Source organism: Fringilla coelebs (assembly GCF_963513975.1).
Source record: "Fringilla coelebs genome assembly, chromosome: 3".
Classification (NCBI taxonomy): domain Eukaryota; kingdom Metazoa; phylum Chordata; class Aves; order Passeriformes; family Fringillidae; genus Fringilla; species Fringilla coelebs.
Genome location: NC_140030.1, coordinates 43419338 through 43491426, shown reverse-complemented (window position 1 = coordinate 43491426; position 72089 = coordinate 43419338).

The following is a 72089-nucleotide window of genomic DNA, read 5'->3' as shown; positions in this document are numbered from 1 at the left end:
GCTTTACTTTACTACTTTCTCCAATATTGGTGCCATATACTTAATAAAACATTTGTTACCTTTACATGATTTCTCATCAGGGCACTATTAGAAAATGAGTGCCACTAATGCATTTTTGAAGAGATAAAATTGAAGGTACAGGGGAATAATGACTCCTATGAGAACTCAGTAGTAGAGCCCAAAATAGCAGCTTGGGCTCTCAGCTTCTTTCTCAGCATCTGAACCAGTTTTTGCTGCTATGATATAGCATAGCTTGAAAGTGCTGCTAATGTATCAATCACATAACTCTCGGAAGGAAAGCACAATATATAGGTAAATCTATTATCAATTGTATCATGGTGAGGTGGTTAACACTGACAAGGCACCAGGAGCCCCTCAGATTACTTTATCACTCTCTGTCCTCAGGAGGACAGGGGTAGAAAATGCAAAAATAAATCTCATGGGCTTAGATAAGGACAGGGAAATCACTCAGCAATTACTGTTGTGGACAAGACAGACTTCATTTGAGAAATTAGTTCAATTTATTGCCAATGAATAACAGAATAGGACAGTGAGAGAATAAGTTAGAAACACCTCACCATGCTCTCCTTCTCCTTGGGCTCAGATTCACTGCCACCCCTTTCTACCTTCTCTCCCTGAGCAACACAGGGGAGGGGGAGTTAGGATTACCATCAATCCATGACTCTTTTTCTCTGCCACTCCTTCCTTCTCACACTCTTCCCCTGCTCCAACATGAGTCCCTTGCACAGAAGACAATTCCTCACAAACTTGTCCTTGCTCTAGTTTGGACTGCTTCTCTCTCACAGCTGCTGTGCAGCATTTTTTCACACTTTCTGAAGTACTTTCCCAGAGGTGCTACCCACACAGATGATGGACTCAGCTTTGGCTGGTGTCATTTCCATTTTGGAGCTGAGTAAAACTGGCTCTGTCCAACATGGAGCCGGATCCTGGCTTCTCAAATGAAGCCAGGTGTCTTCTCAAAAGAATTCAGCACTGCAAACTCTCTGCTACTGAAATTTTGCCAGGTAAACCCAGTACACATAGCAAGGAAAAATGTGACCTCCAATGATTTATTTTATTTAATTCTGTGTAGAATACCTTCAAAAAGGACAGGTGGTCAAAATCATCTTCATCACTTTAATGATATTAGTAGAATATCAATGGAGCAAAAATCAGTAAATTGTAGCTGTACATGTGCGTTTTGACAGTCCTGTGCAAAAAATGCTATAAAACTTTTCTTTGGAAGCTGGAAGACATATGAACTAAAGTGTATTTAAAACTTCTGTATATTTCAAACTTTCAGAGAAACTTGTCTTTATTCTTATTCTAAATGGGTTAATTATCTTTGAAATGTTACTAGTCCAGTCTTTGACTTAATATTATGTTTCAATTAATGAATTGAAATTTTTTTTTTAGTGCTCTGGGACAGAGCAGAACATTGTAGCAAATACTGCAGAGAGTTATATGTTCAGATCTTTAATGGGCATTTTAGTTACATTAGAATATTTTCCATTTGTGGTTTTAGTATTAATTTCATTTTTTTCTGTGTAGAGTTGATGCTTTAAATTTTTCCATTTATCTTTCCAGTTCCTCCACAAGATGATTGCACTGATTCTCAGTGTTTCTTCCGGGACACGATGGCTATTCCCTTGGTAACACATTGCTTAATCCTTGACTGTTCTTGCTACACTAATCCAGGAGACTTCAGAGCCGTAAATCTGAATGCTGAAGTAATTCCCAGTTGGTTTCATTTATATTGGGGGTATGTACTTTATGTTGGCTCTTCCTATCTTGGCTGAAGCTGTTTGCACGTGATGCCCATTTGGCTTCACAAATAAACTTTAACAGACTGGAAAGTAATAAGGGGCATTTTGTGACTGGTTGTTAGGGGTATCACAGTGCTGAAAAGGGACTCACTGTGGAAGATATGGTCTAGTAATTGATAGGGTGATGTGATACATCCTTAGTGCAAAAAAGATTTTGTAAAGGCTAATTAAAAATACATCTCCTAAAAATGTTATAGTAGTAAAATAATCAAAGAGGAAAAGTGTGTTAGTAAGACATCTTGTAACATCCTTGCTGCAAATTCTTTACTGAATCTTCACAATAGAAAGATTTCTAATCAGCACAGTATAATCAATAATTTGTATATGTTACAGTGCCTTGCTTGTCCTATCTGAAGTCCCAAAAGATTTTTATTCTTGCTTTTTCTCTGATGAGTTATTGAATTTTCAGTCCCAGTTTTATCCAGTAAATATTTGATACTAAAGCAGTGCACACTACATTTTCTTTCAAAAAATCTTACTTGGTTCTAATTTTTAAAAACCTAAATATATGTGTATTTATTATTTTGTATGTAATTTGTGGCAGCATGTTACCTCATCAAACATTATCAAAACCTATCCTGAATTTTGCTGCCTTATTTTGTTAACCAGCCTTGCTCAGTAGCTGTCTCTGTTACACAGAAATTGACATCAGAGTTAGAATGACTCTTGCACTTACACAACTAACTCGCAGCTAGGATCTTCCTTCTAAATTGAGTATATCGGGCCACCAAGATGGTTCCAAGTGTTGTAAAAAAAGTCATTGACTTATGCTTAAAAAACAATAACTTTGTGCAAGAATCCTTTCTGCTCGCTGTTTTCTCTATAAAAACTTACTAGAAAAAATGTATTTGATTTAACAGCTCTCCGAAGAGCAGATGTATTTTCCTGTCCCTTTATGAAAAACAATGCAGTCACTTATGAATAGATTCTCCACTTGGGAGGGCGTGCTTGTAATGGCACCCTTCCTTGGAGATTCAATGGCTGGCTGGAAGTTCTGAGGGGGAATGCATCTGTGAAGATGCACCCTAAGACATTGTGCCCATTCTTTGGAGCAAGATGGCCAGAATTTATCCTTTCAGGACACCAGGGTGTTGTACCTCTGTCACTGGAGCAATTCCGCAACTGAGATAAGGAACACAACCTAGTGTTAATACTGTACAAACCTACAGAAACTCTACAAACTCAAATATATACATGCATTCCCAGTAAATCTAATTGGACAGAAATCTCTCCACATACTTTTCATAATTCCTTCAGGGGACATACTTAAAATATTGACGGAAAGAAGTAGTCACTGTCTATTGTATGATGTATCTGAAGGCAGCCTGTAAGTAGCTTATATAAACACTTGACCTATGGCTGTCCTTAATAATCACTGATTTGAGAACTGCAATGTTACCATATCTGTTGAATTATAATTAAGACTTATTTTTAAATAATTGCATGTATCTTCACTCATCTGGGTGTTATCTTGTTCATATCTTACTGATTTGAATTTTAGATGCTTTAATATTATAATTTGAAAGGCTGCTTCCAGACCTACAATCATGCCTGTGTAAATCAGTGGTGAGGATTCAAAATTTAACTAAAAATCATAAAAAACTTCGGTTGAAAAGAGCTCTAATCTAACCTCAACGTAGAGAAATATCATTGCAAACATACAGTATGCACTGAGAAAGTTACTTTCTTCTTAGAACTAAGCTTTTCTATCCTTCAGCAGCTGGTCAGAAGGTCGAATAGTTTTCATATGCATTTGAAATCTTGAATAAGCACATTTGTGACTCTTATATTTGTGACTCTCTATGAAGAGTCATGCAGCCAATTTGCCAGCAATGAGCATTCACAGAAAACATATGTCAGTCTCCAACCCTAATTTTCTGCATATGGGTATTTGAACAAGGGGCAGGATACAAAGCCCATTGTAATCACCCAGAAAGACACCCACTGACTTCAGCTGCCTTTCTTTTATTGGTTTCTGGAAATATTAACTTAATTTTCCAGTCAGGGAAAAGAAGCTATGGGGCTTTTGAAATTTTATTTAAAATCTGCCTAATCATGACTGATTCAGAAATGTATTAGCATGCTCTGAAAATAATTTGATATTTTATTGAACTCAGAGTTCAAAGGTATATTCTCTTGCATAGAAAAAAACCAACAAAGGATTCTCTGAATAGTTAATTGGCACATGCACATTAACATAAACCATTCTGTTTATAATGATTTATATATGTAGAAGCTCAAGACCTGTTTTCTAGACCCACAGTGGTCTTTACTTCCTAGTAAATATTGTAAATGTTCTTAGACTTTTGCTTTTGCACGAGTGATTTTTTAATTGCACATAATTTCTTAGAGTGGTTTTTTTTTAATTCCCTTGTATTTTAGAGATTCTTCTGTAAATATGGTCAAACAAAGTTATTGTACTAATTCTCAATGAAATTAAGATCCTGTTTATTGAGTGGTACAGATGTCTTAAAAAACACACTGAGAACAATACCCCACTGTCAGCTGTGGGCAGTGAAATAACTGAAAGCTGCTGTCTTCCTTACTGGTGCCTCCAGTCAGTTTGTGGGCCAACCATCACAGCTCTCCTTCCAGTACTGCTGCTTCCAGCTGTACCTTTCTGCAGCAGCCTCTCATGTGGACCAGGTGATGGAACCAAGCTGTTTCAGCCAGTAACTTTGACATTTACTTCTTGCAAAGGTGAGAAAACAAGACCTTAAACAATGAGGGAAAACAATGTTCAGTTTGATTGAACTGTTTTCCAAAATTGGTTAAATTAGCTGCTCCTAGGTTAGTTTTTATGCTGGGGCTGGAACAGATTAGGAGTGTATAAAACTTTACATACCAACAAGAGTTACTTGTCATAAAATGAAGAATCTGTCACCAATGCTGACTCTTTCTTGCAATGCTTCCTTTTTATATAGTACTACATCTATTTCCCTGACTCTCTTGTCAGATGAAAAATTGCTATGCCCTGTGTTTTCTATGTCAAATTAAATAACTTTCCTTCAAAGACTCATCATAACATATGTAGAAATTATGGAAAACTAGATAAATAGTTAATGAATATCCTTACATCTCACTGGGATTTTCATAGTGTTGAAAGGATTTCTGGAGCAATTCAGTCCAGGAATGGAAAACTCTCAAACACTTGCATTCAAATGGGGAAAAGTTCATAACTGGGAGCAGCTAAGGCAGGATGGGGCCTTCAATGAGTTTGTTATCATTTGTTGTTTGTTTGAGTGTACGGTTTGTGGGCATCTAATATCAAGACAGGCAATTTGAAAAGTTCAAAACTTTCTTAAGGCAAACAATTCATATTTGGAGTGAAAAATTGCACTTTTCACACCAAACAGCTCTGTTATTCCTTCCCAAGAAAATGAGGAGGAAAAACACCTTCTCTCTTTTTAATGCACACATTTATGAAGAAAAATGCTTTTATTCGGACGGACTGTGGATGGAAGAGAAATGGGTTTAAAATCTTCCTGTACAGGCTTGAACAGAGAGGCAGACCTCTTGATAGATTACACGGTGTTTAAATAAACTCATCCATTTTTTATTGTATTCATCTAATAGTTTACATTTTAAGAACTGAGTACTGAAAACACATTTCATCTTGCTGGATCTCCAAGAATGGGATTTTTTATAACAGTTTTTCTCCATTAGTTTTTTTATGTGATACTACTTTAGAGAAAATGTAACCTAATGAAATGGAGGCTTTCTATTCACCTACCCTTGCAGTCATTTATTTAGTATTTTTGATTAATTAGGGCTCAAGCTTCAAAATCATAAAAAAAAGTTTTCAGAAGTTTTGTCTAACTCCATTAAACCACATAAATCACCATTACTGGTACTTTCTCAGAGGTACACTCTCTACAAACTGGAGCTGTTTTCTCTCTTATCTGCCAAAATTTGTAGGTCATTATGCAGTTAATCATTAAGCAAATGTATAGCACATAAACCTCCAAAATGAAGTAACATTCTGATGTGAGTGTTGTTGTCTCCAAGCACTACTTATGTTCAAGTCAGCTTGATGGTGTTTCCACAGATTCTGAGAGGAGATGGGAGCAGAACTGTGATTTCTATGCCTACATTTGTTTACTGTGATGTAATCAGCAGTCTCTAGCTATTTTAGGAAAAAAAAAAGATATATGGATGTCCTGTGAAACCTCTAATTACAAAATATTTTTACACAAAAACAGTCAAAACCCACAAAGTTACTGTTTTGAAGAGAACACCATTTGAAGTGTGATCTGGCAGAGATGTAGACTGTAGTTCTACATAAGTCTTTTTACAAGCATTCAATGGTACAGCATAAAACAGAATTACAGGAGAGAGTTCCTTTTTAGCCAGGCTTTAATACTAGATTGAAGCCTTAAAGTTTCTGATCTATCATCACCTGATTTTTTTGGGGATTTTTACAGTTTGCATATCATACTCAATCCCTCTGAAGTAACTTTCTCTCTTTTTAGTTATTTGACAACAGCTCTTAGTAAGAAGTATGACATATCTGTAGAATCACAGGATGAGCCAGACACAGAGTTATGACTCATTCTAAGTTTTTCATGGGGTTTCTGCCCTCCTTGCACCAGCAATACTGTCTTATGCCAGCTAGAGACAAAGCCAAGACTTCCAACATCATCTGGGAAACCCATCATCTGGGAAAGCCAAGACTTCCAACATAATCTGAGAAATCCAGCTTCTGTAGTTCCCACCTGGTACAAGGATTTGCACTGAGCATGGGCCATACTCAAATAGGAGTAATTTTCTTTTGATTCATACTCCCACTCTGGTTCAGTGGCATAAAGGCAATCTTCAATATAATTTTCCTCTAGCATTAGAAGATGAAATTTTTTTTCCATTCATGATGAGTGCCTGAGAAAACAGAAAGAATTAAGTCTATTTTTCATCATGATAATTTTGGGAAAGTGGATTCCCTGCTGTTCTAGCAGTAATATTTCAGACAGGTTAACCCTGAAACTTTCCTATAAAGTGCAACAAGCCAAACCTATCAATCAGAAATTGCATAAGAGAAAGAGACCACAGAAAAGAGAACACATGAGAAAAATCTCTCTGAGATCTCTCTTTTGCTCCAAGGGAGCAAGAAATGCTGTTCCACATTTGCCTTAAGGGGAATTACCAGAGGACTGGAAAGCTTCAGGTGTCTGTAACTGTGGTGAAATGAGTTGACAACAGGTCCCCACCAAGGCCCTCTATAACTCCTCAGCAAGGTGGGGGAAGAAAATAAGCGAGAAATAAAATCCTTGTAGGTTGAGATAAGGCAGTTTAATAAAGTAAAAGCAAAACGTTACATATGCACAAAGGAAGAAAAAAATCCACAAAAATATTTTATTTTTTAGTTCCCATCAGCAAGTGATGTTAGACCTTTGGTCAGGTTTGGGTTGGCTGTCCTGGCTGTCCCCCTTCCAAGAGTTTGCCCACCCTCAGTCTGTTGGTGAGGGGGGAATACTGGAGATACAGCCCTAGTGCTTGTGGAGCACCGCTCAGCAGTGGTGTTACCAAGGAGCTGCTCTTTCCTTCTTATGGCAATACTACCTCAGTTCAACCAAGAGGGGAAGTGTTTTAGTAAAGATTATGAAAAACAGGCATGTGGGTGCCTAAAATGATAGACATAGTTGATGGAAGACCAAAGCAATGATTTATACAGCGACTTCCATTATTTATATCTAACATGAATTTGTTTTTCTCTAAACAGTTACTAATACATCTTTTTAACAACTGAGATAGCCAATAGCTGCATCCATGGAATGAAATCAAATATTTGTTCTTCCAGCAAAGGTAGTGTGCAGAAATCAGTGATTCAGAAATCAGTTGCACTGCAAAAGTGATGCATACAGCTTCATCTGTAGACATCCTTAACTAGACATAGGTACAACCTGACACACAGTCTAGAATTCAGACCTTCTTCCATTTGGCTGAATTCTGAGTCTCAGTCTGTGTAACTGATAAAGCAGAAGATGCTCAGATCTCAAGGCAGAATGGTGTGCACTTCTGATCATGACCAAAACCATTACATAACTTTCTCTAAAATTACAGAAATTTAATATTCTTTGAAAGAACTTTAGGATTAAACCGTACACAGGACCAGACATATAAAAAAATAATGCCCAGCATCATTACACTGATCAGGCATGGGGTACTTGTTATTAGGTGATTTAGCATATCTTTGTTTGCTGCTTCTTATACCCGAATAGATTTTTCTCCTCTTCCTTTCTCTCTCATGCTGATTTGGGGGAAATTTCAACTGTTTCCAGCTGCAATGTGTAACAGTGCACATAGAACGCTATGTTTCATTTCAAGCAATCAGTTTTGGTTTGGCTTTAGAGTGTTCGGATTAAATCTGAATTTAAGGTTCAACTTCAAATCCAACCTTTTTATCCTTTCTTGATTAGTTTAGTTTATGTTCTTGCTTAGCAGCGGGAGATTAATTCAGATGTCTGCTCCTACTCAAGTGAAGGTTCAGCTCAGCCCTGCTTTTGCTCTTCTTTCTTCACTCCCTTGAGTCTACATTTATATTCTAAAGCTGTTTTAGGCAGAGAATTCTGTGAAGCTCTTCTATCAGTCCAAGGGTAAATGAGCCTGAAAATAAATCTTTCAACAGATATAGGAGGTTCTCTTATCGAGCTGGACTCCATACAAATAACAGTGTTGTTTTTCTACACATATATTTAATAATGGTTTTGCAATGATAAATTTTAGTATTAAAATACAAAGCTTTATGAAGTTTTAAAAGGCATTAATTTTACTGATAAAATGGAAATGAACAGTTTTATCTTTGCAACATGAAAAATGAAGACTCAGAAAATCCTGGTTGTTGTTTCTTGAGGAAAGAATGTCATACATTCCACTCTCTGACTTCCTTTATGTGTCACTGCACACTCATTTTCATGTGTAGTTTATGTACCATTTCTGTTTAGGTTTAGCAGCACTCCCAGAGAAACAGGTAGGTACTCAGGAAGGGAGGAAATTTAATGAGGTTTCTTATCATATGAAAAGTTCTGCTGTCTAAGGGGAGGTTGACATACCTTAGTTTAAAAGAAAGAAGGCTAAGGAAAAATCTAGTTATTGTCTTCAACTAAAGGGACTGGAGCACAGAACTAGGATTCTTTCCTATAGCAAAAGGGCAAAAGGCAGCTGTCACAAACTGCAGGAAGGGAAATTCCAACTAGACACATGGAAGAAATAGAAAGATCAACTTTTTTTGCTGAAGCACTGGAATGGGTTTCCCAGAGGATTTTGGTTATGTGCATTCTGGAAGCATTCAGAGCTTGTCCTGAGGTACCTGCTCTAACAATAGTTTTGGTCCTAAAGCTGGGACTAGATGGTGTTAGGACCACTGTTGGAACAAGGGGCTCCTTCCAAACCAAATTATTGTACTGACTGGAAAACATAGAGGTTGAACAAGTAGGACAGAAACCTTATCCACTTCACCCTTATGTAGTGTTCCACCACACAGTAATATTAGGAAAGGACCACCTCTGCTCTGGGCTCTGGTCCCCTAAGAACTGGCAGGATGTCCATCACCTGACATCTGCTCCCTGCTGTTGGAAGCAAGCTTCTGCTTGAAAAAATGCTACGTATACATGGGGGTCAGTCCCAGCTACAGAGTGAGAAACCTACTTTTTTGATTTGGTTCCTCACCACCTGTCACAGCCAGCTGACTTATTTACCTAAGTCTAGGTGTCTATTCCCTTCCAAGAACCCTTGCTGGTGTCTAGATTCTGCTCCAGGAATGGAGCAGCTGTGGAACCTGTGTCACATCTGTCAACTTTGTTTTGATGCAATGTTAATATAAAATTATTTCATAATGACTGGTTCCTGTGACTGCATGTGCAAGCATTTGATAAATGTATTTGTATAGGAAAGGTTTTATTTGGTCTGTAGATGGTTTCTCTATGCTGGAACACAGACATATTCCTAAGAATAGAGCTGAAGAGCACTCTGAATCCCTCAGGCTTTTGATTTAGGCCTTAGTCTGCATCAGCTCCATATGCTAGTGGGGTTTACAGCAGGAGGAGAGAATTAATGTATTCCCACCTCCTCAGGTGTCTTTCAGATTATTCCGGTTTAGATGAGTTTGCAACTTTGCTTCAGCTGCAACAGACACATGGGACAAAATCTAGCCTTACTGGTATTTTTCATTTTGATAAAAAAATATAAAAGCAAACATTTTCTTTCTTAATCCACAAGATAAATTGCTTGGCATCCTACTTATATAACCTGTGCATATCATGCTATAGATAAATTGTGTTTCTTTAAAAGTACCTGTATCTGAAAGTATAATTCTCCAAAACCAGCCAAGTTTTTTCTATTAGTCTAAAAGTTTAGTGAAGAAAACAGAATTATATGTACAGGGAGATGTTAGTGCTATGTCTCCAGGATCTTTGATTCCAGAGGAGCAGACTGATCTTTTTTCAATTTGTTTAAAGAGAAGCATTAGCACTGATTGCAGAAGTAGCCTTAGAAGGAGCCTTTAGTCCTTCCTTCCTTCCTTCCAGCTAAAAGAAAATAGCATACTACTTAATAGTGATAGCTATCTAAGCAAGACAAAGGAAACAATGAGTAAAATATTTCAGAAGGTTTAAAAAAATATTTTATTTTCATACTGCATTGAGAGGTTGGTATGGCAATATGTTCTAGATATCATTTCACAGCAGGCATGAATTTCCATCCGCACTTTTTCATCCACTTGGCATCTCAGAAGGCATATAAAGCATTCAGTTCATTATGCATTGGCATGAAATAGTTACAATCTGAGATCAAAGATACGTCCATATAATAAAAAAGAGGCTTAAAAATGTCTTTGAATCACCCATAAATGTACAAAAATGGCCAGATTTCCTGTGAATAACCTTTCCTGTCAATTTTCAAGTTTTCCTTTCTTAGGGTAATGACACTGTAAGAAATGTGTTCTGCTTTACATGTCAATTCTTCTCTTTGAGCCAGGTTGAGTACCAAGTGTGACCAGAGGAGCAGTATGTAAAACGATTCTTGTTTCATGTCTGCATGAAGATTCAAGATATTCCATTTAATTGAGCAACACAAAATGGTAGTGTTGGTTAGGTATTTTATAAAAGAATTGTATTTCTGAGACTTAGAGAACATCAGTATTTTCAGGTATCACTGGGTCAGCAGGATTACCCAGTAACTCAGACATCAGTAGTAGTTACAGGATCTCAACAAGTCACAAGGATTTTGTAAGAGTTTATATAGCAAAATATTAGTGAAAGGCAGTATACATCATCCTAAGCAGACAAGACATCCCTTTTGCCCTCAAAGCACTATAGAGCAGAGCCACGAAGAACAAAAGTAACAAAAAGGCAGTTTATCTTAGATGTGTGACAGTGACAATCCAGGACTTGCTGTCATTCATGTCATAGCCTGTGGTAGAGTTCTCCAGGAGGAAAGTGAGAGGTGGTTGTTTAGCTCCTGTTGCAGTGTGTGACACATAGTGAAGCAAAACATGGGGAGAAAGCACCAAAGTATATTCAGACAAAAAGCCTGACTAGAGATTCTATTAAGATCAACTGTCTTGAAGAAAAAAATAATGAATATTTCCAGAAAATTCCTGTGGCAAAATCATCTGCCTAGATGCTTGCATTATGCTTATCACATTTGAAGGGATTACAGTCTGTTCTTGGGAGAACTTTTCAAAACACCTGAGACTCAAATAGTGGGTCTCTTCTCAGTGCTTTTTTCCTCCTAGAAACAAGACTCTTTCTTGCCTTTCTTCTCAGCCTCATGCATTTCTAGACCTAGCTGTACAATGATCCAATTGCAGGAGGAGGACGGTCATTGCTTTAGTCAAAGGTATAGCCTGGTACACCTCCTTCAGGCCATCAATATGAGGTTTTGAAAAATTTTCTCCTTTGGCTTAGGTTTTGTGAAGAGTTGGACAACATATCAGACTACAGACTTTTTTATAAAGGAGAAATAATGCCATTTTACATATGGTTTTCTGTTAGATCTTGATTAATTTTAAAAAAACCAGACAATAAAACAAAACCCAAACTATAATGTACTGTGCTTTACACAAACCCAAACTATAATGTACTGTGCTTTACTGTATTATCTGAATGCATGTATAGCCTCTGAAAAGTGAAAACATCAGAATTCAGGTATTTTTAGTATGAGATTATTGCCCATTTCAAGAATCAGTGTATCTATGTTTACTAAGCAGTAAAATACACTGCCTACTTCAAATATTAATAAGACTAGGAGATAAGGTTCTGAGGTGCATTAGCAGATAAGATTCCAGCTGCATTTTATACTAATGTTTTCTAAACTATTTCAGAATAACTTACAGGATTGGCAGCTTTTTTATTGTCGCAAATTGCCTTCAAGCTCTCTCACTCAGTTTTTAAAGACAATAAATTATATTTATCTATTTTTGCTCACCAAGATGGAGTTTTGATCAACTTTTTATCTTCAGTAGTTCAGGAGCACTTGGTTGCTTCTCACATGTTGCTTTTCCTGAGAAGCTGAGAAGAAATGTAGCATTCTAAAGATGCTCAATAGCTCCAGTTTAGCATGTTTGGCAAGAACTACAAGGAAAAGGTTTCAAAAGAGATTGTAGAAGCTTGGGAAGAATTCTATATTCTAGATTACAGACATTAAAAAATTGATAGGATAGTCAGGCATATAGCTGCTTCTTGAAGCCACAAATTTAGTTGATAATTACCTTTGTGTAGAGATAGACATTTAAAAACATGCATATTTTTCTCATTGAGGAAAAACATGAAAACAACAAAATTTATCCTGAGAACTGTCCAAGTTATATTATGTGGACCTACTTGTATTTAGGCAGTGTAAAGACAAAATGAAAAGTGATAGTAGGAAATCTTGAGAGAAAAGGTTTGGAAAAGTTTGATATAAAAATTTATGAGAGAATTTTAGTACGTCATGTTTCTTAACTATATGGAGACATTTTACCAATCTGCAATTATTTATTCTGCTGCATGAACTGAGTTAGGAATCTGCAATATTTTTTAGAAGAGAACTAAGTGTTTTCTTATTTCTCTTATTTAACATTACTGGTTAAAAGCTTTTTCATAAGGTATATTTACACACACACAGACTCAGGCCTTTTCTCCTTTATTTTAAGAAACTACATGAAAGGGTAACAGACTCAGATCTAGCTAACTCCTTTGAGGATGCTTCAGGGGTAGTTTGTGTTGCATTTTGTGCAGGAATCTTCCAAGGTGATTTCTATGGTAACCTCTATTTGCATTCTTTCAAATGATGGTAAATTCTGACACATTCCATTAAATATTGATAGCAGTGTTTCATCTGCAGGAAACCCACATGGGAATATTTAACTTTATCTATTGTCAGAGACTATTCTTTTGTATCAGCAAGCGTTATACAGTTAAAATGTTAATTAGATTTTTATAACCATTTTTATCGTTCTGCTCTTCATCTAGATTGCTCCAAACACATTTATTTACAATTCCAAAATAGTTCCATTAATATTCCACAGCACCATACTCAGAGATTAGCTTAATAGCTAACCTCAAAAATGTACTTAAAGGCTTGTGAAACACCTACAGAATCATAATACTGCAAATTTTATTGGCTAATGGCCAAGTGATTTGTAAGATCAGATTTTAAGGAAAAGAGACAAGCCAGAAAGAGAAAATGGCATAATTAGTTTCAAAATTGCATTGGTTTCTCAAATATGAAACAGTAGTGGAACTGTTTACATAAAGGATTTTTTTTTATTGGTGGGGTGAGGTGGAGTAAAGTAGGCTAAGAAAAATGGGAAAATAGAGCACAGGTAATTTTATCTTCAGGAGTGACACATGAAATATCTCCAAAGAATTAAAATAACTCCCAATCCTCTGGAAAAACGACCTTGCATCCCACTAAGGATTATGTGTTCATTTTATATTAAACAGTGTTTGGGGATCTGGCTGGTGACTGTTTTCTTACAAAGAAATTAGCAAACATGAATTTGTGGCAGAGGCTCTGAACCGCTACTGTTTTGTGTCTCGCATGGCTGCTTACACATTTGAATAGTAAATACAGGCTGGATTTAAAGCACCACGAGGTAAAGAGGGCACCACTGCTGCTCACCAGCGTGCAGCTGAACAAAGAGCCAGCATCCAACAAGTGGTAACAGCACAAGCTGAAATTGCCATGACCTTTTGTTATTTGGTCTGCTGGCCTACAGGTGGGAAAGGTTGCACAGCAATGGGGGACTTCTGACCTGCTTTGCACTTTTGAGCAGGTTCTGTGCTGTGGGGTAATTACAGGAGATGCTTTTAGAAAATTGGTCCTAATATCTAGGTTTTCTGGGTTCCATTAAGGTCTGGAATCTTGTGCTAAGACAGAAAATTGAAAATATTTGATACTAAGACTGGCTTTGTGAAGAGAAACAGCACTATACATGACTCTAAGCAGTGAAACTACAATTCTTTTGAATTGTTCACTTCCATAGCCCACCTCCAGACCACCTTAATTACAGATGCACAGCTAGTGGGAATCAATCTGTTTGTAGATCTCATAAAAATCATGGAATGCATAGGTCATGTAACACTATCTTTAATATATAATGCATTATTGTTAAGAATTCTTAATCTCTATCCAGATTAATGTCACATCCATCTCTTCTGGTTTTTTTTAATAAGACTAACTTCCTGCTGAGATAATTTTGGCATCCGTTGAAAAGTCAATGGTGTGACATTACAACCTTATATGATGCATTTAGAAAAATCCTTGGAAGTTGTGAAATGCTGTAAACAGTTCTCTCCAGGGTCTAGAGGCTACCTTCAGTGCCCTTTTATGAAAATCCAACTGCAGTTTCTTTACAATAGTGCACAACTGCTCAGAGCAAGGATAGAACATCTCCCTTTGCTTCCAGGACTGGTTAGGGATAATATAATGGAAAAGTAGGGAGGTAAAGGGAGTGGTACAGGGGTGGAGGAAGTGACCCAGGAAAGGAAAAGAGGGAAACTTAGAGGTAAAGAGAAATAGAAAGAAGAGAGAAAATAGTAATACAGGTTTGTGCTGCCAAAGTTGATTAATGCAAATGAAGTGGAAAGTTTCCAGAGCAAATCCAGGTTAAGTACTGTTAAGCACTACAACAAGGCTCAGAATCAGATCTCATAAGCCCTGTGGACTGGAGCCAATCAAGTGCTATGGGCACATGGTCCTGGAATCACTGGGCAGATAATGCTAAAGACGCCTTTGAATGGTGCTCTGTGAGGGTTATAGCTGTAGGAAGAGCACCAAGCTCAAGATGATTCCATGCTCCACATAGCTCAAGTAAATAACCTGTGCTCTGGAGAGTATAGCAGAGTCTGCCCAAGCTCTGAACAGGAGCTAGCATGATCCAGCAGAACCAGGGCTGTTGCTGTACCCTGGAGGATGGAGGAGCATAAGGAAATCTACCTGGTTCTGATGTGCTAAATTGATGAGGAGTAATGTCACCGTCCTCAGCTGCAGTGGGTCTGCGCTTTGTCACAGAGTTGACCCAGGACTTGTAACTTTGGGCTCAGTGCTAAAGAATATAAAAATGAGTCTGAACACAAAAGACAGCAAATCCAGTTTGATTGGTGCTGCACCTGCATTAAGGGAATTTAATGGATCTGAGCAGGACCCGTGCCTCTTACCTCTACTGCAGCATCTTTCCCTTGCAGCTCAACAAGTGGCACCTGCTCTCTGAACAGTGCTCACTGCACTGGATGAGATGTGCTTTTTGGCTAACTAGCTAATAAAAATGAGGGGTAGGTATAGGTGCCTTCACATTTCATTAGTCTTCAGTTCCTTAGCTAGTCATTCCTCATGTAACTTATCTGACATGTGACGTGTAATCTGACATGTGCAGTACAACCATTTTGTTCATGAAATAGACTTACTATCCCAGAACCAGACCCTAACCTTTTGAAGCTATTAAGAAAAATACTACTAATTTCAAAAGGGAGAGAATTTACATATTGTCTTTTCAAAAGAAGAGGAAAATTGTTTTAGATTCTATACTCCCACAGGAATGAAAGGGCTCTGGCAGTTCAGGACTCAATGAATATTAAAAAATATTTTATATGTATATATATTATAATAGAGACATGAAATTTAGTGGCTCTGTGAAGTCATGTCCTATTGGTAGGCATAAACAACACTTGTTTAGTGGGATTTGGTAAAAAATACTGCCATGAAAGCAGAGTAAATAGTTGCCACATTTTTAATCTAAAAAATTTAGAAGCCATGTTTTTCTAACATGTAATTCTAGAATTAAGCTATAAGTACTTTATTTATTCCCCTCTGCAAGGAAGGTGCTTGGGCATTCCCATGTAAACCTGGACATATATTAGCCCCTTGGACTCTATGCTGTAGGGTCTTTCCCCCACCCCAATGGATCATGACTGTGACAATCACTTTGACAAACAGCCATCAAAATTGCAAAAATAAAGTCTGATTGCTGGATCCAGGGGCAGTGAGATCTTTCTTTACCCTTTCTCTTTCTTTTCCATTTCTCATTTTCTTAAGTGATATTACTACAGATAAGAATAACCAAAATGGCTACATACATCCTTTCCATTGTATCCAAATAGCTCTGAAATATACCAATATAAATATATACATATATATATATATTTATAAACACCAATCATTCAGTGCCATTTCAGTCTAATCTACCTTCAAAGGATCTATTAACAAGAGCCTGAGTTATCCTCACCTTCAGAGAGAGGTCATAGACCCCAGGAAAATAATGATGACAGAGCTTTAGGCTGCTACAAAATACTCTCTTAGAGCATAATCAGGCTGAATCATTGTGAAGTGGTGATGCTCTGGCCCTCATGTTAAGTTTTCCACTGTGGCAACTGAATGAACATCAGCTGTGCTGGTTGTACCAAATGCAGAATGGGAATATGTACCAGACTTCTAGCTGGTGTGACAATTCCATCTGCTCTGAGTTATGTCCCAAAGCCACATAAGGACAAGACCAGTAACTCATATCCTTTCCTTTCCTTTTCATGTAAGGAAAACCTGAATATATGAGCCAGAGGTAAGGCATAGAAAATTCAGTCACATTTCTAGAAGAGAATCAGGAATTCAGGTTTTCTCTCTTTAGACATAGCCTAAGATAACTCAAAATTTAACACTGAAATCAAGCCTGTTTATACACACATGCACCTGCACACATGCATACTAGGTTCCATTGACACAGACAGAAAGATTTCAGACACTTTAGGGTCTCTGACACCTCTTCCATAAGACTTCTTTCTAGAGCATGAAGTTAAGGAGGGCCCAAGTTGCCCTGGCTAGAGGATAAGCAGACTCCCCTACAATGCCTAAAATGATTCTTGTCAACTGTTTGTGTAGCTGGACTCTGTTGGAGTAATAGATAGGCAATAGATGTCTAGTTTGGACAATTCCCTTCTGAAGTCCTTTCTATTATCAGCCAAATGTCTTCATCTAGCATTGCACATTTTTAATCTGTTTTAATGAACATAAGTGCACCTTTGTCCTTTGGCAACCAGTAGATTGGTTCATATATGAATGCCACATGTTCCTGTATTCTAGATATATATTACAATCCCCACTATCCAAAACCACAACTGTACAACTGAAATACAGCACATGCAAAGTTATGCCTAGAGAAGGGGAGCCACACCATATTAATTTCTGAGCGGTGTCTCGTGGCACAAATAAGGCCATGAGATTGTGCTGTATATTTTGAAACTGGCCTCCTTTACCTGCTTTTGTAATAGAACATTGTGCACCAGGCTGTAACTGTGAATGATTTCTGCAATGCACCATGGCAGTGTGTTAATTCTGTACAGTTAGTTAAATTCTGGGAAGGAAATCAAATTCTGAAAATGTTATTTTCTCCCATGAACAGCAAAAACCAGGGCTTCATCCGCAATAGGTACTTAGTGTCACTTAGGGATACTATCCACTTTTTGTCAAGTTCCCTGTTCAGGCTGTCTTTTCTTTTAGCTAACCTCAAAGATGACCTGTTTTCTCTTTCCTACTTTATGACACTTACACAAGCTGAATAGAAAATCAAAAGCAAGAAAGGTGTTTTTATCAAGGCACTGTTGTTTTTCAACTTTTCTCTTGTTTTTCTTTGCTAACAGCAAGGTGCCAAGAAAGCATCATTTGATAGACACTAAAACATGAAGAGCAGACATCTCATCTACATTTTTACGAAGAGTAAACAAGTGGGACATTTATGTAAAGTGGGTATTAAACTTCCCACTCCTTTCCCTCCCTCCATACACGTTCTTTACTACTGTAGTTTTGTAAGGGAGGAAAGGTTACATGGTTTTTTTGGGTTTTGTTTGTTGTTTTTCCTCCTGCTTTCCTGATATTTGTTTTATAAACAGTTAACTCTTTGGAAATCTGAGTTTCTATAACGTTCTTCTACTTTGGTGGAAAAGCTTCTTGTCTTTCTTGAGAAAGTGTCAAGCAGGTGATGGTAAAGAAATGTGGCTGCTCTTATCTTAGTGCTGTCTGGTGTTACTCTGTGTCTGGAGCTCAAGTGAGCAGTCACTGCAGACTCTGTAGAGTGTTTTACAGTGGCCTTACCTTGTGACAGATGCTCTGCACTGCTAGCATGAGTGACCCAAGCCATCATCCACCCCTTCTACTCTTTAGCTTTGCACTTGGAGTATTACCTCAAGCAGAGTTTCCATTAGTTCTCAGAGCTGTTGCTGTTTTTTCTCTGATCCACCTCTGTAGGAAGAGCTACCCTATTCCCAGCAGCATATCCATGGATATGCAGAGGAGAGGGCAGAGGTAAAAAATCAGTTTTGCAACGTATAAAATGGAAAAAATCATTCTACAGAATATGATATAAATTTAATTTTTTTTTTTCCAACAAGTCCATTTGGTGCATGCTTGAGAGAGTCTGAGCCAGGAAATGGAATAAGTCTCTGCAGACATGGCAGGTACATTTGGTGCAATAGAGGTAGCATGACAGGGCTCTATTACAGTAAATAATACAATTCCAGAAATAACCTATGCGGAACATATTGCTTCTGCTGCACATGTCAGGAAATGGACTTTGATCGATGTTGTTGCAACACAAAACCACATACTAAAACTTTTTAATTATGATGACAGTGTAAAAGTGTAGATGGTGCTCACTGGCGGTGTTCATAGCCTTTATAATTAACAAATGGACAGTGCAGATTAATTCTGCATGCTCTTCATGTTTCACAATTCTTTCTAGTTGCTGCCATCAGCACGTATGGAAGCAATAAGGCACAAGAGAGGGCCTGGTTTTCATCACCTCTGGGGTGTTAACAGGCATCCTCAAGGGGAGTGATTATCTCACGATAACCACACCACCTGGAGCTACCATATTGCTGCTATAGAAATTCATTAATGTCAGAGAAAAACATGTACTTTTGTGCTAGAAAATGGAGTTAGGAGCTCAGAATGCTAAAGAGCTTTATCAGGAGCTCTAGTTTGCCTCTATTCAATTCCATATGAGAATATTCACTAGGCTACTGTACAGCTTTCTCAGTTTTGTAAACTAGACCATGGCTTTAGCAATGTTTTTGCAGCAGCCTAATGTGAGAGTCAACAATTAGAAAAAGATGGCACAACCATCAGAGAACAGAAAGTCACGAACCTCAGATTACCTCCTCAAGGGGAGAGTCTCAGAAGACATTCTACACACAGTTTTTTAGAATAAAAAGCACAAGGAAATTAAAAATCAAATTGGATAGGAGTGTCTATAATCTTAAATTTTAAATGGACTAATTTCTGTTCAGCAATGCACATAGAGTATATTTAATTTGAATTTATCAGAAAAGTATGGAATGAAGTACATGGGAATACAATAACCCATTGTCCGCTGTTCTCTATGATAATGTACCAAACTGTTATCTAATTACTTTGATGTTAATGGAGTCATACACTCTGCCTGACCTCTTCAGTGCTGGATGGATGCGTGTGTGCTTTTTCTGTCCATCAAGTTTTATGCTTCACTCTCAACTTTCCTGTGAATCTTTTATCTTTTCTTCTGCTTCATTTCCTCTTTAGTGGGAGGGCAGATTTTATTTAAATTAAGAGCTTTAGTTCTACACTTGTAGGGATAATTTCTTGGATTTTAAAATCAGCAAATTTTGAAGAAACGGTTAAATTCCTGATGTTGTGACCATCTGCTTCCATCCCAAGTGTATTTCTTGCCCTTTCATAGAAGTTTATCCATTTAATAAAATTTGGCTTGCCTGACACCCAGAAACAATAGGAGATACACAGAAAACATTTTTGGAAACATCCTTTTGCTTACTAACTTCTTTTTCATCTGTGCTTAGCATCTGTAGCATGTCGTGGATGTAAAGATGAACCTTCCTCAGACTTTGTAGATGGTGGTGGGAGCCATAGAGACAGTCAAGAGAATGTGGCCCAGGGAGTGCTAAGTGACTATGATGGCGCATAGTTTGATTTACAGCTGTCTCCTGCTCACCATATGTTTATTGTGGTTAGTCAGCACACACAGAAGCTAAGGTGAGATCATCCTTGGGGACAGGGAGAACTTGGGGATCATTTGCTTGTACAGTATCTCTTAGACACTTGGAGTCCAGCTTTGGTGCCTAAAGTTGGGGAGGCAAATTAAGTTTGTTTTTCATGAGTGTGCGAAGCACTGTGAAATGTTAACTTCCCTGTTTAGACCCAAAGTGTCTGAACTCCACAAAATACATAGGTGTTTAGGAGACATCACCTTCTCTTGCTAGGCTGGAGCTTATGTTATTACTGAAAAGGTATCTATTCTGTTCTATCATAGCCATGGGGAAGGAGAACAATATATTGTTTCTTACATAGCAGCAGCAGTTCTTACTGTACACAGTGGTGGCCCAGACAGTGGTGACCCTTTCTGTGGTTCAGGGAACAGCTAGAACAGAAAGCTCTTCTCTAAAGACCACTGAGACTTGGGTTTTGTAAGTGGACTTGTGTTTTAAGCAATGACGATGAAATTACATAGTCCAAAGAACTTTATGACATTCTTTGAGTGCAGGAACCCATGACAGAGAAGAGTCAAAAACACCTTGTGCAACACCTTATTTGGTAGTTGCAGGAAAAGACTTGTGAAGATCAATTTTTGCAGACTTCTGGTGTTAGTAGAATTTGCTGGGGTATTTTCTGTGTCTTTTAACACCTAATGCAAAAAAAAAAAAAAGGACTGTATAACTGTTCAATCTTGCACTTGAGAGCATGGCTGTCATTTATAACATTGAGCATATGCAAGTCAAAAGTCTTGCTTTTGTGGCTTGATCTATTTCACCATTCTGGCTTAGAATAGTATCTATATAAGACACATCAACAGAGAAGGTCCTCTGGGTATTTGTTTTACCCTGGACAACGTCTAGGAGCATCAGCAACTCCTTGTCTCTTGCTGACCCCACCAGCTGCTGTAATGGAAATCTAATCAAAAGTAAATGCTGCTCAAGGTCTTCATGCAACTTTACTGTTATGGTCAGGATTGGAAAAAGGACTGAACTAGAGACATGAGAGCTCCTGTAAGATTGGTACTGACAGGGGTTAAATGAGCCTGTGGTGCTCTGCAGGGAGCCAGGCATCAGCAGAGACCTGTCCATATGTTTGGTTTCTCAAGACTGCTGTAGAGCAGCGTCTTATGATTGATGTCCAAAGGAATAATTTCTTATGAATTCCAGAAACTAATATGCAGGAGACTTGGCTTCCCTTCTCTCTTCCACAACACCTAATGACAAGCTCTTTCAGATGGCCGTGGAGTGCCATCACTCACTGTTGGTCCTTGTTTCCCATAATTTTCAGCTCCTGACTGCAAAAGGAACTCTGCAGCCTGGAAATATATTAGCTGATGCCTAAGGAATGGTGTAAAGGTAGTATTCAGTAACCAAATGCGATAAATTACTAATGCCAGTCAATCAATGTGGGTTTGTTGTTTCACTCTGTTACTGGTTTACTGGTTTTTTGTGTGGCTAAGGTGATCTAGACCTGCAGACTGTGTTGCCTTTAAATGCCACTACATAGACAAAAGAAGCCAAATAATTTACTGTATGACATGTTTGTCTTTCCCAGATTTTTAGCCTGACTCATGCTATTAGTTTCTAGAACTTTTGTTTTCCTTTATAAGAAGTGTTCAGACTTTCCCTGTGATATACTATTTTGTTCAAAATCTGGTACTTGCAGCTTTCACATGCTAGATTATATGGTTCATGAGTTCTGCCATGTGAGTTTTTCTTCATTGTGTACCGTAGCTCATGGTGAGCTTCACAGATCTTGAACAGCTCTGCCTTTGATGGATGTTAGTACATTTTCTCAGTGGCTGCCTTTTATTAGTTTCAAAAGATAACAGTCTGTGTAGCCACACACTCAGGTGTTTACGTGTGTAAAGGGCACTAGGAGGAAATATGTGAAATCTCCTGCTCTTTGCCAGATTTTGCCCTTCAGAATATTTACATCTGCTAGGTATAGTATTTAACATAATAGTGAAGCTGTAGGAAGGCAGAAGTGCCTCCCTGATATAGAGACAGGAACTGCTGAGATTGAGATCGTTCATATTTTCTGAACTTCCAAGTCCCTCTCTGCTTAAAAAGTATTCAAGTAATATTCAACCCCAAAGAGTTTCCAGATTAGTAATTTTAAAGAAAATTACCACTTAGTCCAATGGAAATTATGACTTCTTTTGTTATGCCTGAATATCGGTTGTTCTGGATATTGGAGGAGCCCTTTCAGACAGCTGAACTGTGTTTGCTGCATACATCTGTTTCTAGATCAACCCAAAGTGGGAGTAGCATAAGGGTATGGTTCTTGAGACTGAAGCCATTTAACATACACAGAAGCCATTTAATGTGTACAAGAGCATTGCTGCATATTCTGGAGCACCATCTGCTGGCATTTTCTTATCTAACCAGTATTTGCATAATTGGAAGCCTCTCTCTTTACAGAATGTTCCTGAAAGAGGCATGAGCTGAAGCCCTCAGGAAAATAAAGTCTGTTTCTTATGCATGCTTGGAAAGAGGCCATGTAGAAAAGGTCTGAAAATGGCTTTGGAAAAGACTAGCAAGACTTTGCTAGTCTATGAAAATGCCCTAAATGCAGCATAAAGATTTGTACTGTGATGGGCAAAGCCTGGAGTCAGGATTTTGGCACTGCCTATCTCTTTTTATTCTGCAGCGTGTGTGATATCAAACACTGTCTTTTGCCAAAGTGGTCCCAAGCCAAGGAAAAGGACCGTAAGGGGTTTTCTATTAGTTATTCAGCAGTCAAGATGCCAGATTTGTTTAAGGACCTCCTGAGAAACTTTCAGAGGAATCTGAGGAGGAGGGCAGTAGAGATGGAGGAAGGAAAGTTAACATTAATCTATTCTGGCTCTTTGATGCATGCATACTCAATATCCACATGTCCTCTTTCAAGACCTAGAAACTCAGTACAGTCTCCAAAACACGTCTCAAGAGATTGTCCATAGTATAGCCCATAATAAAACATTTAAACATAGGCAAATTAGCTTTAAAATACTCATCCCAGGTGCAGATACCTGTGCAGACACCTGTGAAGTCTTCAAAACCCTTCCAATAATTTGGCTGTTTAGCCTCATCAGGTAGCAATGTTGACTAGTGCCTGTGTGGCCCACCGGTGACTCTGGTTTAGTCTCATTTCATGAATGTGGTAGTCCTGCAACAAAATAACAAAAAAGCTTATTTCTATATTACAGAAAACTAAGCTGCTGCTATATATTTGTGCATTTTTTTATTTTAGCACCTTTAATGTCTCAAAATGTTATTCTGAGTCTTGTGGTGGTATAAGGACTCTTTAGTGGCACCTGCTGTATTTTGTACTTAGGATTTATGGCAATGAAAGCAAAACAAAGAAGGAAACCCAATACACTGAATGCTGTTTCCTGCAGAGGGCCTTATTTTTACTGAGGTACCCTAGAGTCAGTGGAGTGTCAGACATTGCTTCACCCTGCTCTATCCCTTGGTAGTTTTTTACACAGGTACAAAATGTAATGATTAGAGTTTTCAAAGGTAACAACGACTACAAGATCTGAAGCAATCATAACTCAAAAATATTTTTTCAGACTTCTCTGGAGAAGTTAATTTCTGGGAGAACAGATGTACATGAGGAAAACTATTACATAGTCACTGTGCAAAATACCAAACCACTAACAATGATTTTAGACCCATGATTCTTTTTGATGCATCTCCTTATTTCAACTTCAAGGGGCGTCTACCTCTTTTCAGGAGTTCAGTGCTTTTCCTAGAAGCAGGATGAATACCATTGGGTATTCAAATGATAATGCAACTCTATTCAGATCCATTTAAAAAGAATATTTATTGAACTAAAAGAATAGTCATAAATATGTACCATATTTTTATTTGTACAGCTATGGCATATGCAAGTTTAGGTGCATCTTACAAGATGTGTGCTTGTGCTTTTTTATCAGCCTGATGCAGCTAGACCTAGCAATAAATTTTCCATTTACAGGGAGGATAGAATAACCCATTAAATCTAGGTTTTTTAACTTTAGCTTCAACATCAAATGCTTTAAACTCCCCAACATTAATAAGTTAATGCATTCAGAATAGTGCATTGTCTATCAGAAACAAAATTACAACTGAAATTTAGCCCAAGTCCCATCTCCAAATTCTGCATATTTTTTTCAGTCAATTGCATTACTTTCCAGTGTAACATGTCACTGTAAGGACTGTGGCAGTCCAACTAGTGATTAAGTTTGAGCTAAACCTTGAATTTGAATTCAAATCCTTCACACAGCTCTTGGGTTTTGTATCTTTTTCAGTGAATAATATTTTCCTAAGTTCTGAGAGGAAATTACTTCTACATTGCTACTTCTGTGTATGGAGAAGTGTGGAGGGATACAAGCAGCATCAGTATTGTCTATATCATTATCACTGGTAAGTAAGGAATATTAAGCTCTGAGATCTTTAGCCTTCAGATAAAACTGCTTTCACAAACCAATTTATAATATCTTGTGTTGGGACATTTATGGAGAGATGGAAGAAATGTTAATGTAATAAAATAAAAAAGGGAGGTAGATTAATGGTCTTGTTATTCCTGAACTTCTCAGTTGTACTATGCATTTATTGTCTCCTTTTTTCTAACCAATGTAGAACTGTGGAGTACTGTGTGTTTGTACCAATTTTTTTTGTTGCTGAAGGTGCACCAACAGTTTGTTGCAAAAGCCAGTTTTCTCTGAGGAAAAGGAAGACACACCTAAATGGTATTGATGGATGATAACTGTTTATGTGAATAACATTAACCCCTGTGCATGCAACACAAAGTTTGCACTCAAGACTTAAGAAAGTGCATTGAATTAATGAGCTTAAAACCAAACTAACCAAACAAAAAACAGAGGTAAAAGAACAATCAGATTTCCATCAAAACGTTACAATTAATTAGTTGTGAGACAAAATTATATTAACCCGTTGGAAAGGTGGCTTTTTGCAAGTGCCAAAATGAGGACTGTGTGCCATATGACTTCCTCTTAAGCAGATAAAATAGAGGTTAAGCTGGACTCAGGGAGACCAGGCCCTGTGCTGACCCAAGGCCACTGGCATATAGGTGCCCCATAAGACTGCTCAGACTGAGACTTTTTCACAGGTACACCAATAGGTCCAGAATCTGCTTTTTCTTCTTATCTGAAGAATATGGCTTGTAACCTTATGTCCACTTCAAAGACATTTTGTCAGCACAGTGCAGCTTCTCTGCTGCCATTTAAGGTAAGGCAGTAAAAGTTTTTCCTGACTTGAGAGTTCTCAGACTTACCAACCTCCCAGTTTTCTCTCATTAGAGGGGAGAGCTAGAAAGGCTAAATGTTTTCTTGCCAGTAAAAAAGCTGCCTCCATTATTGCAAACAATAGACAGTTAAAGAAAATTAAACAACCTAATGCTACACACACACACACAAAAAAAAAAGCAAAGAAGAAAAAGACATTAAAACCTAGGACATTGTGGCAACTAATACTGCTGAGTATTGCCAGCACTATAAAGCAAGTCTTAAAGCAGTTAAAAGTTAAATTACATAACTCAGGACTGCTGTGGCCTGATTGAAAACGATTGGAATTAATGAGAAGGCTCATGTTGTGTGCCTGCATTATGAGAGGCAAAGACCAGACTGGAACGCAGGCTTAAATTGTTTAAACTTCTCACATATTTTTCTGCTCACACAGCTGACTATTCCCCTCAACTCAGTGTCCAAAACCAGATCCATATGACCAAAAAGAAGACAGTCTTTAATCCAGGTGCCATAGACTAGTTGTGTCCACCTTACCCAGCAGTCAGTCCAAGGGTAATCCCTTGATTCCATCTGGTGCCCTGTGTGATCCTAAAGCATAATTCTTAATTTGTGAGGTATTTTGGCTGATTGTTATTCAGATCAAAGTGTGCCAAATATGTGAGTGCAGCTATGTCTTCACCTCATGAGAGGGACTGTGCACGCTGCATTCACTGAGTGGTGACAAAGTGACAGCAGGCAACCTCTTGCTGCACCTGTGAAACAGTTCCAGTTTTAGCAGGACACTGACATGCCAGCAGAGTGGGTCAGCACAAGACCTGGTCCACCTAAGTGCTTCCCCACCTCTGTACTAACTGCTGAAGAGGTACTAATATGGTATGAAGATTCATTTTGGCACCCTCACAATATCATGTTTCGAGATTGGCTTATACTGTCTTCTTTTGAGTAGCTGGTGTGGGAGGTGGCCTGGGAACTGGGCACACTGTGGAACCAAAGGAGGGCAGCTGCTGTGGGGTGGCAGGTGTGCCTTAGTTTCTAGAGAATGGTGTGGAGATGCCAACCCCTGCGCTGGTGGAGCTCCCAAGAGACTTCCAAAGTGGGAAAGAGCATCCCAGAGCCTAAAGTAAGCTTGGTTGGTGAGATACAAGGCTAGCAATGGGGAAGAGACAGATAACTGTCCACATCCCATGATACCCAAAACCTGCCACTTTTCTAAGTCCTTCTTGGTCTTTCCTGGTCCCCATCCTGAAGTCCTAGGCCTGTTGCTCAACTGTCTCAATACCTTTCTTTTTCTCCCTCAGTACTACTGCCATATCAAATCAAATTTTGCTACCCTTCTTCCTCCAGACACCATAAAAAGAAGAAAATTACTTTCTTTCTTGTTAGTCTTAGAATAACATTAATCTATACATATTCAGCTGAAGTGTGCTGAATGGCTCTGAAAAAAAATCCCTGTCTACCTTATAGCTTAGCACAAAGACACTTGTAATCAGGGTGTAGGTGTGGTAGGGATTGGGCAGAGGGAGATTTGGGCTGGCACCGAGCTTTACTGCATTCTAAAACAAGAAGGTTTGCATCATGACAACAGCCTGTTTCTGTGTCCTGATCTGTCAGATCAGGGTCTTATCACTGAACCTCATCTTGAACCTTGATGGCAGATTCTCATCCCAAACAAACCCTGCTGAGAACAGGCTGGTACTTATGATCTCTGATCCTTTCCCCAGATAATATATTCTGTATTCCAGTAAAAGCAAGTTGCAAGTGTCTGTGATATGTTCCAGGAAATCAATGTTTTTTCTGAGGAGGTAAAGTGACTTTTCTAGGTCCTCTGCCCTCATCTGGAGTTGGAAAAGACCTCAAAGATCATTGAGTCTGACATCCCACACTGTCAAGTCCACCAATAAAATGTCTATAATGCCAAATCTATGTCTTTAAATACCTCCAGGTACAGAGGCCCAGCTAGTATCCCTGGGCAGCCCCTTTCAATGCTTGAAAACCTTTTCAGTGAAGAAATTTTTCCTAAAAATGCGTGATCACACTCCTCTTCTGCTCTCCCAGAGCCCTGCTGGGTGCTGGCATACTTTATGGAACTCCTCTCACATTGTTGGGGAGGCAGGGAAGAGTAACAAAGCCCCCTCAGGTACAGCGAGGCACTTTTCCATTGATACCATCTCTGTTCAATGCTTCATTTTAAAATTCATTGTGGATTGATCAGGGAGCACATTTCATGACTTAGTGGGTGACATTATTTGTGTCTGAATTTAACAGTTCTCTAAAGCCACCAGTGCCCTTTAGGCTACAAATGGAATGTTGCTGGCAGATTTGTTTCATTGGATGCCTTTAGAAATCCTCCCTCTAGCCCCAACAATAACTTACTAAGTGAGAGGGATGGGAACCAGGTTTATGCTGCTGCTGGTTACTACAAAATCTTCCCATCAAAGATACATTACCATGGAAATCCAGGATTTAGTGGGTCATTGGGAGTAAGGTAACCATCAGAAAATGCTACAGTTTGGCACGACAAAAGTAGCCTCAATCTATGAAGACTAATCTTGCATGCAGTGATTCATAGGTACACCATGAAAAAAAGTGGCTCTGCAACAGTGAAATAAGTTTAAGGCTGCTGCAAAGAGGGCAAGAATAATCTTGGTGCATGAGAGAAGAGCAATGAGCATGTATCAAGGAAAATTCAGGGTGGATTTGAGAAAAACCTTTTAAATGGTAGGAGTAGTGAAGCACTGCAATAGATTTTCTGGGTGGATATGGATCTGCAGAACTGGAAATCTTTAAGAACTGATGAGACAGAAATATATGAGATGGGACATCAGTGAAGCTGATCTTGCCATGGCATAGGGCAAGCTAGATGATCCCTGAATTTCCTTTAGATTATTTTTATCTAAAAGTGTAGTTTTTATTGCATAGCTCTTGACATTTTATACTTTGCTTGTAGTACTGCATTCTGGAAACAAGGACTGTAGCTGTCACTTCACACTGTGATTCTGAAGATGAATTCTAAAATGTGGCTAATCAAAAAGAAATAAAGTAAGTCCAAAGGAAGAAACAGAGTGATTTTGAGCCATGCCTGTGTTTGTGAATACTTTTTATTGACAAAACTAGAGAAGTCCAAAATATAGGGTAGAGGAACTTCTCTCTGGTGAGTGTTAAATACTGTCATGAAACTTACGTTCCAGTAAGAATTAAATATTGCTAGAGGCAGAGATTTTTAAAGGCTTCCCACTGCCTGAAAAACATGGAGGCTGTTGTCTATGCATATTTATTTATCCCCTTTTTACCAGGAAAACACTTTTACAGTCATTACAGCAGTGCTTTAGAGAGTTTAATATAATTGAGATGCTGTAGGCAGGGGAAAAAAATTGTGTTTTGGAGGTGGAGCTCCCAAAGGAAACTGAGTTCTGGCTCCAGCTACATTTTCTTGCTAGAATCCTGCTTTTTAGATAAATGTCAGACAGGAGTTCGAAGCTGAAAATAGAAGCAGATGATGAAAATAATTCTAATCGCTAAAGCAAGACACAGAAACAGTAGAATAGGAAAGTGGTCCTAGGTGGAGCTAATAAATCCATGTCTGACAGCCAGATACATTGGAGTGTACAAATTATACGCTTTTATCCAGGGAGATTTTTTGAGAAAGACTGAGGTTTTAATGTGATTGGCTTCTTGTGACAATTAGAAGGAACTGCATTATTCGTTGCAGGGAGAGGGCACTGAGCAAAGGGCACTGAGAGCTCAGTCTTCCACACTGCACTTGAATCACCTTTGGTAGCAAATTGTATGCTCCATTTTAAACAAGAAAATAGAGGCAAATCACAATAACTGAGAAAGAATGGAAGCATGCACAGGCTCTTCTGAGTGTAGATGAACACTGAATGTCACGCTAAGAGAATGGCTAAAAGACAGTAAGAAATAAAAATGGCAAGTCCTATTTACATTTCTTTGTGTATTTTAGAATACAGTTGTTCTATTCTTACGTTATTGTTGAAATACATGGATATTTAAGTCACAGGAATAAAAAAACACAAGAAATGTAACCCCTCCTTCCCCTATACCCTTCATTTCAGCGATTAAAGTAGCGTGGATACTTTGATGTTTTAAATTCTAATTCCTTTGTTGTGATTTTTATGGTTGCTTTGAAGGTTACTTTGCTGCTTTTTTGTATTTTCTTTCCTAATAGTTTTATCAAGAGATGCTTCTATTGCAGCTAAGGCACTTAAAGGAAATACATTATTTAAATGTGAAATGGAAAGAGAGAAAATGTAAGACTAGGGCGCATTTTTCTTTGTCATTCGCAGACATAATAGAACAACTCAGAAGCCAAAAAAAAATGCAGGCAACGACATACTCTCTTATCTGCTAGCCACATCCAGATGTGGTCCTTCCACCTTTAACTAACACCAGCTTTGTTTCCAGAATACAAACAAGTAAGTGGCTTATATCTATGTATTATGAAGGGGAAAAAAGCAAGGCACTGATTTAAAAAATGGCTGAACAAACCTACTGCTTCTGACAGTCAAAAAGGGTCTTTCTTTCTAACTGCTTCCATGCATTTTTACTATGCCAACCATTCTCAACCCAATGCATTTTATTATAATAATAATTGTTCTTTATTGCAGTAACATGTAAGGATTCCAAATAGGGTTCAAGACCCTATTATTCTAGGCACCATCCATGTGCATAATAAAACCATCTCTGCTGTAAAGAGCTTACGATCTTGACATATGACAAGGCATAACAGTAAAAGAGAACAAACAATTGCAGGGGAGGGGTGGAAAAGAAGCTATCAAGAAAGCCAATACACAGGGTGTGCTAAGTAGCAGTGTCTGAACACTAACTGATTAGCTATTGTCAAGGGCTTTGTATAATCTGTGGAAATAGTTTTTCACTGTGCCTTCTATATCACTTAGTTTCCAGTTTATAAAATGCAAATGTTACACCTCTTGAATAAACTGCAGGGGGGAGTGGGGAAAGGAAAGCTGAACGATGGAAAATATACAGGATCTCTCAAGGGTAAGAAGTAAGGATATGGGAGCTTGGTGCCAACCATACCTGATACCTGTACCCAAGTACACATAGGGAAATTTCACTACTTTAAAAAGTTTAAAGGAAAGTGGGATCACTTTTGAGTTTCATACCTTTCCCATACACCTATTGCAGGTATGGAAAAACAATGCATATATGCACAGTTTGTGGGCGAAGTATCTTATTTTTTCCCCTTGTTTAAGAGTTCTTAAATAGTGAACATAGTAATTTGGATGTATGGTAAAAAGAGGCTGAAATAGCTTCTTTGACTGAAATGCAGAGATCGAGATCTCAATTTTCTCTTCCTATTTTTGAATTACACAGTTGTAACACCCCTTTCCAGAACAGAATTTATATGGATTTCCTATAATACACATGGGTGCTAGCATCCTGTAAATTTTCTGCTAGTCAATTATTATGTGAGCATATAAATGAGAATGGATTACCACAGAAGATGTGAAAGTAGAAATAAAGATAGCTGCATTTTTTTGTCTCAGCAAAACCTTAAGAGAAGCTAAGTATTGGCAGTTCCTCAGTTTAAGCTTTTAAATGTAATGTTTCAGAAGTATTATTACTCACTTCGTTGAAGTGAAAAAGAAGTTGTGGAAAAAAATAGGTGGTAAACAAAGTACATTAATATGCCAAAAAAATATGTCATTTAATAATATTTCTCCAGGATGCATATAGAGAATCAATATAATATTATTAATTCCTGGCTGGGCCAGGAGAAACTGTGCTCAATAGAGAAATTCTACAATGCCTTTGCAAGTTGTTCGTGTTCATGATGGTTCAGACAGCTCCCTAAACTTTTCTGTGCCTGTTCCTCACTGGCACATGCACATTTTGCCATCACCACCCCTTTGAGTGATGCTGCCAGGAGATTTCTTGTCACACCAAACTGTACAGTGAAGGCAGAGGATCTGGGGGTGCCTCACATAGACTGTCAGGTGCCTAATGCTGAACTGTGCTGAGGATCTGTTTGCTGTGGGGTGGAAACATCAGGTTGGGAGCTGTGACTGCAGCTGCCTCTTGGGGACCAGGATACTCCTGTGAGCTGCCTTGAATGTGAGAGGATTGAAGATGATAAAGTGCCTGCAGAGCTGAGGAGACAGTGTGGCTCCCAGGGGGACATGCCTGTGGTGGTGGTAGCAGTGAACAAGGCTCATGGATCCAGTTTTTAATGGCCAGACATGGGCTGAGCCCCTTTCAGGAGAGCATTGGTTGAATTTAGGCAGTTAGTCTGCTAAGTATCCTGGAGGTGGACTTCTCCTGAGGAACATTCAGAGCAGACTCATGTACTTCCTCTCAATCTAAATTCTGTGTAGGCAGTATAAAATTACTCAGCTCCGTCTCTGGGGAATGATCTCACTGAAAGTGAATCCCACAACTTTGTCATCTTGTTCTGTTAATATAGTTAGCATAAAATTTTACTATATGCTAGTGTAAAAGTTACAATAAAACAATGTTTGCAAGTAGCTTTTTCCTTTGGATGATGAGCAGGGATATGGCTGTGTAACTATTTGTGCTGTACATCCATTCTCCACAGGAGGATATCAGAGAATGGCTTTCTCAACTCCAGTAACTCTTGCTATCAACAAGTTTTGCCCCAGTCCAACATAGCTGTCACCTCCAGAAATCAGTGATTATTGTGAAGCGCTTTTCTCCTCCCACTGAATTCCAACAGCTCTTTGGCAGCTTAATCCAGATGTCCTTTAGGTGGGTAAAATAAACTGTGATGAATCCCACCTTGGTGCTACCTCCTTTGAAAGGATATAACGAGTAATCAGCAGAAACTCTGTGACAAAGCATTGCTCCTTTAGAGGAACTTTTCTGAAAAAGCTTTAGCTGGAAAACTGAAATGCCTGGTGTCTCCATCTCTCTGACTTAATGCACTAAAAGCATTAAATATATGAGTGTTAGCTTTTGCTCTTTTCCTATATGTTCCTTCTGGGTAGATCAGGTGGTGCCTTCTTTGTCGTGATGGCTTTGATGTATTGTTAGAGTTGCTATTTACAGGTGCCATGGAGAGCCTGAGGAACCAAATCCAGCTGAGCACTGCACTAGGCAGTGGCTTGTCTGAGAGGTAGGTACTGCAATGGTGACTCTAGCTACCATTTCCTCAGATTTAACCTTTCATACACAACTGTTCTGCTTATGAATTTAAAGTTGCTCTTTTCTGGTTTCTGTATCAAACACACACACACACACAGGTACACAGATATGTACATATAATCTGTATATGTGCACACACATGTACTTGTGCCCTGAATCTGTGAAACAAACAAATATCCTTTTCCTGCTCAGCTGAATTGTGTTCCACTGTTTGCCATTGTTTTACAAGGTGGATTTGAAGAATTTAGCAGAAAAAATAAAACCCAGAGGGGAAAAAGCTAGCTTTCAATCCAGTCAGTGTCAATTAAAAGGGAGCCTCGGATGCAAATGCCACATCAGCACCAATTTTGTCACTAGGAACTTTAAGATCAGAAGCAATTACCTTCAATAGCACCTTGTTTTTATGTGTCTACCCTTCATAGCCTTGGCTAGTAGCTCGGCCTACACCATAATTTACACTGACATCTAATTTCAGTGGATCTGCAAGCAATCTAACTGAAGATGGAGATACTGAGAGTGAGGAGTCCTGCTTTATCACTGCAGACATAAAGATTCATTATTTTTTGCCAATTCAGAAAGTGAGACTTATGGGAATGAAGCTTTTTTTCATGTGCGTATGTGCCTGTTTTGCATATCTCATTACTTGAATTATTTCCTGGTTTAGGCAAATGATTGCTGCCTTTAACTAGATGATTAAACACTCTAACAGCTCACAAAGGAAAAAAATATCAGCCAAGTGCTACTAGCATTCAGTAGATTTACCATTTCAAGTGTCTCTGTAAAATGAGAGCAAAAGAAAAAGAGTGCATTCATTGCTAATCATATTCTTTGAAGTATAGTAGAGACCTGGCAATTTTATATTATACAGGAAAGTAACAGTATTAGACTAAGATTATTTTAAGAAACACTTTTATCATTTTCTAACTGACAGAGAGGGCAAGCCTGCCAGCCATGCAGGTGGATGTTTCCTCATGAAACAATGAAAGAACCCCACAATGATGTGATTAATGACTTGCATCCATTTTCTCTGATCCTCAAACTTGACTATAGAAAGCAGAGCTGATCTCTACGCTATTATCTAGCCCTCTATTCAGACCAGGCTAATACCAGCGCAACTTCTTTTGTGATGCTTGTTCCCCAAGCCAAGAAATTTGCATATCACAGAGAGTAAGGTTATGTAACCCAGTTGTTGATTTTGATGGTGCAAAGAACTGTCAGGATTGTTTTTGTCACAAAGAGTGTGGTTTTAAAGTAGGTGTTAAAAAAACATCTATTCTTGCTTGTTATTTTGCATGATGCAAAACTGCTCATTCTTGTAAATACATAATCAGTAAGAGAAATTCTTGTGAGTTGTATGTCAGCATGGACCTTTTCAATTAGTGTTATGCAGATGGTGAAACAAGACAGTTGTTACTAAAGGCAACTCTTGCTTCTCTGCTTGAAAATGCAATTGCCCTTACAGCTCTCTTTCACAAAGTACTTTGAGATTGCTGTAGGTCACTTTCTTCCAAACTCTTGCAGAACAGTTGTAAATGCCATAAATCAAAAGTTTAGGTGACTTATGCTTTTGGTTCATGTTCTTAAGGTCTGCCAGAGAAAGTGACCCGTTTCAAATTGGACCAAAAGACAAAGAGCCTGAACACAGAAGGACACTCGAGTCTGACAAGCATTGCATAAGGACCATGATGCTGAGGGCAGTGTACTTGCTCAGCACTTGCCACTTTTGTCCACTTGCACAAAATGATCACCATAATGGGAGGGAATAATGAAGAAAAAACACACTGTGAAGAGGGAGTAGAAACATGGGAGGGAGAAGTTCTTACTGATGCCTGTAGTAAAAGTATTGGCTGCAGGTTCTTAGAGTATAAACCAAACTGATGAAGGGATAAAAAAGGACAGTTTTACTGCTTTAGTTTCTTGCCATTTTTCCATGATGGGAATGGAGGTTTTCTAAAGCATAACCTGTGGTACAGAAGTTATAGCAAACAAACAAATAAATACCAGTGCTGATGAATATACAAAATTGACTCAGTCAGATTCCTGAGCTTATAGTACTTAATCTTCTACTGTAACAGAGCTGAATTGGCAGAAGTGGAAATGCATTTGGAAAGTTCAAGCATTTTTAATCCTGCTGCATAAATTGAGCTATTAATTCTAAATCACAGGGAAAAAACACTGTTTTTTCCAAAGCAACTTTAGCACTTTCTATACAGAAAACATTCCACCTAGTGTCAAATAAGTGGCCCTAATTAGTTTAGTCAAAGGAGTAATAAAATTAACTTCAACACCAACAGATGCCCACACAAAGGGCATTTGGAACCAAAATAATTTTGATCCTTCAAGATGCCTTTTGTTACTCTAGGTATTATGCTGTTTGCAGGGAAAATGCTATAAGTATGGAAACATAAATGGCATCAGGCCTAACTGCACCTTTCCTATGTACAGACCAAAGAGATTTTGCCTTCCTAGAGGGCTAGGGAGTCCCTCACAACGTGTGACTCACGGGGATGGCTTGCACCAGGAGAGCAGGCAAAACTCATTCCTCCCCTGCCCTGCACCTCCCCAGTGCCCACACAGGGCGCCCATGCTCCAAATGGTCTCACTCCCCTCATCAGACTTCATTAAGCAGGTTCAAATGCTCCAGTCTTTCTGTAGTGGAAGCCTCTTCTAGATACGAGGCAGCCTTCTCAGAGCTGAAGCTATTGAGGCAGAACAGAGACCGATGACCATTTCACCTTCCTTGATTGATTTTCTCAGCAGTTACAGAAATGAAGGTCCTGAGAGCTCTGAAGGAGAGCAAGGTCTTTACATCACTCTTTGGTGAACCGTCAGTCTTTCCCTTTGCTTTTTAGCTCTCCATTGACTTCTAATAACCTTTCTGAGACACCAATTTATTCCATTAGAACAGGAACTTTCCACATGAGAGTTTCACAGTACTTGGGGTACAAGTTAAAGATAAGTTTATACTACTGATTTTAGAGAATATAGACATAGAGGAAATCTCCTTGAGCTTTCCAGATAACCAGACTTAATCTACTTACTTCCAGAAATACTTCCAGTTCAAGATTTTGAAACTGGAAGCTTCATTACAAATGTAATTTTGTGCATATTTTTAACATCATTTAAGGCAGCTGTGATAACTTCTTTCAATAACATTTTGCATGATTAGCTCTCTTCGCTGCTGACCCAAAGATGACCCATCATTTTTGCCTTCAAAACTTTTTGTTAAAGAAAACTCATCAAATGCAATATGCAGAAACATCTGGGCCTTTTAAATTTTTTTCTTGATATAAGTCCAGATATCTTTTATTCACTACAGTAATAAAATGAAACCTTCATCTGAATGTAAATCTGATGCAGAGGTTTTAGAAAAATCTGGCATGAGACCAGTATTTCCTTAAAATAAATTTTGGTATAAACTAGTTCTACTTTATCTGCACTATTGCTTCATATTTCTATTCTTTACTCTCTGTCACACTGCTAATGTACAGTGCAACTACACTGCCTTATGTTTATTTATGGTTTTCTGAAGAAAGCCTCTACCTGCTTCCCATCAGGATTGCTATTGCTCTATTTTTCTTTTATAGCTGTTACAGCAGTTTAATGTCCTGTACTATTCTCCACTTTGTTGTCCAGGCTTTTTGCATTAATCTAGGAGCATTATTTCTCTCAGAAATCATCCTATTTCCTACATGAATTGAATTCAGTAACTTCCATAACCTGCACTGACTTATACACCACTCATTTATTTTTATATTATTGCTTTTTTATTTTTTTTTTTTTTTTTTTTGTGTGTGTGTGTCTGTGTGTGTGTCTGTGTATGTGTATGTGTATGCTTCATTATGTGGGGGGATTTTTCATTTTTTTTATCCCCCTGCCTTCTGCACCTTCTTACACATTATTAAAGTCTTGTTTACCTGGCTTTTCTTGTCTCTGTGTATTGAAAACAGATGTAAATTATGTTCCAATGACGGTCTTAATTTCCATGTTTACCTTCCTACACTTAGGTTGTAGAAACTCAGTGCTCCAAGTATTTAATAGAAGTCAGTCTGATTACAGGGTGCAGAGACACCTTTTCTGTTGCAAAGCCCCTGATAAACCTTTAGGACTCAGACCCTTCAGGGACTTATCCAATGTTGTGTGCCCAAAACCCTCTGACAGTGATTCCCATTGTTTAGCCACTTCCTTATGTTGGTCTGTGAATAAGATATTCCATAAAACTTTACTTTAACATACAATCTTTAGCATTACCTTGATGTAATAGGCAGTAATCTGGTTTAATAATCATCAGATGTGAGAAATGTCTCACTTGCCAGTTGCCCATGTTTACTCCTATAGTCAAGAAATGGTAAGATACAATAAATATGTGTGAAATACAAATATAATTAGTTAGTTATTATATTTAGAGAAAGAACTACAAAACTAAAAAAATCTGTATGTAAGATAATTTCTAAAAGGTTTCTTTATTTGATCAAACAAGCTGTCAAAATGCTTAGATGGACTTGCACATACAATGATTTATTACTCAAATTATTTCTCTAACAGTATGTTCACCAAAGAAAGCCTTTATTTTGAAGATACATATTACCTGATGTGCCATCAATTCCCCATGAATTTTTCTTTAGATTCAGACATTCAGACTGTAAATTCATATCTGAAGAATTCATGTGAACTCTAACTTGGCTTGGATTCTTGCCTGAATAAAAGGCTGAAAATGATTTTTTGAGCTAAGTAATTTCTATAAAGATTTATGCTCTTTGGCTATAATTTCTAAAGCCACTGATTATCTAGGTCTTAGGTTGACTATCCTAGTTCATAACGAATCACAAATATACAAATCACCAGGAAAATGCTCCTTTCCTCTAAGTGCGTGGGAATCAACACGCAAATAAATATTCATCATTATCATCCTCCTCCTCCTCATCATGCCCCCAAATTTTATTTCTAACAAACTTCATAATTCTCCTTACTCCTTTTCTGCTTATTCCTGTCTTTTTCTAGAAAATAAACAGTCCCTAAAACCACTTCAGACCTCACTTCTTTTAATATCCACCTTAAAATTATTGTTTAAATATTTTGTTCAGAAGGGATGTTTGGAGCTCATTTAGTCCTGCTCAAAGTAATCTCAGTTTCAAAACTTCATGAGAACCATTTTGAAGCAATTGTGAAAATTTCCAAGCCTGTAGATCTGGAAAACTACCTGGGAACTTGTTCCAGAGCTTGGTCACTCACTCTCACCATGAACATGCTACATCTGGTCACAGTTTGAAGAGAAGTTGGATTCTGTCTTTTCAGCTCATTTTTGGGTACTTGAAGGCAGCAACATGAATTACCTCCTTCCCCCACCCCATCATTTCTTTCTTTTCTCCAGGCTGAACAAATAATTTCCTTTTGGTTTCTGCATGTCATATGTAGTCTTTCTAGTAATCTGTTGGGAGGATCCAAAGCTGAAGGCTGTTTTGGATGGAGCTTCACAGGGGCAAAACAAAAGGAGATAGCCACTCTCACTCCCCCTGGGCACTTTTGCTGCCCAGAATGCTGTTATTCTTTACTTCCATTAGGGTGCACTGCTGCCCCGTGTTCCATTTTCTTTCCACCATGCCCTTTGGCAGAGCTGATTTCTAACCAGCCACCTCCAGCTTGGCGTTAATGTCTTCCCAGGCTCAGGACTCTGCCTTTGCCTTTGCTTTCCTTCACCTTCATGGGTCAGCTCTTCATCCATCTGTCAAAGTCCCCTGCTACCCCCCCAGTGTATCAGCTGCTTCCCTCTGTTTGGTGTTGCTCATAACGAGGTGGTCCAATCCCAGATGTATTTGGTAGTATCAGTCCTTGTACTGAGCAATGAGGAGAGTCTGTTTTAATCATATGCCTGTTAGATTCTGAACTGTTTTCTGCAATACTTCAAGTGCAATGGTCCAGCCAATTTTTCCCTCTCCTTGAAGTTTGCCCTTCCTCTCCACACCCCTTCAGCATGCCTACAAGAGTGCTGTGGGAGGCTGTGTCCAAGGCCTTGCTAAGTCAAGGTAAATGACACAGACCACTTTCCCTTTGTCTGCAGACCCAGTCATTTCTTCATCGAAGGCAATCAAGATTAATTAGGATAATTAAGGATAATTATAGATAAAGGATAATTATAGAATTTCTCCTACCTTCTATCAACTTCAGAGCCACATTTTATATCCTTACTTTTGTGGCTACAGTGCTATTCCAGATTCTCTGTCTGCACTGGTGACAGACTTATTAATTTCTCCTTCTAATTAGTCCCCAGTTGCATAGATTTGACTCCCTTCATGAATCTCAGGTAGTCTTTTCCTGCTTCATCACTTCTTTTCCCTTGAAAACTCTGTATATCACCCACATTTCTCTTTGGGCTTCAGTCTTTAACTATATCTGTCTCCTGTTCTTCTCTTGAGAGCCCAGTTATTTCATTAGTGGTGCTGCAGCTTCTGCTGGGCTTTTCATTATACTTCAGAGCTTCAAAGCTCTTTATATAGAAATACATTCATAACTTGGTTGTATTTACCCTTGAGTGGATTACTGGCACAAATATTGCTATCTGTGGACTTGGCATGGAGCTATGCACTAGCTCAATCATAGCTATTGGATATTTCAAAATTATACTTTGATTTACACAGAATAGAATGTGCTTTACATAGCTTACTGCTAGGTAGGCAAACGTTTAAAATTTGTGCACAAATTTAATATGCAAAAGTTGTGACTGCACACAAGCTGAAATGCTCTACAGATTTGTAGTAGGATAAATGCATATCTACATCTGCAATTTCATTTGGTGGATACACAGTTTATATGCAAAAGATGCAGATATGGGCTTTAAATGAAAATAGTAACCTGCTGTATATCTTGGGAGTTTTGGCAGGCTTTGATTTGCACCTAGGTAATTGTCTTATACTGCAGACCTGAAGGACAATTTATAAAGCTTTTAGATGGTGACCACAACAGTATTTAGGTGTAAAAGAGATTACTGTAGTAAATTAATCTTGTCTAAAAAACAGCAGAAGAAAATTTGTATGGCATTCAGTTAAAAGCACAATGACTTTATCATTTTTCTTGACTCAGAATTTTGGCTGTAACTCTTCCGGCTCACACAGCTGCAAAAGAGAAAAAGGATACATGCTCCCCTAGCACTCTATTTCTTATCCAGAACCAAGAAATTATGTTTTAGAAGAAACCATTTAAAGGATGACCAATTTCAGTGCAAGCAGCTAGGCCTCCAGCAGTTTAGCATGGCTGTTGCTGCAGTGACTTGTGCAGGTGTGGATGGTTGCTGCAGTGTGCCTCCCAGCGTTTCCTATAATTCCATGCTGGAAACCGCATCACTTACTGCCTGCTGCGTTCCATACTGCACTCCAGTGCTTACTGCCATAATGGACATATTATGCTCACCAAAACAGTATGCCTGGGGAGATAGGTAGACACTTCTCTCTGTGTGCCTGCAAACGCAAACTGCTCAGACTTATGTGGTTTTATCTACACAAGAATGCAAAATTGAGGGAAGTGAAGAGATTTTGACTAATATATATAAATATATTTTAGTGCACCATGGCATGTACAGCATTTTCATTGCCCAGTGTATTACTTTTGAAATAGATACCTTATTTTTTCCTGACTGATGACTAATTTCAGCAAAATGGTCTTTCCCCCCCATGTACCTGGATTATGATAAATGGGTAGAAAGTGCTGCACTTACCTCACGAGTTACTTTTCAAGTAACTTGGTACCCCCCCTGAGCATCCTTGTTCTTGGAGCTGACAGCATCTGAAGACTGGGTGGCAGAGATCCTTCTGTGGGTACCTATCACTTCATTTTCTCTACCTAAGACAGTATCTATGGGACCAAAGTGTTTGTGTCTGTACTGGGAGAAAGGCATTCCAGTCCCTGATGTCTATGTGTGTCTGGCAGAGCTGCTGCATTGCAGACCCACTCTAAATGGTTCCTGTGCAGGGCCAGAACTGACATCCACCCATCCCACTGAATGCCAAAGACAGACATGCAATTAATGAAACAGACTGAAAACAGCTAAAAGACAGCTAACTATGGCTAAAAGGCAGAAAGGCTCTTATGGAAGTGCTGCCAAGCTGAAACTCCACAAGGTATAATGGAATGCAAATAGTTTTCTGTATTTTAAAGGACACATTGAGTGCAGTTTGGAAAGGAATCCTAAAATTAAAGAATTCTAGTGGGCCAATTGTATGAAGACCTTTAATTTAGTGCTTTTTCCATACACACAATCCTACCTTCTTTTTAAATTGGGTTAAATACAACTTTTTTTTCCTAACAAGACCCCTTTTTTTTCTGGTCTTAAATTGAATTTTTACTCCCCTAACTAATCAAATTCAATTTTCTCACCTTGTTTTTTCATTTTGTCCTGTGCTTTTGCACCAAAGAAAGACTGAATTATAAGTTTACATTTTATTTATTTTTTAAAGAAAAAACTCATGCTGGAACAGGCTTAGTCTGAGCAAGAATGTAAGAACAAAATGGTTTGTTCAAAGTTATGAGCATCTCAAAGCAGGATTATATACTGGGAAAAACAGAGCAAGCTTAACAATAGGTCTGTTTCCAGTATTGCTTGGTGCATCCATTTAGAACTAGGAGAGGAAGAGAAATAGCTGAAAACCCAATCAATCAAACTTAAGCAGTGTCAGTCTTACACTTTCTACACACCATCCCCACTTTTCTTGTCGCTATTAACTATCACTGCTTTTTCTGCTAATGCTAGCAAATCACAGGATTCAGAATCAGAGGAAATAATGGTGTAGCTGTCCATCAAATGAGGAATTGGTTATTTATAAGAAATGAGAAGGCAAATCTGAAGGAATTTCGAGAGTCCTTTGACTTTTAATCTGTAGCAGTATGTCATCAGTCTGAAGCAGAAATCTTTGAATGTCCAAGAGGAATAGTTTGAGTATCTCTCTGATATTGGATAAGTAGGCCAAGATCCTTCAGAATACTTTGCTAGTTGTATTTGAAAGATGGAGAGATAGGAACAACAACACAGTGTGTACGTGTGACTATTCTCAAACTAACCAAATCTGTACTTTAACACAATGGCATAAACTGTGGATCTAACCAAAAGTGGAAAACAGTACGGTGAGAAGAAAACAGTGCAAGATACGGTGAAAATATTGTCAAACACATGAATAGAAAACGTGTCATTGATGTAACCAGATACAAGGAAAGAATTTTTTTTTCCATAACAGATTTTGTGTAGGATCACTGAGGCCTTGTTCTGTTGTTGGAGAGACACAATTCAGGAGTAATTTAGAGCTATCTCAAATTTAGACTGAAAACTCAGGTCAGGTAGCAAAATAGAAGACAGCGTTTATTTTTCTTTTGGATTGTTGATTTAGTAAATGACCTGACCAAAAATCCACTATAATAACACAGGAACACCAGATGAATAGAACTTTACAAATCAGTTGCAAATGGTACCTCTGTAACCTTACCAAATAAACAGCCACTTGCAAATGACTGGGGGGGACTTGTGTTTTGAAAACACAGATTTTTCAAGTAAGGGCAGGACTCATGCTAAGGACTTTGACCTCCTATTCTGATTTAAGCTAATTTCAACATGAGAGACATTGTAGTACTGCAATGGATGACTGCAGTCTGCTTGACTGGACCTTTGATTACTGCTTGATTTCTCAGTATTGAAGAAAACCTAAAACACCCTAAAACATATTGCCATTATTACTAGGTGTCCTTCTATTGATACAGAGAAAAAACTTATTTATGCTAGCTATGCTATAGTTGAAATAGGATGGCAAGGGTTATGTTTTATTCACCTCCAGAAATGAAAGATGCTGGAATCTGGAGGAGGAGTGACTCAGAAACCAGTTTCTCTTTCAGACAGTCTCCCTAAACAAGAGAGTAATGTTTGCAGAAACAGCTACTCTGGCTTTTGCACTTCTGCAAAGTGAGGAGAGAAAAAATGCTGGTTCTATTAGGTTGTGAGCAATAGGTATTACCTGGATACTTTGCAATCTTTTGGGCTTTTCTAGTTAATAGGATTTATGCTTCCTTCTTTGCAAGATTTATGTTTCTCTTATGCTAAGAGATACCGTATTTCAGCGCTGTGAGACCTAGAATGATGTCTTACTGCAGCAATGAATCTATGCAGATGACTGCGAGAGGAGAAACATAGAGACAGTTAATTCAGTTTGAAACCTATATATAATTTTACATATCAGCCTGAATCTGAACCTATTTAATAGTATCATTTGCATTTACCATATATGTACTTCATTACATTGGCATTTAGATTGATTTACATGACTGCAACTACATGGAAAGATTTTTTTTTGAATCTCAGGCTCCCTGGGGCTTTTTCAATACCTGTTTGCTTTGATTCTTTTTATTACAGTGCTTAAGAGGTGACACTGAAAAAGAGAGAAAGAAGTCTTGGATGTACTTAGGACCTGATATGAAATGGTAGTCAGGGACACATTCTTTCTAGCTCCATAATCTACAACAGAAAAAGTGAAATTACAAATGGCTTTACTCCAGCTGACAGAATGCATGTAGGATTAGTAAAAGTGAGATTGCTGATGAACTGGACCACTCCCTGGATGATGATATAAAAAGCCTCAATAAATGCCAGAGTTCTATTTATTTAAAATGTTTAGGGGCCTGATGTTGATGTTTGGCCTTTTCTGGTGAATACACTTTAAGGATTCAAATTCTGTTGCAAGCTGATTTAAAATAGCACTGTAGTTATAAAATTAACTTTGTCATAGTATTGCTCTTGAGAATTAGGCTTAATTTGCCAAGATAAAAACGTCACAAATGTTGATGCATCATTATCTGAAGTGTAATGCACGCTTAGTTTTTATGTGGAAGAATAGCTTCAAAGAGCCAATTTGAGAAGTTGGATGAAACCACACCAGTAATAAATATGGATTGTTTGCAGTTGAAATTGGTTTTAAATTGCCTCCTTCAGTTTTCTCTTTTTACAGAGGGAAATGTTGCCTCTTTTAAGGAACAAGCACCATGTAATATTGCTAATGAAAATATAGAGAAGAAAGAGATCAAACAAAATTTCTCTTATGGGTTACTCCCTAGATATTATCTGTTTAGTTTTACCTGTTTTTATAAAATATTTTTAAAACTTTTTTCAAAGATCAAATGCCATTAAGTTACTAGAATATTTTGACCTATCCATCTGTTTTCATATTTCAATCGTAGTAATTCACCTGGAAAGATCATCCTCTTAACACCTTGAAGTTAATGAATTTGTAGTCTATATACCTTGGAAAATGTGAACTATTTAAAAGGACAAAAACCCCCAAATGACCTTGATTTAATAAATCAAAATAAGGCTAGGTAGCTTTTAACTCTTATTTTCCGTGGTCAAAAGTGCATATGATCTTGTCCAAAATCTAACAAATCAAAAAATCATGACCTTACAAGGTAATGAAGGCAGTAGTACTTAATGGAATCCACTGGATTCTTGTAAGATTAAAAGATATGATCTTATTAAACATTTATTCTGTTATGTGCAGTCCTAATCTTAAATGCAACAGGTAGCCTGAAGACTAAAACCGAGCCAGAGACCATTTGCACCAGAGAACTATGAGCCACATTTACTGTTTTAGATTTTTTAGGCTTGGTGGATAAAGGCTCTCTCACTTGTAGCTCTAGTTTCATTTCTGTGCTCAGTGGGGACTTTTGTTGAGAAAAGACCACTTTGGTCTTAAAACCAGTTCTCAGTGCAGTTCAGTGAAACTGTGAAGACTCAGTTTGGTTCCTGATCCCATAATGAATCAAACTTTAACTGTAGCAAAAAACCTCTACAAAGAACAGAATAATATGCAAATTGTTATTTCCTTCGGGAACAAATCCTAAACTCTGAACTAACACTTCTCCCAAGATCTATATACATTGTTTCATTGGATGAAACTCTTCCTTCATTTTATGTTATCATCTAGTGCCAATTTAATCTTCTTTAGCTGCTGTCTTTCCAAACCATAGTTGCAATACCAAACCTAGCCTGGACAGAACTCAGATTTTTCTTCTCTTCAGGGCAACCTTTCAATCTCCACTGGAAGAGCTTTTGCACCCAACAGGCTGGGTAGTTCTGCAGCTTCTGCTTTCTCTGATGAAACTTACTCTCACTTACTATTCATAAATACCAGCCCAGAGAACCAGTTCCCTGGAAAATAGAAAATAATGTATGTTTTTTTTTCTGGAACCAGCCTTCGTCCTTCTAAAGGCAGACCTGACAACAGGAGGCATCAGTAAGAGAGTTAAGTTCCTGTACTCAAAAATCCTTATTCTGAATTTAACTAGAATCTCCTCTATGGATCATAAGAAAATACAAACTGTTTTCTTTCCTGAAATTGCCTTCTTCCTCACCCAGAGCTTTTTTGAATATTTAAACTTGATGTCTTTAGTTGCACCTTCCCACAGCCCAAAATCTAAGCCCTAATCAACCTTAAAAATAATAAAATTAAAAGGCACATTTTTTTATTTCTGAATTCTTCATTCTCTAGGGGTATCATATACACGTTCAAATAATGAAACTGTCTCTTCAAGATTTGCTGTTTTTATTAAGAGTTTCCAACTCACTAAGGAATAAATCTGTGTCCATATGCTCATGAGCTTCACAGGATCTTAAATAAATCTGACTTTGATTTGTCCAGTCCACGATCTTAGCCATAGTTATGACCCCATCCCTAGGTTTTCAAACAGAACAGAGAGATGGGCAGGGGAAAAAAAAAGATGAAATGCTCTTTTTTTGGCTTCAATAGAACAAAATGTCTCAGTGAGTCCTGGAAGATAAAGAAATATGAATTTATGCTCATGGCTTCAGGCCTTATTCCCAGGAAAGTTAGTATGAACCACAGTTCTACTCATATGCAAATAAGTTTGACATGTTTACCAGAACAGAGCCAAACAACAAAAGACTTCCAATGTGAAAAGAAACTTCCTTCTGGGCTGGCTCCCTGAAACCTTCTGCCATGCAGTGTTCTGTAAACATCAGCAAAGTCAATTTCCTGAGTTTGTGCTTTGTGGTGGCAGATCCATATATAAGTAAAAGCAAACCAGAATCTCTTGATTTACAATTCAGGTATTGGAGGATGCCTCAGTAAAATCCCCTTTCCAAGCTTTGTTCTCAAAAACTTAAACAGAACTCAAAAAAAGAGAACAGTAGGGTTCATCTCTACTTCATCAAAAGAAAATGGAAATAGTTTCTCAAAAAAGATGCCTGAACCTCCCAGGATCTACCAAAAAGACTGAATCATAAGAGGAAAAAATGCAAGAACAGTTTGAGAATATATATATTTATAGGACTAGAGGGGAATTTTCTGGCACTGATATTTATCATAGGCCAGAGAAGGTCCATTCACTCTCTTTTCTACCCTACCAGGGCTAGAGTTTAAAAATATCCTCAAGTCACAAGCTACAAAATTTGAGCAATTCTTTACATCTGGCATGGAGCCTCATCCTAGGTCACAGAATCCTCATAACTGTGCAGTTATAATAGTCTGCATCTGAAAATAACAGGATATTAGAGAAACTGTTGTCCTTGGTTACCCTTGTTGCACTAGAAGAAAATATTAGCCATACTCTGGAATGGCTTCCAGGAGTTCAGCCACAAACCTGGAGTCCCCAGTTTTCCTGTGCTTATAAACATGCTGCATACCCTCCAAGCTATTAAAAAAAAAAAATATATATATATAAATTAAACTGTATTGTGTTTTAGTCTAGGCATGAACCAAGATACAGGAATATTTCAGACACTGTTGTAAGGTGATGGTTATTCATGATATGGCCACTGCTAAGCTTAGCATAGCACAGGCTTCTGCTTTTTACCTTCTCTTTTAGAGCAGGCCACAGTCACGAGGGAAAGAACAGGGAAAGAAAGTCGTCACACAGACTTTGGTAATCATAAGTGCAGCTTCAGACCCCAGCCTAGACCAAACCAAAAAGTAGGGACTTCAGCAAAAAGATGAGGTGATCTTTCCCCCTGAGTTGGAGAGGCAGGATTTCAGGCTGGTGCAGAGCAGTGCTCCTCAATAAACCTAGCATTAGCTATTCACCAGCAGCAATGTTCCTGTCCCCAGTATTCCACCTGCAATTTTAAACTTTCCTGTTACACTGTGCTTAAGAATGGAGATCCTCAACTCCTGGGAAGTGAATGGAATAGGAATTACTTTTTCGTTGTAGCACTATGTCATATTTTATGTTCCTGAGCCTTGAAAGGTCCAGTAATAGAGTAGGTACTTCATTCCCTTTCCTTTCTAATCCTAACCCCAACTATAAATTTAGTAAAGGGAGTCATCTTGGGAAAAATCACTCACACTGATTCACCTTTTACCATAAGTTTACAGAAGTTCTATACAAGGAAGAAAATGAAATAGGAGTTACTTTCCTGCTCTGACATCTTTTATCAATTTGCATCACTGCCAAGATTAGGGGGGGAAAGAAACTTAGAAGTCACTGCCTTATTCCTGAATCATTCTTTACCACCTCTAAGCAAGTCCTGCAGAATCAGCAGGTTCCTGCTGTCCGTGACCCTGAGCAAAAGACTTAAATCGGGGCTTAACAGTAAATCAGAGTAAACTACCACTCTCTGCCTTGATTGAGGTGCTTTAGTCAGCAGTAATTGTAGTTTTTAACAGACTGTTCTGCTTAACCAAAGCCCAAAGGCTCCCAGATTTGCTCACCAACTGTAAGTTTGGGAAATAATGGCCCTAGTGTCTGATATGAGGGAGTTTTAAAATTAATCCATAACAAATCAATGTTTTTCTCTAGTTTTGTCCCAGTCCTTATCCTGCTTTTAAAGGTAATGCTTAGTCGATGTTTTTATTAGATTAGATTAAAAAAAATGCAGAAAGCATTCTCCCTTTCAAAATCATCATTCATCAATGACTGATTAGCTTTGTGGGATTCAGAATTTCTCAAGACCTTCTCTGTAACCCTAATTTAGGCTTAATTAAAATTTCCTAGTTCAGGTGTCATAACATTAAAAATAACTCTTCATTTATAAAACCAGCATTTTATAACACTATCCATCACTCTGGTCGATACAGCACTTATTTCTAGTGCTGAAGCCCTGATACACAGGTCAACATTAGTGAAGGGACTGGGAAAAACTTCTGTCTCCACAATTCATTCTGCTTCAAAACAGCCACCCAGGCATCTTTGGCAGAGGAAAGCTCTTTGGTTATTGTCCTCCACAGCTTACACATTCTTAAGAAAAACCCAGGGAACAGTCTCTGGACAGGAAAACACATGAAGCATTACTTTTTTCATACTCAACTTTCTATAAAATGTAAGTCATACAAGAGAGAAATACCTTATTTTTCTTAAGTTCACAACATCACTCTTGGTGAAGGAGAGGCTTCTTAGGCATCTTAGTCTACCATTCAGATTAAAGTATCAAAATGATACAAATTGCAGTTAGAAGTGCAATTCTTCTGGCTTTGAGGTTTTTTTTTTTTTTTTTTTGCCATAACAATATCTTTGGTGTGAAAGAGCACAATGCAAGAAACAACAATTCAACCATGCTGTCACCACTCTGAGTACGCTACATGCCCTGATCTCAACAGAGATCCTCAGCTTGCATCCATGGCCAGGAGCCCTCTTTCAGCCTGTATTCTGGCTGTCTCTCCTGAGCTGAGAGGTAAGTTCTGGCTCCTGCTGTCCTGACTTTCTGGCTGTACACCTGGGTGGAACAGACATTGCCCTGCCTGACAGTTGCTGGATTCCCAGCAGATCCTATTTCTGTCATCACCCCTGCCCTGCCTGAATATGCTGGGCCCTGCTGGTGCAGTCACTCCTGGCTCTTTGGCCTCTGGGGGACAGCTCTGCTCTTGCTCTCCCCTGACACTCTATGCTCAGCAATCATAACCTTAATTCCAATTCCTTCTCATCTCCTTGTTTGAGGTCAGTGAAATGGACAAGTTGATAAAAAGTTAAGGTCTGCATGTTATGAAGCTTTGTCTGCAAACCAAACGCTTCAATTCCTCTAACCTAATCCATGGATGATGGATGGCTCAAATCTTTTGGCCTGGGATCATGGATACGCTCTATTGTTAAGGTTGCCATTGTAGTATGCATTGTAGCCTTGTTAATATTCATCTTGCCGTGTTTTTGCATATGCTTGCAGAATATGGTGCAAAAGATGGTGTCTGCTGCGTTTAATCAGACCATGCTTGTTCATCAGAAAAACAGGGGAGATGTAGAGAGCTTTGCAGACATTTGGTTAGCTGAGAGAGGTCACGTAGACACAATACCATTAACAAACTGAGAAGGACACAAGCCTGAGAGTCAGCAGTCAGTGTCCAATGACAAAATTGGGCTATATTAACCTTGCTGCAACATGAGGATGTAGGAGGGTAGTGCCTTGCCAGAATAGGAAGAATAGTTTCAATAGTTGCAATGAAAAACCTAAAAGAATGTAGAAGTAGGTGTAACTGGATGATAAGTAAACCAACCAATCCTGAGCTCAGCTTTGCAATATGTATGAACTTCATTAAATCTAATATAAATGTATGTGACTACCAATCAATAAATGAGATCTGCTGACCACCCATATTGGAGTGTTGCTTTTCTCCCGCCGATCCTACAAATGGCGAATCCTACACATGGACCTTTTTTTTCTTCTTGAAGCAGTCTTTGCTGAAGTTCAGCAGGCATTGAGATCAGACCTTATTGGAATTATAAGCTATATAATCTCCTCATTGTAAGTGCACATGGAGTTTTACCCCTAATGGTAACCCAATAAGTGAGTGCTGAGTGAAGGAAATGGTAATTTTCTCCTTCTGAAGCTTGTCTTCATGCAGATTCAGGGAACTTGAAGGAGTTCTGCAAGGAGGTCTCTAAATCTGTGCTGCTCCTTTGCCTGAGCTCCCTCTGCACTCTGCCCTCAGTTAACAGCAATGCAGTCTGAAAAAAAAACCCAGAAGAGTTATTAGTTTTCCTCATTTGCCTACTTCATGCTTCTCAATGTAGTATTAACTGTGCAGAATCTACTTTATATAACTCTGTGATTAACCACAGCACAAACATCAAGTAATAATAAACCTTAACAGTAATATACCTTAATATACCTTAACAGTAATAGTTAATCATAATAGCTAATAACAATTTTGCAAAACTCAGGTGTGCATTTGATCCAGGTCTCAATTTTGAGACATGCAACTGTGACCCTGTCTCAATTTTATTGAAAACCAAAAAATGAACCTTTTGTGAGAGTGTGTCTGTTCTGCAAGGAAATAAAAGCAAAAACCAGGTCTGAAGTGAAATCACTTGAGTCAATAATAGCAGTAGCTCAGGAGAAAAATACTGGCCTGAAGGAAAGATATAAAATTCTGAGAGAAATCATAGGGAGCAGAAAAATGGCAATTTAGCAAGATCAAGGATCATTCTGCTATAGGCAGTGACTTGACCTTATACTTGCCATCTGGCTGATGACTGCTGGTCAGCAAAGAGCCATTGGTGCCTGCTTTTGGACTGTGAGTATTACCTCTAGTTCCAATTATTTTCCACATATAGAAGATAACTCTCTTGTACTCATTTGTTTTGTACAATCATACTTACAAATCTCCTTCTTTAACACAGCTAAAGGTGCTCAAATACAAGTGGTCTTCTAAAGAAAGAGTTTTAAATCTTCTAAATAGTTATCAGGACACCAATTGTAAGAAAAACACATAACAATATACTGTAAGTAATTTCTCTCTGTGGTATCTGGACCAGACTTCAGTTAAAACAAGAACTCAAAATAGAGCCTTTCTGTCTATAAAATTTATGCTTATAACAGCTTGTTGTTTAAATGAGTGACCTAGTTATCCTGTTTGGCATTAGAGAAAAATAATGACTAATCTTCTTTTCTGGAATTTAACACTTTCCTGTCTCAGGGATATTGCGTGGGCAAGTAACAAACAAGGCTCTTAAGCCCCTGAATTCCTACTTCTAGAAGCATTGTTGATCTTTAAAACATTGCAAGTTCCAGCACTAAGTATCTCAATTCTTAAACTACTGATACAGAGTAAGTCACTCTCACGGGATCCCCAGACAGGTCACAGAACTGTTTCTTTGGTATAGCAGACAGGAGATGATACCAGAGGGCTTCTGATATGGCACTGAGTGCTTGTGCTCATTCATCTGATCTCTAACACTGCAGAATTTAGCCTTTATCCAGACTGCAACCTAACCTGTTTAACTTCAACTTGGCCTCTCAGCTGAGAACTAAAGCCTTCCCTCATTCAGTGTGACAGCAAGTGAGTCTCCTGAACTTCTGAAAAGCTCAGAGTGCTGTGGAAAGGGGTTGCTGCTTCTGTCAGAGCAGATATTGGTGTTTTCAGACAAAACCCATCAGTTTTGAAATTAGGTGGTAAATTCTAGCCCAACAGTTGGCCTATTACTGACAGTAAAAATGAAGAATACCTGATTATTTTTTAATTTCGTGCCTTTTGAAACTCTTTTTACATTTCTTTTGTAGATCTTTTGGCTTTTTGTTTGCCATATCAAAAAGTGACATGAAAGCATTGTCACATCAGTCAAACTTGCAAAATTCAAAATGGTGAAGTATCTCTCCTCTCTTTTTATCAGATCAGTGGCATTAAACTCTTCATGAGATATCTGCACATGTTGGGCTAATATAGTGTTATCCTGATTTTTATTGTGATTTCAACAACTTAATCCCAACTAATGATTAATGATAATGACTATGAAATCACAACCTAAAAAATCTATTATTTGTACAGAGTATAGCTGAGTCTGATATTTTCAGGAGTTCTTGACCCAAAAGTAATTTCCCATTTATAAGTTACACATGCTGGACTAAAGAAGGTAATTCAGTGATACTGTACAGAGTGTCAATTGAGTGCCACTGCAATTCCAACACTTTCCCTGGGCTACAGATATTATTACACTGTTTAAGGTATTTTATTTGAGAAACAGGTTTGGAATAAAAATAGTCCAGATGAAAAATATGTATTTTCTACCACAAGGTTCTCAAAGGTTGACAAGGATACAACCACATAATATGTTGTAGCTACTGTGATTTTCATATGTAATCACTTTGATGATATGGCTATTGATTTCCAATTCAGAAATGTCTGAGCAAACATATTTTTATTTGCACAGCTGTTAGGGGCACGACAATTTTTTTAGCATATCAATTACTATTCTAGTCTAAACAAATGTAGTTATTTATAAATAGATTTATTTCCCATTTTTTTATTTATTTAAAGAGAAATTTAAATCCTCATAACTAAAGGGTGCAGGTATTCACATGTGACTCTAGTGACTGGTTATCCATCATAAACAGTAAATAGATGAAGTGAGCATTTAATGAACATCTCGAATTCTTTAGTGGTTAGAGACTTTTTTGAGACACATGGGGTAATAATTCAAAGTGACTGAAACATTAATTAATCTTATTGTTCCTTGACAATAGAATGAAAATCTTTTTAGGGCAAGAACCATCTTTTTGTTCTCTGCTAGTACAGCATCTAGTGCAATGACAGGTACTCACTTAGGGCTCTGAGGTGCTTTTAAATTATAAATGGTAATCATAATAATTTCCAATAGATGTAGTAGATTTAATAAACCATTCTCAATGCAAACTCTAATTTAGAGATGTTATTATTGCATGCACTTTGAAAAGTCTATTGAGGGAATGTTGAGTGACTAAGTCTAGGAAAAATCTGAACGTTTAATTAAATTTTATTGGCTTCTCATTCTTGACAGTAATTTCTATGGCAATGCAGCGTCTAAGAAGAGGGTGGCATATCCCCCAAAAGAGAGGCAACAATGAATTCTATGTGTCAGTAAAGAGTTCTTTGACAGAGTTAATCAACATAGAGTTCCTTTTCACTGAAACAGGTCCCGCTTTGGAGAGTGTGGTTGAGACAATCAGTTCAGTAAGCTCACTAATTCTATAATGATTTTCCTACATCATGGACATTAGGTAATGCAATATTAATGAATTTTGATGAATGGTAGAAAAACCAGTACTGAAAAATTAAAACCTTAACCCTCTGGTAGAAAATTCAATTCCTTGAGAATCAAATTGGGATAGATATATGCTACTGTACATATAAAAGTGTGAATGCTTATGTGTGTATTAAAAAAATACATATACACAAGAGATATGTATTCTATCATTCATTCTGTCTCATAATCTCCAGTTCTAAAAGTCTTAGAACAAAGGTGATTATCTGAAACTGATTTGTAATTTTTTTCTAAATTATAATGACTGCTTCAGAGCACAAGTTACCATAGAATCAAATGGTGGTTTGAATTGAAAGAAACCTTTCAACATCATCTAATCCAGCCCCTCTGCCATCAGCAGGGCCATCTTCCACTAGACCAGGTTGCCCAAAGCCCCATCAAACCTGGCCTTGAACAATCCCAGGAAAGAGGCACCCACAGCTACTCTGGAAAACGATTACGAATATCTCACTACTCTCAGCATAAAACCCAGTTTAAGTCTTTCAGTTTAAAACTATTGCCCCTTTCTGTCAGAAAAAATCTTGATAAAAAGTCCTTCTCTGTCTTTTAAACCTCTTGTAGGTAGGAAGGTTGCTATATGGTCTCCTCAGAGCTTTCTTTTCTACAGGCAGAACTGCTGAGCCTTCTCCACTCCGAATAGTCCCAACTCCCCCAGCCTTTCCTCATAGAAGAGATGCTTAATTATCTTTGTTGACAGTCTCTTCATCATATTTGTCCACCAGGGCCACCAGGTCCTTCTCTGCCAACCTTCTTTCCACCTAATTGAGCAAATGCTTTAGCAACACTGGGTCAGATTCTAAGCAGTACAAAACATACCTTGTAATAATATTGCTAGAAGCTCACTGGTGCTGCTGCCAAAACCAAAGTATGTAAAAAGATACAGCTTTCTAAATTTTAATGATTATGCCATGTTATGAAGAGGATAATACAGTAGAAATGGTAATAATTTAACCTGTGGCCCTGAAACTAATTTAATCTCAAAGTGTGTCTACCCCACTAGCACACAGCTGGCAAAAATAAAATGGCAATGCAGAATTGCGGTACTTAATCACAGACTTGGCTTATAAATATGATGATTTATTTCAGTTCTTATCTTTTCATAACTCTTGGTTAATAGAAACTGTTGTGAGAAATGACTGCTATTTGTCGTGGCCAGCCAGATGGCTGTGTAACTTTTTCCTGGATGTGGTCTGGTTGTAGAGAGTAGTTTTGTCCAAAAAAGCTAAATCACTTTCTGTGTGGGGTGAATGTCCACATAGCAAGAATCTGAAGGCTTCCATTTAGTGTGCCAGCACTTACCCACTTCAGTAATCTCACTGGATGCAATGGCAGCATGTGCAAGATTTACTGCACCAAGGAGGCCTTCCATCTGAAAAAGGAGAAACATGTTCACAGTTGGAAAACCTCACTTTTTTCTTTCCTTCAACATGGATAGAAATTCAAGAATCTTGTTTTGCTTTGCCAGTGTAGGCAATGTAAACAGGAAAAGTAAGCAAAAAACCAAACCAGTGATCAAATATTAGAACATAATTAGGGACCCAATAAGTTAGTTGAATAACAATGGTTGAGCAAGAAAAAGGTAATGCTTCACTGCAGGGAAGGATTTACTGGTCCAGAAAACCACTTCAGTAACCTTTTTTCTTCACATTAAAGGAACAACAAATAATTAAGTTTCCAATTTTCACTCAGTTGGTTGCCTTTCTGAAGTTTAACATTTAGCTAAAATAGAAGGAAAAAACCCTAAATCATGATAAAAAAGGGAAATACTTTCAGAGATCTGACACTTCTTTCAAAACATTGCTTGTAAACAGGACACAACACACTGCATAAATTGAAGTAACACGGGCAACCACATATTTTCCTATTATTTGACCTCTGTTTTGGTACTGGTGGTAAATATTGTTAAAAGTAAAGCACACAAATTCCATAAGAGTCACCTCTGAGTAATTTGCCAGCACTATTATGCAAATATTGGTTTCTGCTCATTGCAGTTTGCATTTGTGATGTATGCAGGCTGAAGAACATCAGTGCTGAGTCATCTGCTTGAGTCCCACACCATAAATGTGATGGATTGTAACATTTTGCAGAACACAAAAGGTAATTGAGTGGAGTCAATTAGGAAAGTAGGAGGGCTTAGTGAAGAAGAGGTGAGCAATCTGTAAACTACTGTGACATCTTTTTTTGGCTACGTTTTTCAAAACAGCTTAGTAGGCCACCTAGCCTTAAAATTTAAGGGAAAATTGGAAGCAGCTACTTTAAAAATTCTGGCCTTTATACTTCTGAAAAAATTGGAGGGCTGTTGTTGTAGAGGAAGGAATGCAGTTTTCAGAACCATGCAGGTTGTAAACAAATGCATTCTTTAGAAATATGAGGTGCTTTAAATGCTATAAGAATTTGATTATATTCAGATTTTATTGAATGCAGAATCATTTGTTACAATATTTGCCATACTGTAAGTTAAAAGCAGTACTTCTTGCCTTGTTGACATGTATTTAGAAAGCAGCTCCTTACAATAAGTTGCTTCTCTTTTGTTAGGTCATATTGTCATTGTGCTGTTGCTTGTTTCTTTACTCTCCTGAGCAAAATAATGCACCACCAGCTTAAGCAGTCCTAGTTTTCCTCACCATGTTTGTTTTTGCAGGGACAGGAGCTGGAGTCAATGATTCCTGAGTCCCTTCCATCTCAGTGTATTCTGTGATTCTGTGAATTAATTCAAGGGACATGGCTGGGATCACTAAAAGAAAATGACTGACTGAGCTCTCCAGAACTTTACTTAAGGATTTCTTTAGCATGTTTCTAATTAGAGAAAAAAGATAACGTGACAAAATGCTGCATTCATCTTACATTTTAGAGGTATTACTTCTCACCAGCTGATTTTCTAAGTTATAACTTTGAAAGGCACAGTTTTAGCACTGCCTTTTTAAAAACACTTCAAATATAGCTTTAATTTTAAAAGTAATTGCAGAAAACCTTAGGAGATCTAGCTGACAAGCTAGCAGAAAACAACAAAAGAGCCATAGTGGATAGCAGCTACTGATTATAGTAATCAGTACTTTTAAAATCTTAATGAGGACACAAAATGCACAGGATTCTGCTGCCCAAATAAAAGTTATCTGTTGAGGAGTCCTATGAGAGGTGAATTGAGGAAATAAAAGCATTCTTTAGGCTGAAATAAAGAAATAATTTTATTTTATGCATTAAGTACATCCCTTTTGAATTTACTTAAAGAAAATATTTAAGATATGGATATGTTACCAGCAGAAAGAATGTGCCTTATCTTATCCTTTATATATGGAAAGCTTACTTGGTTTTTTGCTGCAAAACACATGAAATAATGTGGAAAATGGCATTGCTATACCTCACTTCAGAAAACTGCTAAAGTTTTAAGCATAGAAATAGTCTGGACCAATAACATTACACACATATGCTCATCTTGATAACTGGAAAAAAGAATCTCCAAATCTGAGTACAGTTAGTCCTGGCACAACAGAATTTTTAATACTCTTCAGAAAATATTATGCGCAAACTGAAAATCACAGTGCCTGTATGAAGGAAAAGCAGTTGAGAACAAAAAGCTTTGCTGTTTTATTATCTTCATCAATAATAATATCTTCATTGAAAAATTCCTATGCCAATTCTGATTATGGCTTTACAGATTAGGTATATTGTTAAATAAGATTAGATCTGTGAATAATAATCAGCCTATGCATGAGAATTATTAGGGTGTGAAATTGCATGTTTGTGAATAAAATTTCACTATATTCTCTGCTGCTCTAGGTTGACTTTTATTTCATAAATATCTATCAGAAGAGAATTAGGTCAGGTTTTTTTCCTCCTATATATTTCAGCATCTAGCTCTTGATAATTTTAATTCTTGAATGGTAAAACCTTGCTCTGCATTATTATTACTATAATTGTTGCCACTGTTACTACAACTCCTACTCTTATTATCTCTCATTGAGTATTTAGTTTTTTTGTTGTGTATAGATATATAATTTATATAAAAATATATATATATATAACCTGAAAAAAAGGACTCGGTAAATATAAATGAATTGGTGATAAATCTATATCATGTGCCCTCGACTGTTTTAACAAATCTCTGCTAAAATAAAGTAGATGCATATTCTCTGACTTTTTTGGGTGTAGATGGAAATCTAAAAAATGGGCAAAAATTATCAATCTTTGTGCAGGGTCAACTTGCACTGCTATTAATTGAAGTTTGTTCTATACAGAGACTGGAGGATTTAATCTCCTGTATTAAATATTCTTTAGTAGAAGTTTATATTTTTCCTTAACATTTCTCATTAATGTAAGAGAAGAGGAGAAGAAATAATGTGAAACTCCAGCTTCTGACTGGAGTCAAGGTAGTAGATCAAAAGCTAGACACTAGATTTCTGTGTAAGTCAGTATTTGAACAAAATAAATAGAAAATTATGTCTCAGACAAAAACTTGAACTGGAAATAGATAGTGGACTTGTGTGGTAGTTCTGCAGTGGCATGTGACTTTGCACATGTGTAAGAAGACACAGTTGTTCAAAATTACCTCAGGACATTAGAAAACACAGGCCTCTACTATCTTTTTGTCTCATATTTTCTGGCTGTAATAATATGATCTGTTGTAGTCCTATTTTACACTAAATCACTGCTTGTGCACCAGTTCCCACAGTCCTTTTGCTTTGTGAGACATATCACTATAGTTTGTCAAAGAACCTATTTCCATTACTCCTTCTTGCCCCCACCACTGCAAGGCCAAAGGAAATGCTGCTGCTGGGAAATTACTGTCAGGGGCAGTGCTCAGCTGGATGTGTTCATGGCTGATTTTGTTCTGCTTTTTTTGCTAATGACTTGGCTAGTGGAAAGGATGGTGCAATAAGTGTTATGTCTGACGTCAGACTGGGAGGATTACCACCACATTCAAGGGCTGGTTCAGATTTCATCTACCCCTTGACAAAAGATGAGTAGACAGCTACACTTGATCAAGGTTAAATCAAATGCACAAATGGAGAAGGAGTGGCTAAGCCAATATTTGGGCAAAGGGTCTCTCTCAGAAACTGTGTACAAGTCAGTGTCATGGACCCAGAATGCTACCTTTGTCTCAAACCTTCATTGCTGGTAGAATAAAGCCTATGTCTCTCAAGCTGTGATGATTATTCTGTCTGCATGATTGCTTCATGTAACTGAAAGAAACTTGGAGAGAATCCCAAAGTTAAGGCAATGCATCACAGTGGAAATAAGGTGGGCAGATGTGGTTATCTTTTTGTGTTTTTCACTGCATCCTAACTGTACTTTTCATTTGAATGAGCTTACTAATAGTTTGTCTGCAAATTCTTTTTTAGTACTTAAACTAGGATAAATACAGATGAATATTGACTATAACTACTGCAGTGTATCCTGTGCACCCTATAGTTTTTCTAGACACTGAAGTATACTCTTGTGCATTTAAGCTGCCTTATGCCAGTGTAGCTCCAATTAGAGTGAGTGCTTGAGCTATCCCAAACCATGCCCTGGAATTGCATGGGAAGATAAGGTAAAATGGGAACAGATTCTCCCTGTGAATATGCCAGGGGGGTGGCATGGCTGTGTATTGGCACTGGTAATTGTGTCCAAGTGTTCAGCAGAACTCCTGAGTCTTGCTTCAAATAGAGGAGGACACTGCTCCTGACAAGTGCAGGTTCTCATCCCACAAGGGCTGGGAAGTGTAACTAGGGTTTAATAAGTACTGAGATGATTCCCAGGCTCTTCTGGTTTTGGGAATCAGGAAACAGCCTCTAAGATTAGAGGCTGACAATGCAAATTGCCAAGTGAGAGGAAAAAACTATTATTTTTAAGATACTAGTCAGATCCTACAGAAAACCATCCGAACAACGAAATGGATATGAGAATGGACTTGTTACAGAAAACTTTAAATCGTTATTGAAAAGTAGGTAAACCTAGGTAATTTTTATATATTTTTATATATATATATATATATATATATATATAAAACTAAGAATATTTTCTAAGAGAAAATAACTTGATGAGGGATGGTATGGTCTCAGAAAGAATGTTTTTTCCACTGTTTGGTTAATGGGCTTAAAATAAGATGTGAGCAAAATGCATCAGAGTCCAAGAGAGAGCCCAAAGACTGCAAAGGAATTTAATAGATATGATCTATGAGGAAAGCTTGAAATAAGAGTATTTATTCAGTCTGGGAAAGAGGAGGCTGAGTCATGAAACTATATTCTTGTGTTTAAGGGCTGTTATAAAAAGGTAGTGAAAATTGTTCTCTGTCTGCTGAGATGGAATTAATTCTATTTGGATCAAGGATTGTTTAAACTGAGTACTGGGAAACAATTGCTATTAGGATACACTCAGTCCATTTAGAGAGTACTTTCTTTCTCACTGGCTTTAAGAATTATAGCAAACAGCTCTTTTAGTCTTCGATGGATTTGGCCTCATTTAACGTTGCTGATTTTTGTCTTGGCCTCCCTTCTGGACAGTTGTATGTCTACAACTTGATGGTAAAAATCTCACAGCCGTTCCCATTCAGAAGTACAGGAATAGGAATAGGGGGCTTCTTCCTCTCCCCCTTCCCCCACTCCCCCACCCTTATGCGGCTGTATGAGAAATACTTGTGAAATTAGTGGCTTGCATGTCATAAAGGACATTTATTCCCTGCAAATTGCAGCAAATTGAGAGGAACCCTACTGCAACCATAGCGCAGTCTGTGTAGCAAGAGCAGTGCCTGAATACCCAGATAAATTCAGCTGAGTTGCAGTTTAGACATGGAGGGTAATATTGGCACTTTGTTGCTGCTGTTCAGAAAACATAAAACTTTTTGCAGCCTAATATTGCACAAGGTAAATTTCAGTCTAAAACTTTCCAGAAAGACTCTGTTGCTTGAGGTCTAATTGGATACCAGGGTCTGTAAGTATAGAGGATGGTGTGTGCTACTTTGAATCAGCTGAAGAGAGTCCAGATTTCAATTGTCCCACTGTGACCAATAGGATCCGTCATTTATTTTCAATTATGTCATATTGCTGAGTTTTAGATCTTCAGTTTACCAGTATGAACAGCTAAATATTATTTTGTTTAATAAGAACTTCATTCAAATTTTGCTTTTGTGGATGCATGGAAGGGGACAACAGTCAGTACTAGGTTTTCAGACATAATAGGGCTTTATTCATTGTGGCATTACTTTCATAGGAAGAATTATTATACCAAACTTTTACAGAACTTCAGCAAAAGTTGCTGGTATTTTTAGTACTGTAACAAAATAGAAAACCGGGATTTTCAACAGCTTCTGGCCAAAGATGCTACATTCTTTATAATTAGACTATGTCATTCTGGCTAACAAGTTTCTCTTTTCAGACCTTTATGTCTTGAAAGAATGGAAAATGGCTTTGCTTTGACCTTATCAAACCATGGGTGATCTCTGCAACAGGTTGCTGCACTGATCATCAGCACTGGTTTGTGCTTGGAAAGGCTGCAGAAACAGAGAATCTCTGGAGTAAAAGCTTCTCTCTTTGCTGTCTCTCTTTGTTATTATTGTTGTTGTTGTTCAGATGGACTTCCACTCTGATACCAGGTTAATTGGGTGAGGTACTGTTCATTCTGAGATAGCTCACTGCCTCAGCTGCATTATCAAGCCACTGTTTTGAGAGATCGTTTTCTGCTGTTCAAAGTGCTCTCTAACAAGCTCTATCCTTTCATACACATCCTTAGTTTAAAGGTTTGGAGGAAACTCAAAAGGCTGACATTCTTCACAAAGCACAGCAAATCCGAGCTATCCATAGGAGAGCACTGCATATCAATTAGGGAAAATGTTAAAAGAAAAAAATTGAAACTACAGAGCTGTAAATACTTAGAGAAGATCACTGATCTCATCTGTTTTGGTGCTTTAATGAGTCAGTACATAATGTAGGCTGAAATGTCTAATTTTACATTGTCTCATCAGGTTGTGGGAAGCCATCCAGATGACATCATTAAAACACAGCAGTCCTTATATGGCCTGAAGGTTAAGTTCTTCCATCACCTAGAATAATTTGTGCCCTTGGACATGTTGTGAACCTTTAAGGTAAAAGTTACTGGATGTAGCTTTGTCATCTCCAGTGCTCAGCTCCTACTGGAGTGGATGGTTGGAGGAAAAGGAGTCTTCTATGGATCATTCTTCTCCCATGCCTTTTTGAACAGTGTCATTTCTGTTCAACCTCAGCTTAAAGCAACATTTCCTCATGGGCAGACCTGCTTCCTTGACCCAGTAACTTACAGTAGAAACTGAACCGTCAAGCTCTTGAACCAACACATCAGATAAACAATCTGACTAACTTTTTCCTTGGTCCCAGTTATAATACATTTTGCGCAAATCTGGAATTAAAGGTATTGAAACCAAGTTCATTTGTGCCTCATAAAGTATTATGGTCACCTAAGCATTGCTAGCCTTGCAAGAATCTGTTCTCCAAAAGGTCCTAATACTCCCCTCCATTATCTGTGAAGTCCAACCATTTTTCACAAAACTAATTTTTATCCATCTGCCAAGTCCTGATGTCCCTTTTGGCACTATCTGTAATCCTCATCAGATTCTTAGATTCATCTCTGACATGTCTAGCAATTTCTCATGTCATGTGCATAGTTTTCCATGTCCTATTCATCCAGCTTTACCTCAGGGTAGGACAAGGCCAACTGCCTAGTCTTTTTTCTGCCAGAATAATGTGGACATAGTGAGTATTTTACAAGTCCTGTGCAATCAATATGACACTTTTTTTTTTTTTCAATGGAAATTAGGGGTAAAATGAATGGGGAAAGAAGGAAGAGGAGGGAAGAGGCATGCGTATATATGTGTGTGTTTGTGCGTGTGTGTTCAAGGGAAAGATGGCTGTAAACCTTACCATATTTTACAGGGTTAAGCATAAAAGGAGGGAAAAAGAAAAAAATGATGTCTTGGAATGTAACAGAACAGAACTAACATCTGTCAATGTTCTCATTAGTAAAACATTGTTAAAAGCTTTTCTATGCATCACAAGACTTTAAATTCTACCTATTTCTGCATGCTAGACTCAGTTTTGGAACACTGAATTGACTGGGATTTTCAGTAAGAAAACTGTATTTGTAGGGGAATTTGCTCTGTGTTAAACTTTTATGAAATGTTCATTGGAACTCCCTGACCATACTGATTTAGCTCGTCCCTCCAGAGAAGCCTTCTTCCAGACTAGGTAGAACAACGACACAATGACACAGCACAGGGGGGTTGATCCCTGCAGGAATAAGCTGTATAGATGCTAATAAACACCTGGAGTTCCAAATGGTTTACATAGCTGTTTTTTCTCAAATCAGAACTCTTTCAAGCTACAAGTAATATTCATACAGGTAAGCATAAGCATATTTATCTCAGGGAGAATACTCAGGTATAGGGTTCAGTCTCGGTCATCTTGTGGTATCACAAATGAGTATGATAAGGTCTCTTAAAGAATCATTGGCAAAGTAATCTGCAAAACTAGGTTTAATATGAAAGCAACAGCATAACAAAATTTCCCAGCTCATAGTGCAGCCTGGGCTGGTGAGGTGGGGAGCACCACCACCCGAGCGAGATGTCCACTACCAGTTCAGTTGGAAGTGAAATCAAATTTGTTATCTTTGAAAACTAAGCTGTATCTATTTCTTTATTAGCCTCTCTTAAAAGTTCTTTTTCTGAATATAGGAAACCAGAAAAAAAGGGCAAGTCTTAGAATGCACAGTGATAATATTTTCTATTGACAGAACATTTATATTGCTAAAATATATTCATCTTCAGTTTGAAAACACATTATGATATTATGATATAAAAGTAACTGCTTAATGATGTTCTACTCAGTCACAGAAATTATATCATAACTCTCCATTGTCCCTGGACACAGCTCATTAAGTTCTAGAAATACTGTCTGAAAAATTTAAGTCATCCAAAGTCTCTATCCACTTGCTATAAAACTCCAAAAAGCAAAAAATGCTTAGGTGAGAAGGGACCTTAAAGATGCTCTGTTTCCAACCACTTTGTCATGGCCACCATGGGTGGGGACACCTTGTACTGCCCCATTCAAGCTGCTTGCTCAGAGCCCCATCCTGGCTGGCCAGGAACACCTCCAGGTACAGGGCACCCACAGCTGCTCTGGGCAACCTGTCCCAGTGCCTCATCACCCTCAAAGTCAAGAATTTCTTCCTAATGCCAATTCTGAATTTACCTTCTTTCATTATAAAGGCATTCCCCCTTTTTTGACTGCTATTTTAGTAATTTTTGAAATTTGTAATACCCATTGTGCTCTTTCTTTAGCACTTTTTAGTATGACTTTTGGGATTTTTGTACTAGCAGGTTTATTTTAAGGTATTTGTGATTGTTTAGTGGCCTAGGTAGGTGCTTTGGGAATAAATCTAAACTTTTCCCTAATCATATTTCAGGAACACTTGATTAAGTGATCTAAGTTACCCTTTCCCATTTCTCTGTGTTAAATGGGGAATTTTGTCGCCAATAGATTTTTTTAGTAGAGAGTACTCCCTTTTCTTTGATAATTCTCTTTGGGTACTGAAAATGAGTAAATAGAAGATGTGATAATTAAGTCTATATCATCATACAAGAGAAGGCATTTATGAAGTTTAAGAGCTCAGAAGAGTTCACATTATCTGCCTGTGCATGTAATGGCTGTGTGCCTTCTGGTCTAATGTGAACAATGTGACTTCTACTGCTTGTTCATTGATGCCTTCTTAATGTAAGGATTTATTTGTTTTGAGGAGTAGCAGAAATACTTGAAAATAGCTAATTTTATAATAATAATTCTTAAATAATATAATACTAGTTTAAAATAATATTCTACCCTTTAAAGGATAAGCGAATCTGCTTATGAAAATAGACACTTGTTCAAAGGAAGTGATTTTTATAATTTTAACTGAGTAAAACTAACTTATGCAGCTGAAATATTTTGGTACATAAATGGCACAGCTATGCACATCACAGAAGGAAAGGATAACCTTATAAATAAAGATGTTTGCCATTTTGATATAACTTTGTAATAGTTTTTCCTACTAGAAGATTTTAAGCATTAACAAGATCAGGGGAATTCACATTAGCCAAAGTTCCTATTAGAAATTTCAAACAGACGAGAAGTTTGTGCATAAAGTTTTTCCCCTCTCTTCTTTGAACTTCAATTCACTCTAATTTGCTGGGCAGAGATAGAAAATAGCCTTACCTGTCTGGTTATGCAGGCACACACATGAACATCCATCTAGAAGTTCAGTAGCATTTCTCTTGAAACACAAGCTATTTTGCTCTGTTTCTTTTTTGTCAAACTGATTAAAGAAAGACTTGCTTTCTGATGATTGGCAGTATAGAAATAACAAGTGGTACAATTCTGTATCAGTTTTTTAACAGATGAATTGAAAAGCTTGATATTAACCAAGAAACAGATTCCCCCAGCACAGTAAGTGAACTTCAGTGTTATGAATCACATATGAACATGTGAAGGGACAGAGACAAATCATTTCCCCCTCCTTTCATCATCTTGTGAGTACAGAAAACCTTCTTGTAGAAAGAGGGAATTTATTCTGCATTTTGCAGATTGGGGTGAGGGATGTAGGAAGAAGATACCTGTTCATGGACCAGTAACTGGTGTTGAGAAGTCCCAAATTAGCTGAAGGAAAAGCAGAATGTTTTATGGCACTCTCTTGTTATTCCTCATGCAAAGAATCCTTCAGCTCAGTATTTGCTTGCACTCATTTGCTCATGATATAAAGGAAAACACAAGCCATTTGCCCACCAACAGATATTTTCAGGTCAAAAGCTTTTTTCCTGTTAACCACGTTCCTGTCTCTTTGCAAGTCACTGTACCTCATAACATATAGGCACCATTCATATCCATGAGAATTTCAGAGATAAAAAGTTGATGTGAAAGAAAAGGAGGGATGCACTTCCACAGATAAGGCAGCTTTACTTGCATTTGGAACCTAGAAATAATTGAAATTGTGCAGTTGCAAAAAGAAATTTGGCAAAATAATGCTTGTAGACAAATTCATATACGTCTGCAGGAACTTCAGACTTATTTGAGATAGCAAGTTTGAGAGAAGCTGGTGGGAAAAGAGGTTTCCCCAGTCTGTGAAGATTCACCCCAAAGTGCTCCTATTTACCTATTGTGAGGGAGACATTGCTGTGCAAGTGGCTGTTTTACACTCTAAAATAACAAATCTGTTATTGCACTTTCAAATAACAGATCAAACTGTAGAGGTCTCATAGACTTTCATGCCTGGCCTCATACCCTGCCAATGTGGATGATGTTTTAGTTGGTAGAGGAGCTCCAAAAGAGTTCAAAAATATTTTCACCTCAAGAGAAAGCTGTTGAACAAATTCTTGATCATGACCCTTTTGGCTGATGTCAAACACGTGGCAGAAAAGTTAGGCTAGGATGTAACATTAAATTTCTAATGACTTGGACGACATAATCCTTGGGGTAAAGATTAGTATGAATTCTAACTAATGAACTGCTATGCCTCACTGTGCAGGAGGCATAACTTTCATAAAATTTAATTTGTAGCATTTTATGCTCTGCTTCTTCCAGTTTTTTCTCTCCTTTTCCCACAATTAGCAAATTTTTTTGGAAAGGAATGCATGACGTTCTTATGCATTAAAAATGCCTAGTGTCCTATCTGGGTAAGCTGATGTGCTGTGGCATTTTAGAGCAATCCATAAAAAACAAAGGACAAATAAGGTCAACAGAAAACATCATACATTATGAAAAATTAATCATTATTTCTTCAGTCTCTTGTCTATTACACCAAACTTTGTATGACCCAATGAATTTGTAATGTTTCACAGTGTTAGAACTTTTGTAAAAAGAAACTGCATGCAGTTTGATCCTTTTCCAGGTTTTGATGATAACTCATATAAAATAGATGCAAAAGTATAAATTGGAAAGTGATTATTGGATTCACGGATCTAGCTGGTTTATTTGATGTGACTGAGGAAAATTAGTAAAACCAAAAAGGTTTGCTGAAGTGCGGTAGCTGTACTAGCCTTTCCAGCTTGCTCAGAATCTATTTTCATTGCAAAAATTTCCCATGTGATGGAACTCATGCTATTTGGCTATGCTTAACTATTTCTAAGAACACACAGTTGTTCCAGGACCAGATGTCTTGGCCCTGTCTGTGAACTGTCAGAATGAATGACTTTTATGTGGCTCCAGTGACCTAAGGGAGAAGCTGAGGAATTAACTGGGCACACATGGAGCTGCCTGTGACAGCCTATTCTGCTGCTTTTGCCACTGCTGTGAGCTCCTGCCATGCACTTGCACAGGGGCTGCAAGTTTCCAGAGCAACAAGGAGAACACCTCACCTGAAATGAAGGCAGCAGAAGTGGGCTCAGGCAAGTGGGGCAAGTAAGGACTAATGCAGGCCCCGAGGAAGTGGTGATGATAAGGGTGATGATGATGATGGTGGTGGCAGAGTACACATACTTGAATTAATAAAGACAGGACAGACAGAATGAGGTGAAGTTGGAGGCCAAAACCCACCTAAGACAATTTCTGCTGCAGGCAGGCAGCTGTAGCAGAGCACTGTGTTTGTGACTGCAGGCTGCTTAGATGAAACACTGCTAATCTTTCTGAGGTCTTGAAAAATTACTCACATATATTAAACTTATATGAAGTTCCCCACAACTATCCTCTTCCCCTGGGCAGCAAGGAGTCTCTAAGTTACTTCTCAGAGCTGTGCCAGGAAATACTTTTAAATGTTGGAAAATATGACAGATAATTCTTTAAAACCTTTCTCTTTATTTAACTTCTGGTTCACTCACCTTAGCTACAGAACAAAGATTGTAATTTTAAAAATTTTTCCTCTAGTACACACAGAATATATTTTCAATATATTGATTAGCATGAATTGATTAAGGGCTTTAATCAAAGGCTATTTTTGTAGTATTTTTTTGTTTTTAATTACTTGCTTTTATTACAATAAAAGGCTCTGTAAACCTCCTCCCTAAATTATCTAACTATTACATACAAGAGAATTAACATTTATGCAAACTATTTTATCAGGAATAGAAATAAGTCTAAGTACAATGAACAACAAAAACTTCCTCAGGGTCACAGATTCATCTTTTGTTTTACAATTCCCCGTGTTTGGGATATTATATTTAGGTTAATCTGGATATAATGTGTTGCTAGTATATGTACACAAAAGTTTTAAAATAAGTTTGGAAAGTGCAGAATTCTTGTGTGAAACAGAAGCTTGCTAATCATTAATTAGCACTGCTAAAGTTAGAAAGTGCTAAAGCTCCTGTCACGATCAGACTCATTGTTGCCAGGTCTTGTGGTTTTAATGCAATAAGTGCCTTTCCTTGAAGGCCTGCCATAAGTTCAGCAATTACACAAGAATTTCAACTTCCATTAAAAAACCTGTAAATTTAGATGTCTTGTTAAGCAAAGAATCTCAAAAATATGAGTTATATATAACCTAGTATGACATGAAAACAGCTCATGATCATTAATATGATCTCTTTATTTCTGAATATTTGAGAGGCAAACATTCTCAGTTGGGGAAGGAAAGCTTTTGTCTGGCATGACAGGACTTCAGAGTGTTCTTTTTGTGCCAAATTTGATTTCTTGTTGATTGGCAGTTTTGCTGCCACTGTCATTGTTGTGTGTGAGCAACGCAGGGTGCCCAGGCAGTACAAAGGAGAGCTGCTTTATTGCAAAAACCAGGTCTTTTAAAGCAGTTAGCTGGTTACCAGTTTACACAGTTTTAAGGCACAAAACCAAGCCCACCCACCACCACACTGAACAGTGTGGACATGCGGCAGTCATGCTGCACATCTCTCATGTCTCTCCCTATTCCAGCTGGGTCCCTGTCCCACAGTCCTCTCCTACTTAGCTGAAGTAGCAGGCTTGAGCCATGATTTTACAAGGGTAATAAGGCCCTTATTTTATAAGGCTTTACATATATGCAACAGGTTTAGCTCACTGTCAACTACCAATATCAGAGAGCAGTCTGTATTTTTCAGGTACAGAACTTGTTTTCACCGGGAACTTGCCAGACAGGGTATTGACTAATACTGTTATTGACTGTCAAATGTAGTTCATAATGTGAATACATGGGATGTGTGTATGTTCCTTTTCTTTTTTCCCCTGCAATCAGTGGAAAAAATAATTTTTTGTATTCATCAGATGATTTTTTCAATCTATTAAATGTGTGCAAAAAGAAAAAAAAAGCACTAGAGGAGAGAATGTCAGAGAACTTGGGAACAGCAATAGGGAAATAGAATCTCTTTTTTTTCCCATCACTGGTCTCCTTCAGAGAGCCATTGTGAAACTGGAGTCCCCCACAGCATTCTGCATAACAATGTTGTGAAGCTGATTCCTCTATGTTTGCTGTGAATTTTATCATTATTTTTATACTCTTGTGCTCATTTCTACTTGTGAAAACAAGGGTGAACCTTTGTTGACTTAATTTCCTTTGTGTAGCACTTCACAAATGAGATGTGCCGCAAAGCTGTAGTGTTTCTAGAGTGGGTCTCTGCTCAAAGTGTGTCCTAACCCTTCTCTACATTCAAATTGACACAGTGGAAATTGTACATACTTTGTCTGGAGAGGCACTGTCCATCTATTCAAAGCCTCATTCAGCCCTGTAACATGAGTGTGAGTGTCGTACAGTGCTTGGGTAAGTTAAAGAACTTCCTCCTTTTCTGGTCACCTCCATATAATTTGGGTGACCAGACCCATCACTGTCCCTCGAGGGCCTCTTGTATGGTTTATGTTTTCATGCTTAGCAGGAGTTATCTATGTACTGTGTTCTAGCAGGAACCATCATATGATGCAGGATGTGTGATTTTCACGAGTGGAGGCTGAAATACTGAGTTGCTCTTTCACTCAGAAGCATTTCTGTTTGGAAAGAGTAAAGAAATTGTTTTTCATTGAAATCAATTAAGTGCCAAAAAGCCCAAAAAGAGATTTCCCTGGATGCTTAAGTGGAATAGGTATGCCATATTAAGTATGATTTAAATATATTTGTCTGGACATATTGGAATACAGTACGGCAATATATCAATACAAAAGCAATAAAGTAAAACTCCAGAGCAGAGTTATGGTTTCATATTTTAGTGCAGTGCTATTGTTTTGTTAGTGATTATTTTTTATTATCAAGATACCTACATGCTCTGCTCATGGACAGGGAAATGACTGTGCAGGCATAAACAGAAGGATTCTTGTTCTCCAAAGACTTTATGGTGTAAGTCAGCTCTGTGCACTCAGCATGCCCAGCCAGGGAAGCTGAGAGACACCCCTGCCATATTGCTCCAGTGGAAAGGTGATCTCCTCTAGGAAAATTCCTAGTGGTGGAAAAATCCTGTTTTGATAAACTATATTTACTATATTTATATTATATTATATATAAACTATATTTACACTATTTTATATACAGTGCTGCTCCTTAGTAGCTGGATCTCATTTCTGTTTGCTTCCAAAGACTGCTGAGCTATGAAGGCAGCCACTTGGGTGGGCTGCTCCCAGGGATTCATCAGTTCAGGTGTAGGCAGGGCTAATTTGGGAAGTGGGAAGCTGGGGTCCCTCAGTGGAGGCTCACCAGCAAGAACCAGTCCTTGATAGTGGCAGTCTTAGGTTAGTGGTCACTGCAGGGATTTTGAAGACTTGTTCGAATAGTTATGTTATCACAAGGGAAAAAAATTTATGCAGTGCAAAGGCAAGTTATTCAGGTGTTTTGGTAAAGATTTTAATATATGTTTATGTAGGTAGCTTGAATATTTTTACCTTTAGATTTTCTGTAACTGAAAAGACCCAGAGTTACCCATGACACTGAGTGTGAGGTACTGACTTTTGTGCTTGATGAGCAGAGTGTGTGTGATGGTAGACTTCAAACATTTTTCTTTGCTTTTATTGGCTCCAAAACACTGGAAAAATGAGTTTTATCTTTTAAAAATAATAATTACCATCCATATTAAACATTCTTTCATGCAGCATTGAATGGTAGTTTATTTTTCCTTCAGGCTCTGTGATCCTAACAGCTCTTAATTTTTTTTTGTGCCTCAGTTAGCCCATCTTCTTAAGCTGATAAAATGTAGAGAGAAAAGTGGATAAAATAAATCAATTTACTGTAGCTGGGAACCTTCTCAGCTACAGTACCTGTAGCTGGTCTCCAAATTGTGTTTGTTTCACTCAGCTTGATCAAGGTACAAATCAGACAGGAGAATTCTTCCCACTGAACATTTTAATGACAGATAGAGATGCAGATGGGTTCAGGAAAACATGAGACTGAATCTAAATGTGAAATGAAATATAGATAAAAGCATCTTGCCTCAGACAGTTTTAATATTAATACCAACATCTCTTGGATGAAAAAGACCAATATTTTGTGGTTGTGACATTTTCCACAGGAACAAAACAAGCAGGTTTCCTAGGGATATTTCTGAACTTGATGGAAAAAAAAAATCTATTTTGTAAATGGTGGTATGATTTTAGATTCAGTCCAGAATGATACATTAAGTTCCATTACCTACCTATATTTTGGATTTTTAAAATAAAGAAGAAACAACTTTTAATGGATTTGAAAGTAGATATACAACACTCTGTTCTGCAATAATTGTTGAGTAAACTTACTTTTTTTGTTGCTTATGTAAAAAATCTTCAGAATCAAACATTCTATACAGATGGAGACTATGAATTATCTCTTTGCCCTAGATAGCAAACACACAATTTCTAATGAAATTGGATAGCATTAATAATATATAAATTTTCCACCATCTGGTAAAAAAGTCTTGTGGGAAACTTTTTTAACAGAAAACAAGGTCTGATTTGTAAAACCTGACTGAAGATCAGATGTTCTGGGTGTTTGATCTTAAAATGAACTGTAGATGGCTTCAGAGAATGTTCTCCTCAGTGATGGATAGCTCCAGATAAAGATGGGGGGCATGGCCACAGATCCTACAGAATGGCTACAAAGAGTTTGTGTGGAAAAGTCAGATTTTTTTTTTTAATACCCTGCTAGTAAAAAAAAAAAGAAAAAAAAATTCAAAAAATAGGACTTGACTAATATGCATTACCAAATTTTCAGATCTAATAACATTTAAAACACAGCTGTACTGGATTACACTGCTGAGCCTAGTGTCTCCCATGAGAGAGAATCTTGTACAACAAGGGTAGAAAAGAGGTTTTTGAAGAGGATGAGTGTTTATTGAAGCTTACCTTCGTAAGCCTTTTCAACTCCCATTGATTTGTTGTATGCACAGTGTTGTGGTAATATCATCTAATGAACCATTCTGCAAATCTGCCTTTGATGCTGGTTTCCACCACATTATAGCAATGAACTCACAGTTCAGGTGCACACTTCACAGTAAAGTAATTTTTAATCACTCAGTTTTATGAGAATAATGAGATCATAAGCTGTGTGTCATATCTAAGTCATGATGGTACAGAACCTGTGACTCTTTCTGATCCTGAAGTTTTGAGCAGCTCTCTTAGTGTTTCTCAGTTGTTCAGTGGCTTTGCTCTTTCTTGTCACTTTCTCTGGGCATTTCCAGTTCTGCTGTCCCTTTTTTGAGACAGTGTGATGAGTAGGTTTGCACAATGCCCCAGTGGCACTTTACAGTTTTCTTCTTTGCTCTTGTTTAAGGTAGAAAACCACAAGTGTTGTACTGTCTGCTTCCTTAAAGCAGTTTAAGTGGTTAAACCTCACAGCACAGCCCTGGTAAGCTGAATTATGTTAGAGACAATTAGACCTTAAATAAAATATTTTTAGATGTGAAGACATACCTTGCCCCAGATCTCCAAGTTAGTATTTGGACAGGCAGGCATCTTTTAATTTTGTTTCTAATGAAAATGTCTAAATTGTCTCACTCTACTGTAATATTTTCAATGTTGGGCCACAGTATTTTGTTCCATGTAAAGATTCAGGAGAAGTTGCTTTTTCCCCCCCTCACCTACATGTATACATTTGTGTATGTTTATGTCAGTATAAGAGAAAGGTTTTGTCTTCCTCACAATTAAAAAATAGATGTAAATGCTACTTTAGAAAAATATAGAGCTCCAAATAAACTGTTTTTTAATATGTTAATACATTTACTACATTTTCTTCATAAAATTCTGTAGTTACCTAGTCTTGTGGCCTGTCATTAGTAATTTCTTTCAAACCTTGAGACAAAATGAGAACATATTTATCTCTACCATTTGAAACAAGTCCCTTTCTTTGTAACACTACATTTATAAAATACTGCAGTAGTCATTCTTACTGTCAGAATTTATAGACTGAAAATAATAAATTTATCTGTCGAATTGAAGACCAGCTTTTCTCATGGTCCAGAGTATTTTAAAATAAAATAAACACTTTTTTACCAGCTGGTTGGTACCTTGCTGTTCTTATGTGTTTTTCTTTTCCTGCTTAGCTATTGTTCCTCAGTTAATTATCTCTAATAA